We start from the raw sequence: 72,089 nt of genomic DNA, 5'->3' as shown, positions 1-72,089 counted from the left end.
ATCCTAGCCCTAATTTTCTTATTGGGTGATAATTAGGGATTCATATTCTAATCTATCTTTGTCCTTTCTATTTGTAGATGTCGAACGCAAACAACGCTGCTGCTAGTTCATTCACATTGACGAGCCTTTGTCAAAAGGTTACTTTCGATGGGACAAAATTTAGCGAATGGATAAGATACATTCGTACAATTGCTCGCTATGAGGACAAGGAGTATGTCCTTGATGAGAAGCTCGAGAAAATCAACCCTGAAATTGCTACTCCGGCTGAAATGACTGCTTTTGAAACTCATGAGCATGATGCAACGAAGGTACATTGCATCATGATAGCCACCATGAATGCCGGATTCCAAAAGTCCTATGAGGACATGTATCCGTATGAAATGCACCAAGAATTGTTGGAGAGATACCACCAGAACACGAGGCAAGAGTGTTACGAGATTTTCACTAACATGATTTCCACTAAAATGGGTCATGGAGAATCTCTTACCGTGCACCTACAAAAGATGCAAAGGTATGTCGATCGTCTGCGCAAGTTGAATGTTGACTTTGGGGAAGACTTGGCGATCGACATGGTGCTTCACTCTTTGCCTCCGTGTTACAATCAATTTAGGATGACCTACCACATGACCAAGGAAGAGGTCACCCTAACTAAGCTCCAAGGTCTCCTTAGGGTTGCTGAAAGCAACCTAAAGGACAAGTCTGTTGCACCCACTCCTAATCCACCCGTTGCTCCTGTTTTGGCCATTGGGCAAGGAAGAGGCAAGAAGAGGAAGGCTCCGTCTAAGGGTCACCGCAAGGGAAAGTCCCGAGATGGTTCCTATTTTAGTGGGACCAAAGTTGATCCTGCTAAACCCTGTCCTAACCCTAAAGAGGCAGAGTGCCATCATTGCCATAAAATAGGGCATTGGAAGAGAAGCTGCCCAGACTACCTGCAAGCCATAAGGGAAGGAAAGATCAAGCCATCTTTCGCAGGTATTTATACAATTAAATCTAACAATTCATCTCATGCTATTTGTTGGGTCCTTGATACTAGTTGTGGTTACCATATTTGTTCTAAATTGCAGGGACTAAGAAGAAATAGGGATGTGGAGCATGGAAGAATAAATCTAATCATGGGGAACAGAAGATCGTCGCCTGTGACCAAGATTGGAGTGTATTCTTTAGTGCTTAGGAATGGTTTATCTTTAGATTTGAACAATTGTTGCTATTCGCCAGAAATGGCTAGAAACATCATTTCATTTCATGGTTTGTTTAGACAACGTTTTAGATTTTCTTTTAATAATGAGAATGGTTCTATTCTTGCTTATCTAAATGGTGTCTTATATTTTGAAGCTATACCATGTAATGGAATTTATGAAACTGTTATGATTGTAGATAACTTAGGAAATGATATTTTATGCATGGATTCTTCCAATGGTATGGATAGAGCATCCTTGTGGCATTGTCGTCTTGGACATGTCAACAAGAAGCGCATAGACCAACTCGAAAAGGATGGAGTGTTGGAGTCATTCGACCTTAGGGAAGATGACACATGCAAGTCTTGCTTGCTTGGAAAGATGACTAAGTCACCCTTCACAAGTACATGTGAAAGTGGTGAAGGTCTATTGGACCTAATACATACCGATGTATGTGGACCGATTAGATCAACCACGAAGGATGGGAACCGCTTCTATGTGACTTTTACCGATGACTATAGTAGATATGGGTATATCTACTTAATCAACCAAAAGTCAGAAACATTTGAAAAGTTCAAAGAATTCAAGAATGAAGTGGAGAATCAATTGGGTAGGAAAATCAAGATGCTTCGATCCGATCGAGGAGGAGAGTACCTAAGTCTTGAATTCCACGATTATCTCAAGGAGTGTGGAATAGTTTCACAATTGACGCCACCTAGGACACCGCAGTTGAATGGTGTGGCAGAAAGGCGTAATCGAACCTTGTTAGACATGGTTCTCTTTATAATGAGTCGTGCTTCACTACCTATCTCCTTTTGGGGGTATGCCTTAGAGACTGCCGCCCATATCCTTAACCGAGTCCCTACTAAGAAGGTTGCCAAAACACCTCACGAGATGTGGATAGGGAAAGCTCCCTTGTTGGCACATATCAAGGTTTGGGGTTGTGAGGCTTTCGTAAGACGAGATACTCACGACAAGCTCGAACCTCGTAGTGAGCAATGTATTTTCATTGGCTATCTGCAGAAATCCTTTGGATATCTCTTCTATAGACCGAAGGACAATGTTGTCTTTTTTGCGAGGAGAGGAGTTTTCCGAGAACGAGAACTCATAAGCCAAGGAGATAGTGGGAGGCAAATCGAGCTTGAAGAGATTCAAGAGTCGATAGATGAAGGAACCTCTACCGCTGGCGCTCTACCTGAGGAGGAAACTCCGGTTGAACTGATTGACGAGTCCTTACCTCTTAGACGTTCCAAAAATGTTAGAGTTCAACCCCAGTTTTGTGTTTTTCATATTATTACTGAAGGGACACATATATTAGTGATGGTACACTAATAAATCTTGATGAACCTAATAGCTATAAGGAAGCCATGACAGACCCGGAGTCTGTAAAATGGAAAGAGGCGATGGACAGCTAGATCCAGTCCATGTATGACAACCAAGTTTGGAATTTGGTTGATAATGTGCCCGAACGTAAGACCGTTGGGTGCAAATGGATCTTCAAGAAGAAGACCGACGTGGATGGAAAAGTACACACATATAAAGTGTGATTGGTTGCGAAGGGCTTTACTCAAACTCCCGGAGTTGACTACGATGAGACCTTCTCACCATTTGCGAAGATAAAATCTATTAGAGTGATGCTAGCTATTGCCGCATTTCATGATTATGAGATTTGGCAAATGGATGTCAAAACTGCTTTCCTTAATGGAAAGTTGGCCGAGGATGTTTACATGGCTCAGCCAGAGGGTTTTGTCGATCCGAAGCATCCAAATATAGTGTGTAAGCTTGAGAAGTCCATTTATGGACTTAAGCAAGCGTCTCGAAGATGGAATCTTTGCTTCGATGAGAAAGTCAAAGAGTTTGGATTTGTACGAAGCGATGATGAATCATGTGTATGTGTCAAAGCCAGTGGGAGTATAGTGAGCATCCTCGTTCTGTATGTTGATGACATACTTCTCATAGGAAACGACGTCCCGACTCTTCAGGAGGTTAAGTCCTTGCTCGGGAAGTGCTTCAATATGAAGGACCTCAGAGAGGCTTCCTATATTTTGGGAATAAGGATAGTAAGAGAGAGAAGTAAGAGACTAATAGGACTTAGTCAGAACACTTACTTAGATAAGGTACTAAAACGTTTTAGTATGGAAAACTCGAAGAAGGGAGAATTACCGATACAAAGTAATGCCAAGTTAAGTAAGACTCAAAGTCCGAGTACCGAAGCTAAAATAACAGAAATGAGCCGAGTACCATACGCTTCCGCAGTTGGCTCAATCATGTATGCTATGACTTGTACTCGCCCTGATGTAGCCTTTGCTTTGAGCATGGTTAGCAGATACCAAGGGAATCCTAGTAGAGCCCATTGGATTGCGGTTAAGTACCTTCGGAGGACGAAGGAATGGTTCTTAGTCCTCGGAGGGAGTGATGACTTGAAGGTGCAAGGGTATAGTGACGCCAGCTTTCAGACCGACAGGGACAACTACCGTTCATAGTCGGGCTGGGTCTTTACCCTGAATGGAGGAGCAGTGACTTGGAAAAGTTCCAAGTAGGAAACCGTAGCTGATTCAACGTGTGAATCAGAGTACATTGCAGCGAGCGAAGCGTCGAAGGAGGCAATATGGTTAAGGAACTTCATTGGTGATCTTGGAGTTGTACCTGCCATAAAGGATCCCATGGAGATTTTCTGTGATAATGAAGGAGCGGTTGCCTTGACCAAGGAACCGAGGGATCATGGTAGATCTCGGCATATCGACAGAAAATATCACTTTATTAGACATCGTGTAGAAGAAGGACAACTTGTAGTGAAGAGGATATCATTAGAAGATAACCCATCAGATCCACTGTGACAACCCGATATTTCAACTCCTTGTAATGACCTAAATGGGTCAAGTATTGTAACCACTTTTGAGTAATAAAATTTACTTTCATAATAAAATGAACAAATAGTTCTATTTAAATTCCTTCTATGTTTAAAATGTCTTTAAACCATGATCGTACGTAAAAAGAACGCCCAAATCCGACTTCATATATCGAAGTTATGATTTTTCCAAGTTCAGCTTAGCAACAGACAGCTAAAAACTCGAATCGGAGATCGAGAGACTTTTGGCCGGAATGACCTAAACGAGAATCGAAGGTCTCGACAATGGTATTTCAGCGGTAAAAAGTCTGGAAAAAACCGACATCAGATAAAGAAGTTATGAATTTTCAAAGAAATTCCTTAAACACGATGAGTTTAATATAAAGAATAAAAAAATAATTTCGGAATTTGCCGACGGAGTCTAAACGAAAGTTGTAGAGCGTAGTCTCACCTACGCATGGATATAAAGACCAACGAAAACAGAGTTCGTATGAAGAAGATATGAATTTTTCAAGTTTATTAAATAAATTATATATTTATTTAATTCAAAATTCAGACCTTATCCGAAGAGGAGTCAGCGTCCTCATCCGAGGTACGCGCTGCGTACCCCTGTACGCCCTGCGTACTCGAGAGATTTGGCCTCTGATCGTCCACGTCGCCCTATCCGAGGCTTCCGACCCGTCCGACCCGTCCGTCCGACCGACCCGTCCGACCCGCTGTCCCATCCGACCCGCCGTCCCATCCGACCCGCCTCCCCACCGACCCGTCCCATCCGAAGTCGAGGCTTCGGTCATGCATGACGTACGCGTACGCGCTGCGTACGAGCGTACACCCCGCGTACCGAGGCAGTTCAGCCTTCCTATAAATAGGATGCGAGGTATTCCGAGAAAAATGCTCATTTCTCTCTTTTCTCTCACAATCTTGCCTCGTTTTCCGTGCCCGTTCAAACCCAAAGCTCTGGTCTTTTTGCTCAAGTCCCGAGGGTCGATTTTACTCCCGAGATTCCCGAGAATCCTGAGGAAAATCCGTTTCCCGAGACGAAACTCTGCCCAGTTTTCCATCTCGCTATCTTCAAACTTTCAAGTGAGTTCATACCCCTTAATTTACCTTTTAAATATTCTCTAAATTCTTTTATATGTTTTCAAGGGGGGGATTACAAGTAAAACACACGAGTATTATCGTGTGTTACATAAACAATTATTTTATGTTCTTTTATATATCCAAATCGCATGTGATTTACAAACATTAAAGGAACTTTCTTATATATAACATATGTTAAAATAGCATTCTATCTTTTGAAATATAAATTTGTTGTAATGCATGTATAAACTAAACTTTTCTTAGATTATTCTTGTCTATCTTAGACTCTACACCAAAAATCTATGCTTTCATAAACAAATGATTCCTTTTCTAGGTATTTCTAAACAAACTAGACACACTTTTAGAAAACTATAATAGGTATAGTTTTACGAACAAATTTCTAACTCTTATGTACTAGAAACATGAATTTCAAGAAGTTTACTTTCGTATACAAGAACAAACGTAACATTTTAACAAGTAGATCTGTTTTTATACCACGGTTTTGTGAGACACTAACTTCATGTACGTTCGAGTACACATTTCAAGTCCTGTATTATATACCAGAATCCCTTGAAGGGGGAGCATGGTGTTTGTGTATAGATCTATACGGGCTTGACAACCCGCGCCCTGACTGTTTGCTGCAGTCCACCGTTTGGGGTGACAAACGTCAAAACATTCCAACGCCTGAAGAACGTTGTGTATAGGCATTCCGAGTCAATATTATGGTTATAAAACTCACATGGGGTATTAAAAATGCATTGATTTACAAGGTTTTCAAAACACATTGGTTATTTTACACTTACATACATTTTGGAAACAAACATTGGTCTTGAGAGAAGGCTACTTTTATACTAGTAGAAAATATAGGATTTTCTAAACACAAACAAACAAAGACAAAACATTTCATTTCATACAAACATTGTCACTCAAATACTTATGAAACTCACCAGCTTAAATGCTGATCTACTCTTTCAAAATTACTTGTATGTCCCAGGAAATCAGTAATTTTAGGTATTCATTACGCTTTTGATGAAGGGTGCTGCGGCGCCAGTTTAATCTCGTATTTTTGACATCATATTGTAATTGGTTTTGAACATGTAACTTTTGACAAATGTAAACTTTCAATTATATATATGATGGTTGTATTGCTTTCTTTACTATGTATTCATTTGTTATGTTACCACATGAAGTCATCCGCCCCCGAACGTTTCCGCCGTTCAGGTTTGGGGGTGTGACAGATTGGTATCAGAGCAATGTTTATAGTGAACTAAGTATATCGAACCACATAAGATATACAAATTTTAAATGCTTAAGGGACTAATACTCTCTGACAAAACAAATTTTCTTTTTACGCTTAAGCAGCATTGCGTTCAACTTAAATTGATAGTTCATTTAAGTACAATTACATGCATACAACAAATTATTTTCATGATATCTAACTATACAACAAGTATTTAGACAAGTTGACACTACAATTAAGACTCGATATATGTAATTTGATTTGGGACAAATATAGCGTGATCAACTATATTTGCCCGAGATTGGTCCAACGTATATCGAGGAATGATCGTAGTAAGCAACAAGTCAAACCTTACCAAACCATTACATGAATCAAACACAAGAATTAAAATACTATAGGAGTATTTGCGATCTAAACTAGTTTAACTTACATGTTTTGCATGTTCCAACTTTATTCAATTCTTATAACCCTATTTCTCGTACAGTCAAATGGCTGGATTTCACCACCCTGGCGACCCCTACTTTCCCAACCAAGGCAACGGAGGATGGATCGAAGATGATCCCGAAGAGGACGAGGAACCCATAGAAGTGGGTGATGACTCCGGTACCGACTCAGAGCCGGAAGTTATCGATCCACCACCCATTCAACCTCCCGTCTTCGTAAGGAACTTTCAAGGACCGACTCCCGTCTGGGGAAGTCACCTCCACCATTGGAGCCAACAACAAAACCTACGCCCTCCCTACGGCATGTGCCGGGACTTCTATGATGTCCGCGGCGGAGGTTCGGCTGATCGAGCACTCCCGGTAATGGTTGGTAAGTTAGCCAATCAGTCCTATCAGTCCGGAGTTCAATCTAGCCAACTCCGGGATGTCAATGTGGAAGTGCAGGTTCACACTTCTGACATCCGTAGGCTGCACAAGATACAAGACAATGCTCAACTCCAAAACGAAGCATTTCAAGCGCAAATGATTGTAGCCCTCGCCGAACTGAGGGAACAGCAAGCCGCTTTTGATAGGCGTCTAATGGAGTCGAAGCAATCAGATGCGGAGTCAAGCTCCAAGCGCAACCTACGTCGCAAGTAGTGCTTGTCAAAGACTCAAATCTTGTTATAGCTTAGGACATCGGCTAAAAGTCTTTAAATTTCTCGAACTTTGTAATCGGAGACCCTTATAGGGGACAAATTTTCATGATCGTTGTAACAACCTTTATATTAATATAAGTGACACTATTACTACTATGTTAAATATTTCGTTCGAACCTTGAATGGTCTTTGTGAACCCAAATACTTGTTTCATACCTTCAATCTTACAAATAACTTTCATTCTTCTATTTTAAGACTCATACTATCATCTGTTGTTGAACTATAGCAATTTAGTTCATGAGACACATACATTTTCTATTCTATGAATTTCTTATCCTTGTCTTTTCAACCTATAGTTGAAGGATGCCTCCGCGTAGAAACCCAAGGCGAAACAACGGTGAGGAAGCACCTGTACCACCACCACCTCCACCACCTCAATTTGATGCTGTTATGTTTCAAGCAGCAGTCACCGCAGCGGTGGCAGCTGCCATGACACAGATCAATAACTCGAGTACTAATGGCTCGGGATCTGGCACACACCCATCCAACCATGGCGAGAGTCATGGACCACCTCGAGAATGTACCTATAAGGACTTCACTAATGCCAAGCCCCAGATATTTTATGGAACTGGTGGTGTGATGGCCCTGAGGCAGTTGATTGAAAGGACGGAGGCAGTCTTTGAAATCTGCTCTTGTCCCAAGCACAACAAAGTCAAATTTGCAACTTTCACCTTTATTGATAAAGCTTTGACTTGCTGGAATGGCCACGTTAAAGTACTTACCCTAATCGTGGCAAACTCCATAAGCTGGGAGAGCCTGAAAGCCATGATGATGAGAGAATATTGCCCACGGGGAGAGATTCAAAAGCTTGAACACGAGCTATGGACTCTCAGAATGGTTGGTACCGACATCGCTACTTATACCAACAGATTCTGCGAGCTGGCAATTCTTTGTCCAGATATGATTGCTCCTGAGAGCAAGAAAATAGAAAGGTACATCTGGGGACTGACGCCCCAACTTCGATCAAGCGTGTTAGCTTCCAAACCTGACACCTTTGAAAGTGCTAAGGAACTGGCACAATCTCTGATTGACTACGGAGGTCATCAGAACTCAACCACTCCTGTACCAGAACCACAGAAAGGAAACAACAACAACAACAACTACAACAACAACAACAACAACAACTATAGCAAGAAGAGGGTATGGAATAAAGGGAAGGGTGGGTCTTCCTAGGAATCCGCAAAGAAACAACTGGTTTCAGTGAATGCTGCCACTGTACCTACTACAGCTCCTACAAATACCTACCCAACAAAGCCTTATGTAGGTAACCTCCCGAAGTGCACCAAATGCAATTACCACCACCATGGACCTTGTCGGGAAATGTAGTGCGCCAACTGCAACAGGAAGGGACACACAGCCCGTTTCTGCAAGGACCCTGCAAGGCCGATCACTCAAGTTCCCGGTGCGGGTGTAGGGCAGACTTGCTACGGTTGTGGCGAGGTGGGCCACTACAAGAGGAACTGTCCTAAGGCAGCAGGCACCGGAGGTGTGGGACGAGTTTTGGCAATAGGCCACGACGAAGCTGTAGCTGACCCAACTATAGTTGCTGGTACGTTCCTTCTCGATAATTCATATGCATGCATATTATTCGATAGTGGAGCGGAGAGAAGCTTCGTGAGTCAAAACATTATTCATTTACTCAAACCTAAACCTAGCAAGTTAGAAAAATCATTCACTGTAGAGATGGCCAATGGAAAAACCGAAAACACTAACTGCATATACAGGGGCTGTACGTTAACTTTAGACGGCCATTCTTTTCCAATCAATCTCATGCCAGTCCAAATTAAAAGTTTCGACGTCATAGTCGGCATGGATTGGTTGAGTCTTCTTCGCGCCGACATCATGTGCTTTGAAAAAGCAGTTCGTCTTAATCTCCCTAACAGCGAAACATTAGTTATCTTCGGCGACAAATCTAGTACAAACCTTCGCATCATTTCATGCATCCAAGCTCGAAAGTGCTTGCGGAAGGATTGTCGAGCATTCCTAGCGCACATCGTTGATACAAGTCAAGAATTGAAGGACATCAAAGGCATGTCAGTAGTACGCGACTTTCCCGATATCTTTCCAGAAGAACTACTAGGATTACCACCGCAACGCCAATTCGAGTTCAGAATCGACTTAGTTCCAGGAGCTACCCCAGTAGCGAAGTTGCCTTATCGTCTCGCACCAGCAGAGATGTAGGAACTTTCCAGTCAACTTAATGAACTCCTACGAAAACGATTCATAAGACCAAGTTTCTCACCTTGGGGAGCACCGGTCTTGTTTGTAAAGAAGAAAGACGGATCGTTCCGTATGTGCATCGACTACAGAGAGCTGAACAAACTTACTGTCAAGAACCGCTATCCTCTACCCCGTGTTGACGACCTATTCGATCAACTTCAAGGGGCGAACTACTTCTCCAAAATAGATCTACGATCCGGATATCACCAATTACGAGTTCTATAGGGGGACATTCCAAAGACAGCTTTTCGAACTCGTTATGGACACTACGAATTTGTAGTGATGTCGTTCAGATTAACCAATGCACCAGCAGTATTTATGGAGCTAATGAATAGGGTATGCCGCCCTTACTTGGATCAGTTCGTCATCGTCTTTATCGATGATATACTCATCTACTCTCGAAGTAAGGAAGAGCATAGTCAGCATCTACGAAAAGTCCTAGAAACACTGCGAACGGAGAAACTCTATGCGAAGTTCTCTAAATGCGAATTTTGGATTTGAAGAGTCGAATTTTTAGGCCACGTTGTTAGCGAGAAAGGCATACACGTGGACCCCTCCAAAATTAAGGCCGTTGAGAACTGGTCAGCACCAGAGACACCTACAGAAATTCGTCAATTTCTAGGTCTCGCTGGCTACTATCGCAGATTCATAAAGAACTTCTCTAGCATTGCGAAACCTCTTACTACATTAACCCAGAAAGGCGTGGCCTTTGACTGGGAAGTGAAACAAGAGAAGGCATTCCAGACGCTAAAGCAGGCCCTGTGCACCGCATCGATACTATCCCTCCCCGAAGGGATAGAAGACTTCGTAGTGTATTGCGATGCGTCAAATCAAGGACTTGGTTGTGTTCTTATGCAGAGAGGGAAGGTTATCGCTTATGCCTCCCGACAGCTTAAGACACACGAAGTAAACTATACGACACACGATCTTGAGTTAGGAGCAGTGGTATTTGCTCTGAAGATCTGGAGGCACTACTTGTACGGAACAAAGAGTACTATTTTCACCGATCACAAGAGCCTTCAACACATTTTCGATCTAAAGGAACTCAACATGCGACAACGACGATGGGTTGAGTTACTAAATGACTACGAATGTGAAATTCGTTATCATCCTGGCAAGGCCAACGTAGTAGCTGACGCCCTCAGTCGAAAAGAATACACTGGTCGGAGGGTCAAATCTCTGACAATGACCATCCATTCCCACTTATCCATACAAATTAAGGAGGCACAAATGGAAGCTTTGCAACCTGAAAATGTGGCGGGTGAATCCCTGCGAGGAATGGAAAAGAATCTAGAAGTCAAGGGTGGCGGAGCCTACTATCTCATGGACCGAATCTGGACCCCGAAACATGGTGGTTTCAGAAACGTAGTCATGATCGAAGCTCACAACTCAAGGTATTTTGTTCACCCGGGTTCAGATAAAATGTATCTGGATCTTAAGAAACTGTACTGGTGGCCTAACATGAAAGCAGAAATTGCTACCTTTGTGAGTAAATGTCTTACTTGCGCTAAGGTTAAGGTCGAGTATCAGAAACCGTCAGGATTACTACAACAACCAGAGATACCAGAATGGAAATGGGAGCGAATTACTATGGACTTCATAACCAAGTTACCCAAGACGACAAGTGGACTCGATACCATATGGGTCATTGTCGACAGATTGACCAAATCCGCGTATTTCCTACCCATCAAGGAGACTGAAAAAATGGAGAAGCTTACAAGAACTTACTTAAGGGAAGTAGTGCGACTGCATGGTGTTCCGATATCCATTATCTCCGATCGAGATAGTAGATTCACTTCAAGATTCTGGCAGTCACTACAAAGTTCCTTGGGAACTAGGCTAGACATGAGTACAGCCTACCACCCACAAATAGAAGGGCAAAGTGAGAGAACGATACAAACTTTAGAAGATATGCTGAGAGCCTGTGTGATTGACTTTGGAAAGGCATGGGATATCCATTTACCCCTTGTCGAATTTTCATACAACAATAGTTATCATACAAGCATAAAGGCTGCTCCGTTTGAAGCCCTCTATGGTCGAAAGTGCAGATCCTCTCTGTGCTGGACTGAAGTTGGCGATACCCAATTAGCTAGAGGAAGAGTTCCTGAAAGCACTCTCACCGGTCTGGAAATCATACGAGAAACGACAGAGAAGGTCGTTCAGATTCGTGAACGATTGAAAGCCTCTAGAGACCGACAGAAAAGCTACGCTGACCAAAGGAGGAAACCTTTGGAATTCCAGGTAGGAGACCACGTCTTATTAAAGGTCTCACCGTAGAAGGGTTTAATACGATTTGGAAAGCGTGGGAAACTAAATCCAAGATACATAGGGCCTTTCAAGATTCTTGCCAGAATCGACCCTGTGGCTTACAAGCTTAACCTACCGCGCGAACTTAGTAACATCCATCCAACCTTCCACGTCTCAAACTTGAAAAAGTGTCTGTCCGACGAGACTCTTGTTATTCCACTCGACGAGATCGAGATCAACGAGAGCCTCAACTTTGTGGAAGAACCAGTAGAAATCATGGACCGAGAGGTCAAACAAACAAAACAAAGTCGCATACCCATCGTGAAGGTTCGCTGGAACGCCAAGCGGGGACCTGAATTCACATGGGAACGCGAAGATCAGATGAAACAAAAGTACCCTCATCTCTTTCATGTTCACTAGTATCTTTACTACTTTAAATTTTGGGACGAAATTCTCTCTAACGGGGGGATGATGTGACAACCCGATATTTCAACTCCTTGTAATGACCTAAATGGGTCAAGTATTGTAACCACTTTTGAGTAATAAAATTTACTTTCATAATAAAATGAACAAATAGTTCTATTTAAATTCCTTCTATGTTTAAAATGTCTTTAAACCATGATCGTACGTAAAAAGAACGCCCATATCCGACTTCATATATCGAAGTTATGATTTTTCCAAGTTCAGCTTAGCAACAGACAGCTAAAAACTCAAATCGGAGATCGAGAGACTTTTGGCCAGAATGACCTAAACGAGAATCGAAGGTCTCGACAATGGTATTTCAGCGGTAAAAAGTCTGGCAAAAACCGACATCAGATAAAGAAGTTATGAATTTTCAAAGAAATTCCTTAAACACGATGAGTTTAATATAAAGAATAAAAAAATAATTTCGGAATTTGCCGACGGAGTCTAAATGAAAGTTGTAGAGCGTAGTCTCACCTACGCGTGGATATAAAGACCAACGAAAACGGAGTTCGTATGAAGAAGATATGAATTTTTGAAGTTTATTAAATAAATTATATATTTATTTAATTCAAAATTCGGACCTTATCCGAAGAGGAGTCAGCATCCTCATCCGAGGTACGCGCTGCGTACCCCTGTACGCCCTACGTACCCGAGAGACTTGGCCTCTGATCGTCCACGTCGCCTTATCCGAGGCTTCCGACCCGTCCGACCCGTCCGTCCGACCGACCCGTCCGTCCGACCGACCCGTCCGACCCGCCGTCCCATCCGACCCGCCTCCCCACCGACCCGTCCCATCTGAAGCCGAGGCAGTCGAGGCTTCGGTCATGCATGACGTACGCGTACGCGCTGCGTACGAGCGTACGCCCCGCGTACCGAGGCGGTTCAGCATTCCTATAAATAGGATGCGAGGGCTTCCGAGAAAAATGCTCATTTCTCTCGTTTCTCTCACAATCTTGCCTCGTTTTCCGTGCCCGTTCAAACCCGAAGCTCTGGTCTTTTTGCTCAAGTCCTGAGGGTCGATTTTACTCCCGAGATTCCCGAGAATCCCGAGGAAAATCCGTTTTCCGAGACGAAACTCTGCCCGGTTTTCCATCTCGCTATCTTCAAACTTTCAAGTGAGTTCATACCCCTTAATTTACCTTTTAAATATTCTCTGAATTCTTTTATATGCTTTCAAGGGGGGGATTACAAGTAAAACACACGAGTATTATCGTGTGTTACATAAACAATTATTTTATGTGCTTTTATATATCCAAATCGCATGTGATTTACAAACTTTAAAGGAACTTTCTTATATATAACATATGTTAAAATAGCATTCTATCTTTTGAAATATAAATTTGTTGTAATGCATGTATAAACTAAACTTTTCTTAGATTATTCTTGTGTATCTTAGACTCTACGCCAAAAATCTATGCTTTCATAAACAAATGATTCCTTTTCTAGGTATTTCTAAACAAACTAGACACACTTTTAGAAAACTATAATAGGTATAGTTTTACGAACAAATTTCTAACTCTTATGTACTAGAAACATGAATTTGAAGAAGTTTACTTTCGTATACAAGAACAAACATAACATTTTAACAAGTAGATCTGTTTTTATACCACGGTTTTGTGAGACACTAACTTCATGTACGTTCGAGTACACATTTCAAGTCCTGTAATATATACCAGAATCCCTTGAAGGGGGAGCATGGTGTTTGTGTATAGATCTATACGGGCTTGACAACCTGCGCCCTGACTGTTAGCTGCAGTCCACCGTTTGGGGTGACAAACGTCATAACATTCCAACGCCTGAAGAACGTTGTGTATAGGCATTCCGAGTCAATAGTATGGCTATAAAACTCACATGGGGTATTAAAAATGCATTGATTTACAAGGTTTTCAAAACATATTGGTTATTTTACACTTACATACATTTTGGAAACAAACATTGGTCTTGAGAGAAGGCTACTTTTATACTAGTAGAAAATATAGGATTTCTAAACACAAACAAACAAAGACAAAACATTTCATTTCATACAAACATTGTCACTCAAATACTTATGAAACTCACCAGCTTAAATGCTGATCTACTCTTTCAAAATTACTTGTATGTCCCAGGAAATCAGTAATTTCAGGTATTCATTACGCTTTTGATGAAGGGATGCTGCGGCGCCAGTTTAATCTCGTATTTTTGACATCATATTGTAATTGGTTTTGAACATGTAACTTTTGACAAATGTAAACTTTCAATTATATATATGATGGTTGTATTGCTTTCTTTACTATGTATTCATTTGTTACGTTACCACATGAAGTCATCCGCCCCCGAACGTTTCCGCCGTTCAGGTTTGGGGGTGTGACATCCACTTACGAAGGGACTAAGTAGGGTTAAGCACTTGCAGCATGCTAGGAATATTGGGTTGAAGGATGATATTAGTATAGATTAGATAGTAGTAGAAACGTGTAATAGATAAATGTAATTAACATTTGATGATTAAATAAAAGAGTATTATTTATGAGTAATGTTACTGTCTTATGCTAATTGTTTAACTATTGTTTCATTTTGCATGTTTTGACTTCCAAAATAATTGAGTTTATTAAGAATAATCGAATTGTTCAAATTGTCCAAAATCGTTCATATGTTGGAAGTAGATATGAATGAAGATTGTCATGAATTGGTGTGTAGCTTGTCTAAATGGTGTTAGACATAGCAAAAGTTTGCTGCAACGTTCATAAGTGCTTATGAACTAGTTTTGAGCATTGGAACAAACCCGCGCTTGCTGGAATCACCTTATGGAATGTGATAAAAAGGGTGATCGCAGGACGATCATATCATATGGTCTTAAAACCAAGATATATGGTTTGTTATTTGTTAGTTGGTTGTACATTGATAATGCGAAACCGCATCAGTAACGTGATGTATCAAACGCATTGTTGTGTATGGTTGATTAATGAATAAGTAAATGCATATAAGTCGAATTTTATCTGTTACTTTTATCCCAAGAGGTTAAAAGCGATATCTCGGCCGCTCGATGATTTGATTTGACTTATGTGTCGGGCCCGGTCAGAACTGAATTGATGTGTTTGATTAAGTTCTATGTCAAATAAATCGGAGATCGAGAAACCAAATTCTAGACAGATTGTTCCATAGAATTGTCAGCATGATATCTAAATAGAGGACTGTACAATCCCTTATCTAAAGGACACGATTGATTAGATCAGAGTTTGACGGCGTCTTTGAGAGGTACGATTGCTAATGAGAATATACTTGTATATAGTTACTAGACTTATCCAAGTGGCAGACTGTTGGAATAGTGTCTAAGGCTGCAACTATATAAGGCAAGTATTTGACCCGGTTGAGCATGGTCCTTTTGGGTTGCCTTCACCATAGCAACTTGACAAGATGATGTATAATGAGAGAAGGAATATTATTAATATATTATAAGAATAATATAAGGAATAATAATATTGTTATTTCATTAATATAAGTCATAAATTAATTTGGAATTAATTTGGTGACTTAAAGAGATTAATTAAATAAAGGGGTATAAACTGTCAATTGTTTGATAGTTTGACTTTGGGCTATAAATCCTTTAAGGATAAGGGGGGACGAATTCTAGGGCTTTGGATAGGCTTAGATTTCGTCCAAGGCTTATCATGGAAAGGATTTGGATTGCTTAGGGCTTAAGTTATCCAATTAGGGTTTAAGGGTGAAACCCTAGGAGCCTTACGAGTATAAATAGACCCCAAGGGCTAAGGATTTTCGTGACTCCTGCTTTGAGAAGAAACCCTGCCCGATTTGATCCTCTCTACTCTCTCCTAAATCATCTTCTTGCTAGTGGGTGTTTGTAAGCCATTAGAGGAGTGACAATTGTGACTTTAAAGCCTCAAGGACAACAAGATCAAGCAAGTGATTCAAGGTAAACTTCTAATCTCTGATTTAATATTGTTATTATTGTATATTAGCCATTAGAAGTCTTGGATTCAATGTATGATCAATTAGAGAAACCTAGATCCAAGCATTAGGGTTGCATGTGCACATAGGAATGTTCATATGGCTAAAACCCATCAGTAAGAGGTTTCACTATGCGGGAGAAGTTCTGAATGAACCTGCGATAGTAGCTAGCGAGACCTAGAAATTAACGAATTTTTGTAGGTGTGTTCGGTGCTAACCATTTCTTGCTGGCCTTGATTTTGGAAGGGTCCACATGTATTCTGTCACACCCCAAAAGCAAGAACGGCGGAAACGTTCCGGGGTGGAAGACGTCATGTGAAGTATCAAAACAGTGTAAAGTAGTAAACAAGCAACAACATCATCCATTGCATTAAAAGTAATGTTTTAATACATGTGTGTTCTTTCATTGTAATAAGACACCAAAATATGTAATCAAATAAAAGACGAGTATTGTCTGTGCTCCGTCTTCTCAAAACCTGGCCATCGTACCTGTCTATTGGTGACCTAAGAATACAAGGTATTTTGAAAGCGAGTATCAGCATAAAGCTGGTGAGTTCATAAGCATTTAAGTGTCATTGTCTTGCTTTGGGAATCTGTTATGAATGCTATGATAATCTTTGAATGAAACAATTGATATAAGTATGAAAACCCTAGAAAATCCCTTATTTCCTACTAGTATAAAATGTAGTCTTCTACCAAGACCCGAATGTTTTGCTATAACAATGATAGTTTTTCCTTCTTTTTGACTATTACTTATAGTACTTAGTCTAACTCATCGTTTATGTGAATGTATCACAAAATAAAGTAATAGGAAAAATATTATCATGTAAGTGTTATCCTTTTGTATTAGGATTAACACGACATGACATCACGACTAGCGAAATGTATAACCTTTGAACATCCGTAGATTGTTCAATTTTCATCTATAGCTGCAGCAGGTTTAAGGAATGGTTGATCCCGCAAAGGTACTCCTAATATAAGTATTAACCGTAGGCATCCATAGATGGTCATTTACCTCTGTAGCGAACAGTAGGCTAAAGGAATGGTTAGTCCCGTAAAGGTACCCCTAATATAAGTAATAACCGTAGGCATCCGTACATGTTCATCTACCACTGTTGCTAACAGGTCGGTTCCGGAATGGTTAGTCCCGTCTAGACATCCCGTTGAACTGGGATAGGTAGGACAATTTACACATAATGTACTAGTAAATCATCCTAGTGAATCTAGGTACAAGTATCCATGTACGCGTGTACAAATAAATCTATATATGTAAATGTATTCATGTAAGCGTATCGATGTAGACATATTCATGTAACATGTAATGTATAGTATAGACTCATGAATGAACGGACTCTGGTGTAATTCCTTGTAATAGGAATAATGTTTTGTATCTCCTAACTATCCCTATTATAGTTAACTGGAAGGTAATTGATTGTCCAAGCAGGTTTATACACCCTTGCTACACAAGAGTGTGGGAAACTGAATGAAGGTTGAGAACTATAACATCAATACATATATAAGAACATAAGTGTATAGATATAGTTTTGTTCAAGAAGGTAAAAATGGTTTTGTAAGACATCTAAGAGTTTTGAACAATAATTAACAATGACTTGATTTCATTTTAATAAACATTTCAAACGTAATACATTTGATAACATGGTATTTTTAAGATAGAAAACCATTTCATACATCACATTTTGAAGCATGTGAAATCAGTTGGACGAAAACACAGTTATAAATGCCTATGATTGATTTAATAACATGCTGTTTTCAACTTGTATTCCCCCCATTAAAGCATTTAAAATTATTTAAAACATTGATTAAGGGGTATGAAGTCACCTGTAGATGGTGGTTTGGATGAATTGAACGGTGTAGGATTGTTAGGTGTCAAGTGAGGACCTGTACACACACTATGATCCTAAAGAACATATAATCACACATATATGCACCCAATTAGTCCTAAAATACTAATTGAAAATGTTAAGAAATCCTTGAACATGATAAACACTTTATATAAGTGTTATAAGCGCTAAGGATTGCATCTAAGTTGTTGTAGGACAAGGCTAGTGGGTTTAGGGTTCCAAAGGACCCAATACATGAGTTTACTCTCCAATAAACCTCACACAGGGATTTTACGGTCGTAAAACCTTGAGTTTACGGCCGTAAGCTCCTAGGCCTTATGTCATTTGGTGTTTTGGAGTTCTAAATGATCCATAGAAGCATTCCTACTTGATGGATTAATCCTTGGAAGGGTTTAGGGTTTAAATACACTCTTTTGAGGAGTTAACGGCCCTGAGACCATTTCCCTTATAGATTACGGCCGTAATCTCTCATGGGGATGGGTTTTTGGTGATTTAAGGTCCTTAAATTAACTAGGAGTAAATCAAGGTAATTGTCCAAGGCTTTAGAAGTGATTAAGGCACCCTTTGGCCCTTGAGTTTGGAGTTCACGGTCCAAGAACTTCTTGGGCCGTGAACACCTTACGCTTGGTGTTCATGGGTGATTTCTAGTCCTATATACACTAACATACAAGCCTAGCATAGTTTCACTGCATAAGGAAAGGACTAGGCATCATTTTTTCCCTTTAAAGAAGGGTTCACGGTCCAAGAACTTCTTGGGCCGTGAACTCTTAAATCATGTTGTTTTGTTATGAATTCTAGGTTAATAAGCACATAGTAAGCCATATAATACAACTAGAGAGAGGTACTCACGATTTGGGATGAAAACCCAAAGATCCGTGAGAGAGAAAATGGTTTTTCTCTAGTTGGAAATGTAACTAATGAATAAATATGGCTCAGAATCCTACATATAGTCCTGGGATTTTTGGCAGAAAATATTTTATTCACAAAATGAACGCTAATATCATAGAGTTTTGGAATAACAGAGTTGCACAAATCCCTAGTGCATCCACTCTCCTAATATATCCTTAGGTGTAAATCCTGAAATACTCAAACTTATACAGAAAAGTCTGAAAATTTACTGCGACTGTTCTGAATTCTATTGAAGTGCTATTGTTTGTACATAATAGAATTTTGGGTTGTCACATATTCCCTCTTCGCTAACAACGTGGCCCAAGAATTCGACTCGTCGGATCCAAAATTCGCACTTAGAGAACTTCGCGTAGATGTTTACTATGCTCTTCCTTACTTCGAGAGTACATGAGTATGTCATCGATGAAGACGATGACGAACTGATCAAAGTAAGGACGACACACCCTATTTATCAGATCCATGAATATCGTGGGCGCGTTAGTTAATCCGAATGGCATCACTTCAAAATCGTAGTGCCTATTACGAGTTCGGAAGGTTGTCTTAGGAACATCCTCTTCTAACACTCGTAGTTGGTGATACCCAGATCGTAGATCTATCTTCGAGAAGTAATTGGCTCCTTGAAGTTGATCAAATAAATCGTCTATGCGGGGCAAGGGATAACGATTTTTAATGGTAAGCTTGTTGAGTTCCCTGTAGTCGATGCACATGCGAAACGATTCGTCTTTCTTCTTGACGAACAAGACTGGTGCTCCCCATGGCGAGAAGCCTTGCCTTATGAATCCCTTCATGAGAAGTTCGTTAAGTTGACTGAAAAGTTCCTGCATCTCTGCCGGTGCCAGACGATAAGGAGATTTAGCTATGGGAGTAGCCTCTGGCACTAAGTCGATTCTGAACTCGACTTGGCGTTGTGGTGGTAATCCGAGAAGTTCTTCTGGAAATATGTCGGGAAATTCGCGTACCTCGTGGATGTTCTGAATGTCTTTTACTTCTTGACTCGTATCAACGATGTGTGCGAGGAATTCATGATATTCCTTTCGTAAGCACTACTGAGCTTGGATGCACGAAATGCTGCGAAGGCTCGTACTAGGTTTGTCGCCATGGGATAACTAAGGTTTCGTTGTTAGGAAGGTTAAGACGAACTGCTTTTTTAAATCACATGATGTCAGCGCAAAGAAGACTCAACCAATCCATGCCGATTATAGCGTCGAAATATTTAATTGGGACCGGTATGAGGTCTATCTTGAAAGTATGGCCATCTGAAGTTAAAGTACAACCTACGTATATGTAATTAATTCTTTCCGTTTTCCCGTTTTCCATTTCTACCGTGAATGATTTATCTAATGCACATGATTTTTGTTTAAGTACGTGTGCAAATTTATGACTTACGAAGCATTTCTCTGCTCCATTGTTGAAAAGTATGCAAGCATATGAGTTATCAAGGATAAACGTACCAGTAACTATCATAGAATCAGCTATGGCTTCCTCGTGGCCTATGGACAGAACTCTTCCTACTCCGCCAGCCATCCCTGCCTTAGGGCAGTTCCTCTTGTAGTGGCCCACCTCGCCACAACCGTAGCAAGCTTGGCCTACACCGGCGTTAGGAACTTTGGCGGTCAGCCCTGCTGGAGTTTTACAGAAACGAGCTGTATGCCCCTTCCTGTTGCATTTGGAGCACTGCATTTCCTTGCAACGTCCGTGGTAATGGAAGTTGTATTTGTTGCACCTCGGAAGATTTTTAGCATAAGTTTTTGCTGGTAAGGGGTTGCAGGGACAACAGGGGTTACCGTGGTAGCATTGATTGCCACAAGTTGTTGTCTCCTTGAGGATTCTTGCGAAGCTCCTCTTTTCCTCTTGTTCCACCCCTTCTTCTTTTTGTCGTTGTTGTTTCCCTTTTGTGGCTGGGGTGTAGGGATTGTCGGGTTCGGGTGTTTCCTGTGATCTATGAGAGATTGTGCCAGCTCCTTGGCGCTGTCAAAAGTGACAGTCTTGGATGCTAACACACATGACTGGATCTGGGGCGACAATCCCCAGATATATCTCTCTATTTTCTTCCTCTCGAGAGCAACCATATTAGGTCATAGATTTGCCAGATCACAGAATCTATTCGTATAGGTTGATATGTCGGAACCAACCATTTCTAGACCCCAGAGTTCCTATTTGAGTTTTTGTATTTCCCCTCGAGGACAGTACTCTCTCATCAGAATGGCTTTCAAGTTTTCCCAGCAGATAGAATTTGTCACCACAATAGTCAGAGACTTAACATGGACATTCCACCAAGTTAGTGCTCTGTTAGAAAAGGTACAAGTAGCAAACTTGACCTTGTTGCCCTCCAGGCAGGCGCATATTTCAAAGACCGCTTCCGTCTATTCAATCCATTGCCTTAAGACCATAACCCCACCAGTTCCATTGAAGTTTCGGGTTTTAGCATTTGTAAAGTCCTTGTAGGCGCATTCCCTAGGATGCCCATGGCTCTCACCATGGTTGGAAGGATGTGCACCTGTTCCCGATCCACTATGGACAGGAGTATTGATGGCTGATACGACAGCTGCTACGGCTGCTATGAAGGCTGACTGGAACATGGTAGCATCTAAAGGAGGAGGTGGTATTGGCGTTTCGTTATTAGGGTTACTCCTTGGGTTCCTGCAAGGTGGCATCTTTTAACTGTACGTTTAAAAAGATAACAACATGGATAAGAATAAATGAATAATGAGAGTGTCTCATGGACTAACTCTCCATAGTCCAACAACACAATGAATAGTATGTTTGAATGAAGATGATAGCATTTGGATAATAATTTGCATATGATTAGATATCTGTCAATAATACTAGAATTACCGATGTAATAAGTTTGGGAAAAGTGGCCTAGAAGTAGGCCTTACATCAACCAAGATAGGAAAATTTTGATTAGACCTAACGGGTATAAGATTTACAAGGATAGGAAATTAGACCAAAGTTTTTACATAAACTAGGTTATATCCAAAAGATGAGTCGATGAGATTCTATCGGCGAGGAGAAATGCTAGCATGAGTTCTTGATCCCGACAGTAGGTGTTCTATGTCCCTTATACGCCTGTCAGCTCTCACTTGCTGAGCTCGAAGTTCCCTGACTTCAGCTTGGGTTTCAGAAAGTTCTCTCTGAAGAGCTGCATTGCGGACCATATTCCTTTCATGAGCAGACTCTAGTCGGCGAATGCGGACTGTGTTAACGCCAGAGTTGGTGACAATCTCCACGACTCGATTGATAGTTGATTGACCCAGTATCGTGTTCCGAGAAATCCTACGAACCATGATGGGTAGGACTCTGTCAGCAGAACCTCCCTCAGTGATGTTGTAGAAGCTTCTGTCTCCATTGTAGGGGATAGGTTGACCCTGTTCCTGACTCCACCTATTCAAGTTTGTGGCCCACAGAGGTGTGGGTCCTTGAAATACGGGACGGGGGTTCAGGTTTGGGTTTTGGCCAGCTGGAGGTAGGTTGTTGACTTCAGGCTCTGAGTCAGAACTATCAGAAAAGCCCTCAGCATGGTGATCATCCAAAGGGATTGGGTGATCATCTTCTGGTTCTTCCTCTAGCCATCCAGCGTTGCCTTGGTTTGGTAAGTACGGGTCGCCGTGGTGAAATCCAACCATGATTTCAACGCGAGAAAAGGGCTATAAGAAATAACTGAATAGACGAACTAACTATGATAATTATAAGATGAACATCATCGGTTGCTTCAATACTTGTTTAGTGCATACTAGTTATATGTAGTTAGGATAGGATAGACCTTCGAATAAGTGACCCTAACCCTAAGCCACCAACCCAACGAGGACAGGACATAAGGCAAAGATTTCACAGATTCTAAGTCTATGACATCCTAGTACATATAACTTTAGTGTATTCACTAAACAACTATTGACATATTAATAAAAATCTATTTAGTTCTCAAATAAGTAATTACAGTAAGCCAAAATACCCCTATGGTATTTCTTTGTAGTTGTGTTGGTAAGTTTTTAGACTTGTTGCCACATCACAACCATTCTTGGGCATATGCTAATCACTCCTCGGACCATCATAGTTGACCAGGCTATGCCACTCCCAAGACTGACCATATATCCGCAGGCTCACTTGTGATATTCAACAATCGTAATACTTTTGTTCTTGTCGTTGTGACACCGATTTTAGTATGAATGCAGGCACGTATACTTACTTAAATATTTTATTATTTAAAAGTATAAACTCTTAGTCAGAATATTTTAATCCCAATGTATTTATAGTTAGTATATCTTTTATGGGTTAATATACTATATTCACTATAAACAATGCTCTGATACCAATCTGTCACACCCCAAAACAAAGAACGACGGAAACGTTCAGGGGTGAGGACGTCATGTGAAGTATCATAATAGTGTAAAGTAGTAAAAAAGAAACAACACCATCCATTGCATTAAAAGTAAAGTTTTAATACATGTGTGCTCTTTCATTGTAATAAGACACCAAAATATGCAATCAAAATAAAAGACGAATCTTGTATGTGCTCCGTCTTCTCAAAAACCTGGTCATCATACCTGTCTACTGGTGACCTGACATACAAGTTATTTTGAAAGAGTAGATTAGCATAAAGCTGGTGGATTCATAAGTATTTAAGTGTCATAATCTATTTTGGAAAGCTGTTATGAATACCATGTAAACCTTTGAATGAAACATTTGATATAAGTGTGAAAACCCTAGAAAATCCCATATTTCCTACTAGTATAAAAGTAGTCTTCTACTAAGACCCATATGTTTTGAAAGTAGTCTTCTACCAAGACTTGAATGTTTTGTTGTAACAAAGATGGTTTTTCCCCTGTATGACTACTATTAACAATGCTAGTCTACTTCATCGTTTATGTGAACGTATCACAAAATAAAAGTAATAGGGAAAATATAGCCATATAAGTATTATCCTTTTGTATTAGGATAAACACGACATCGCGATTGCCGAAAAGTATTAACCTTGAACATCCATAGATATTCATTTTTCTCTGTAGCTAACAGCAGGTCGAAAGAATGGTTAGTCCCGTAAAGGTACCCCTAGTATAAGTATTAACCGTAGGCATCCGCAGATGTTCATTACCTCTATTCCTAATAGGTGGGTTCCGGAATGGTTAGTCTTGTATAGTATCCTTTTGTACTAGGATAGCCAAAACTAATCTACACGTATAGTATGTAATAGTATCTCATCATATAGTATCTAGGCACAAGTACCCATGTGTGTGTATCCATGTAAGTGTATCCATGTAAGAGGATCCAGGTAAGTGTATCTCCTCATATAGCATTTAGTATATACTCATGAATGAACTGACTCCGGTGTGATTCCTTGTAATAGAAGTAATGTTCTGTATCCCCTAAACTATCCTTATAATTGGTTACTAGAATGTATTTGTGGTCCAAGAAGGTTTATACACCCTTGCTACTCAAGAGTGTGGGAACTGAATGAAGAATGAAAGATGTCATATCAAAACAGACACACACACACACACACACACACATATATATATATATATATATATATATATATATATATATATATATATATATATATATATATATAAACATAAGTGTATAGATATACATTTGATCAAGGACATGAAAGAGGTTTTGTACGAACGTTTAAGAGTTTTGAACAATAAATAACAATGACTTGAAAACATTTCAAAAGTAATTCATTTGATACTAAAATATTTTTTGACAGAAAACCTTTTCGTGTATCACATTTTGAAGTATGTGAGATCAGTTGGTTGAAAACACAGTTATAAATCACATGTGATTGATTCTATAACATACTGTTTTCTACTTGTATTCCCTCCCCCCCCCATTAAAGCATTTAAAATCATTTAAAACATTGAATAAGGGGTATGAACTCACCTGTAGATGGTGGTTTGGATGAACTGAATGATGTAGGATTGCTAGGTGTCAAGTGAAGACTTGTACACACTCAAAGATCCTAGTTAGCATATGATAACACATATATGTATACAATTAGTCTTTAAACTTCTAATTGACAAAGTTAAGACATGTAAAATACCTTATATAAGTGTTATAAGTCCTAAGGAGTGCATCTAAATGTTGTAGGATAAAGCTTTTGAGCTTAGGGTTCAAGGGAACCCCTTAAATGAATTTACGCTTTGTTGACCATAACTCATTGAGTTTACAGTCGTAAACCCATGACTTTACGGATGTAAATTCATACCTCTTTGACCATTTGTTGATTTGAAGGTTTCTAAGTCCTTAGAAGTGTTTCCTCTTGAAATATAAGTCTACAGAAGAAGTTAGGGCACCATTTCACTCCTAAATGGAGTTTACGGACCTAAGACAATTTCCCTTTGGGTTTACGGTCGTAAACCCCTATGGAATATGGTTATTTTGATGTTTTCAAGTCCTTAACATATCAATGAAGGGATCCATGATAGTTACTAAGGCATAGTAAGGGACTAGGGTCACTTTGACCCCTAAAGAAGGGTTACGGTCCAAGGAGTTCTTGGACGTAAAAACCTTTGATCTTGGTGTTTCCTTGTGTTTTCTAGATGTAAAGAAGTGTAACAAGCTTTACAATACATTAGGGTAGGAGTACTTACTAGTTAGAAGCTTGAAAGGTACCAAAAGGAAAAGAACACTAGTGTGTGTTCTTCGTGTTCCTGGTGAAACTTGAAGATTCACCCTTATGGAAAGATCTAACGGATAGAAGTGTGTTAAATCACTAGATTAAGTGATATACTAACTTGAAAGGGTTAGAAACACTTACTAGATGAAGATTTGGTAGAAATCTTTGGATGATACTTCAGAGAGTTTGAGATTTGATCTTGAAAAGGTGGAAAAATGATAAAAATGGCTTAGTGCCACTTTTATACCCCTCCCCTTTAGGGTTTACGACCGTAAACACCAAATTTAGGCTGTAAACTCTAAACTTTTGAAGTGTCAGGACTTTACTGTTGCACAATAAACCCTAGGGCATCCTCTCTCCTGATATCTCCTAAAGTGTTAATCCTAAAGTACTCAAACTTATTCTAAAAAGTCTGAAAATTAACGATAACTGTTTTAACTTCTATTGACTTGAAATGTTGTAGACAATAGAAATTTTGGGTGGTCAGAGTTGTCATCGGGTCGATCATTGGGAAGCGAGAAGGATCGGGAATCCTCCACTCTTCATGTATTATGAAGGCTTATTTGAATCTACGTGGGGGAGAGTTACCCCAAGATACAAAGCAGGAGATGTGTTGAAACGAGGATAAGTTTCACAACCCGACGGGAGAATGGAGGCCCTAGTGGCTGCTAGGTTTGAGGGTTGTGTTGATTGGGGGTTCGACAAACTTCCCAGTATAAGAAACACGTTTTCTTGGTGCTTGATAGATGAAGTTGCGGAATCAGGTTGGATTTCTAGTCAGAAATTAAGCTCATTTTGAGTATTCGGTCGAGGGTGTGCTCGACTCTAAGGGTTTTTGGATCGATAGATTGAGGGTTTTATTAGCTGCCAGGGCTCGACAGTGCATTCATCATGGGTGTGCGCGTTATTCGGCGTATGTGGCAGACACGTGGGTTAGGGGGCAGGCCACGGATTACTGAAATGGTTGAAAATTGACATGAGGCCTAGGGTTAGGCCGGAGTTTGAGTCCACGAAATGGATTAGGAGTTCGGAACCCCAAGTGGGTGAGAACAGTTTGCATGGGAAGGATAACCAAGAGGGGTGGTCTAGGGAGATACTCAACAGTTTAGAACGGTCCAGACAGGCTGAGGGCCCAGAGGGGCGGTCCAGACATGCTGAAGGTTCTACGAGTGGTCCAGATAGACTGAAGGCCTGGTGAGGCGGTCCACTCATACTGAAAACTCTGTATGTGTTTGTAGATCTATGTGCGGGTATTGAGTATGCTGCTATGCTATAGCAATTAGTAGGTTTGTCCCCAGGTATTGAACAAATTGTTGGAGTCGGCTGAGGACTCCAGTGTATTTTTGGGTTTGATCAGAAGTTGTTATTAGATATCGGATGGAGTATAGAGGATCTTGGTGATCTCATTAGTTTGGAGTGCCTCAAAGGATAAAACTTCTTGGATCGGGTAATACTCCAGCTGAGGTCTAGCAAGTAGATTCGATTGGGTATTCGTCAGCCTTAGGAAGGCTTGGGATTAGAATATCCTGTCATTTAGGTTCTGGGAACTGGGTTAGGTCTTTCTCATGATCGTCTATGGCATTTGGATAAGGTTGAGGCGGTACTGCTTTATGTGGTAGGCCAAGATACCCAGTGCGGGCCGACTGAAAGTCGTAGGCATGGAGGCTCAAGGGGAGTGGTAGGGTTGAGGCCGTAGGCCAAGAAATCTTGAGAATTTCAACTCGATAGTTGAATTGATTAGACATGTTGGTATTCCAACCTGAAGGGGGTGATATGGGTTAGATATGAGTGTGATATTGGTTGGCCAGTAGTGGTAGGTATGTTGATGATGGTTTGAGTTATTGTGATGAGTCTTGGGTTGGTTTCATCTGTGAAAGAGCCATAGCATATCTGAAGTAAGGAGAAGATGGGTCACTGAAGTCTAGGTAGGATGTGAGGCTGACATGGGTCATGTAACGTTCATTGTGTTGGCATAAGTTAATGGCAGGGCGTAGAAGCAAGTCCAGCCAGTCGGTTTCTTTTCAGGAGACGCGCGGGACAACTGTTTGTGTGTGTCTTTTGGTTCAGTAATTGGTGAGGTGTCCGATTTTCGGGTGGTGGGCAGACAAGTTTGGACCAAGGAGGTTTCGACTTCGCCTGAGAAACATCATATGGTAGCAGGAATATTTGAAGTGGGTTTATGGCTTAGGATTTATGTGTAGTAGTAGTTTTTGCATCGTTATGTTGTTTGTTGATGAGAGGAGCATCGATTAGGCCATTCGAGCAGCGGAGGAAAGTGGATATCTGCAGGGCCGGAGTGTTGGGCAACCGTAGTGAAGGCAGTAGTGTGGTGGTTATGTTTGTTGGTTATATCTGTTCGGTCATCAGGAGCATTCCAGTCATGATTTGAGGGCTGGAGAGGGCATACCAGACTCATGTTGTGGGCTTGGATGCAATTAAGACCTACGCCGAGGACCACGTAAGGGTATTCCAGTCATAGGCTGTGGGCATAGAGATTTTCTTGGTTATGTCTGTTGTAGGAGCGCTTTCAGATTGGACGTATTTTTGAAGATTCGGGGGAGTTGGACTCGGTTGTGATGAATCTGAGGATGGTGGATGAGACGCAAGGATAGATCCTTGGATCTAAATTTATGAGTAGACCTGAGTTAGGTTCATAGAGGTATTCCAATCTAGGGTATTCCATCTTGAGGATGACCGGACCCTATGATCGCTTGGAACTGATATGTTTGGTATTCCAGCCTGAGGATGATTGGGCTAGGCATGTGTGTTCTTGTTTTAGTGGATCGATTTTGTATGATATTTTGTGACAAATATCCTATCAGCACAAAAAGGGTTCACTTCAGGAAAAGGGAAAGTTGGGTTCCTGATACTTTAGATCATCAGGATTTTGTCAGGTTGGCAAGGTGGAATGAAGGACAGACCTTATGAAAAGGTTCGATTGGGATTCACATCACCTTTCACGATTCGCAATTGCAAATGTGCATCATGGATCAGGAGGCTGTAGTATCGTTGGATTACATTCAAGTCGGTGAGCGCCTGGATTATATGGAGATGCTTGTGTTCATTCTAGAGAGAGGGGTGAAGGTTCTGCGGGACAAGGAGGTAACTTTGGTAAAGGTACACTTGGAGCACCAAAGAGGGTCCGAATGGACGTGAGAGCCGGAGGCAGAGATACGGGAGCACTATCCAAGGATGTTCATCGTAGTAGACTTCAAGGACGAAGTCTAGTTTAAGTGGGGGATAATTGTAAGGCCCCGATTCTCGAGTATCAATTTAATGTTATAAATTATTATGATTTCAAGGTCTACTCGACGAGTTGGTTGCCTGACTCATCGAGTAGCAGCGGGTTGGTCCACGTGTTTAAGTGACCTACTCACCGAGTCCAAGAAGGGTCTCGATGAGTAGGAGCTAGAGGAGGAAACCCTAATTTCCGAGGTTTTGCACCCTATTTAAAGAATCATTGACCTCCTCAACCTCCCCTTACAGCCTCTTGATAGTCCATAAACCCTAATCCGTGTGTGTGCACCATTCTTGTGTGTTTTAAGCTTTGGAAAGAGGATCTTTGTAAGGAGAGCTTGGAGAGAAAGTGGATAGAATCAAGGAATATGTGGGCATCTGATATCTACCTCAGTTGGCATCTTTTGGAAGGTATCAAGTCGTTACCATGACCTCATTTCATTCTAGATCTCGTTTGTTTAAAGATTTGAGCTTTTTAGCATATTATGAAGCTATTCTTGTGAATGAGCTCATATTTGAAGTTGTAGCTTCAGATCTGAACTCTCTTTGGTCTCTAAGTCCATAAAGCTATCAGCTTTGGCAAGTATGAACCCATCCTTAAGTGTAAAACTCTATTGCAAGCTTGGTTTTGTCATTATAGGACTTTAGAGCCTTGCATGCATGTAAAGTTTGCAACTTTACATGATAAACATGCCTTGGGAAGCTGGATCTGCAATATGGAACCTTAAGAGGGCTTAAAAAGCAACTTAATGGAAAATGGACTGAAGGGACTCGGCGAGTTGCGTGGTCAACTCGGCGAGTCCGGTGAAGATTGTCGTGGGCTCGGTGAGTCAGTGGGGTGAATCGGCGAGTTAGTTAGGGTTTTCTCGGTGGTTGGTACGCATGAACTTGGAGAGTTGCAAGGGAAACTCGACGAGTTGGCCAAGGAGTTTTCTGCCGCAAATGTTAGGAACTCGAAGAGTCACTCAAGTGACTCGACGAGTTGAAGAGTTATTCAAGGAACTCGACGAGTGGATAGTTGTACTTGACGATTTGAGGTCAACATGGACAGTTGATCTTGACCATTGGTTGGCCTTTGACCAAGGGTTGACTAGTTGACTTCTGGGGGCATTTTGGGAAATTGGAAATTTATGGATTTAGTTTTATGTTGAATATAGGACGTGGAGTTGTGACAGTGATCCGAGAGTGGAGCTTTTCACTTCAACATGTCAGTTGTGAGGTGAGTTATCCTGACTATACTAAGGGATCTAACGCACCAAGGCCGGCCCATTAGATATGTTATCCTAGTATTGTTAGATATTGAGGTTGAGTTAGTGTTGCATGCTAGTGATTATGCCAGTTAGGTTGATCGGTAGGACTACGTGTGTTTTTATATGATTATCTGCATGCTCAGTACTTGTGTTATATGTGGATATGTTATGTGGGATGGGCTGAGGATGTATTGCTTCATTCAGTGACCAAAAAACCCTAGGACCATTCGAGATACGAGCTATGGGCTCGGTAGGAAATCCAGACTTGTACTGTGGGCTCGGGAGCATTCTAGATACGAGTTGTGGGCCTGGTAGGAAATCCAAACTTGTACTATGGGCTCGGTAGCAATCCAGATGTGAGTTGTGGGCCCGGTAGGCAATCCAGAATCACACTGTGGGCCTAGGGTTATTCCCATCTATAAAGTTGTGGACCCGTTACATGCTGTTATTTGTTCCCGTGTTATTGGATTTTATGTGTATTGGTATTTTGGGGGGTAACTCATTAAGCTATCGGGCTTACAGTTTCAGTTTATTGTTTCAGGCACATCAGGTGATCGCGGCAAGGCATAGGCGTGATCGTACAGCTCCTCATGTTTTATTTATGTTTCTGGGAAAACTATGATATTGAACTATTTTGAAAACAAATTTGTATTGGTAAATGGTTTTTGAAATGTTTTAAAAAGTTTAATTTTGGCATGATTTTTATGGATGTTACATTGGCTCGAATTTTATGGGTGTTACAAACTGACTCTTGTAAGTTTAACTGTTCTAGAAGTAGTAAGTAGTAATTCACTAGCTATACCTATTATATTTCTCTAGTATGATTTTTACTGTTCCTAATTTGCAAAAAAGACTCAATTACTCACATAGGTTACTAAGTTAAGTATAATCTTTAAAAATAGGGTTAATATTCACATATGTATTTAATAAGTATAACTATGATTTAACCGACATTCAAACTAGTGATCTTACCCAAAGCCCACAACCAAACAAAAAACAGGAGTCATGGTATCGAGCAATAGTCCTTGTAAGGTCCCAACTACAAGATCCAAACCAGTGGTCCAAACAAAAAATAACATAAATGAGTAGAAGAAGAGGACGATCAAGAAATGCACACATTCATTCACTAAAACATCAACTACACCTTGAAGATTCACGCACACTGACCGTAAATAGTTTTGATACGTCACTATTATGACATACACTAACACAAACTATATATAGGAAAGACATGCCAAAAATAGGTTCACGGTCGTAAACCTGTCTACGGCCGTAAACACTTCCTCAGCCGTAAACACAAGTCAACAAGCTACAAAATACTTCTAACAAAACCAAGACCCTACCAAGACATATACAAATAGTTGCCGAGCCCAAACAACAAATCTATGACCTATCAATCTTCGCTTGGTTTGTGGCTAGCATAAGCTCGGTCTTCTTTTATCATGGGTTCTCAAACAGCCTCACATCCGTTCTTTCAATAGCCCCCATACAAAGCCTATTGGCAATGATCTTTACAACCATTCCTGGGTACTCTTTAGCTGTTGTGTCAAAGATGTCTGACTTGCAAAGGATTTGATGACTTGCCAAGGTATGAATGTCTCTCTCCCTGAACCTTAGAAGATCCTTAGCTTCAACAAGTCGAAGGACAGTGTCACTGTCTGAGAACTTGATGACTGTAGTGGCTGTGACCTCATCAAAAGCCTAGAATTCCATCCGATCTAGATATCCATCGTGAAAATGTTGAGGAATTGGAATTTCTTTCAACTGTTTTGTAGCAGGCCACAACATTATCTTCATTGGCTCGTTTGTTTTGGGATCAAGCACCTCTGGATCTCTTCTAATCAGAGAGTTAGTTGTCTTCATTCCAGAGAATTTTTCTTTGACCTGCCGCTCCAAAAATAATTTGAAATCAAAAGCCTGAGGATCTTTGGAGGGATTATGGAATGGAGCATTCGAGAGTTCAGTAAGATCGACTCTTCTCCAAGAACAAAAGTCGTGTGTACTCTTGTAGTATTCAGCAGGAAAAAAGTTGATCTTCACCAACCACAGTTTTAGATCAGCATGATATCCCCACATCTTAATTCCCGAATGATTTCTAAACTTGTTGCCAAATTTTTGCGTTTCAAGATCAGTTACTGTAAGTTGATGCCGGTCTCCAATTCTATGGTCATCAGAGTTCTTCATAAACAACCAACCTTCTTTCTTCTAAGAAATAACTTTTCTTTTACCATGCCTGATAGTGATTCGAGGATTGGCATTGACACGCTCAGTTTCGAATCGATCGACAACTCGTGTGGTTCTGGGAGGTGAAGGATCCACATGGTTGTCATTTAGAGAAGGCTGGACAGGGGCGCTAGAAGGGCCTTCAGTTGATGCTGATGGAATGACAGATGACTTGAATTTGTCACCAAAATCAAAGGTCTTATTCCTCACTAAAAATCTAGGAAAAATTAATTTGAGCACTTAACATCATGTGTTAAGAGGGAAAAAAAGATCTTGATTCAAAAGCCTTTGGAACTTGTTGTAAAAATTGTCAAAGTAACATTAATAATCTTTACCACAAGCATAAGAATCACGTTTTCTCTATAATTTATTAAGCCTTTAGGCATGTTTTTCGACATCAAAAATAAGAAAACGATTTTTCATTGTTATTAAATTGTATGAAGATGCATTCTGGAAATTTTCAGCTCAATAAAATAATAAGAAAACAGAGTGTTAAAGCATATAAAATATTTACACCAATAAATAAATTATGAAAAAAAATTCACGAATGAGCTATAATTTAAAACAACATCTCGCAAGAAGTTTGAGAAAATTTTATTTCTATTTACTATTAATTTTTATTTTATTGTTATTAAGCATAAATAAATAACAAAAAGTTAGGTTCCGAGTTATAAACATCATAATTAATATATTTCAAAGCTTGCATAAATAAATAACAAAAAGTTAGGTTCCGAGTTATAAACATCATAATTAATATATTTCAAAGCTTCTATATATTATATAAGCTTCACATAAAAAATTGATGAATTTTCCATAACATTTTACTATTTTTCCAAGATTTAATGTATGTTAAAAGAATTAAATAAGAGAAAAATAGTTAAGCTTATCCTAAATTCACAAAAACTTACCAGGAAATCATTTATTACGTTTTAGCCATAAATAAAAAATTTATGGATTTATCTTAAAGGTTTAGTATTTATTTCTATTTTCTTGGTATTAAACACACATAAATTCTACAAATATGGATTTTTTGTTCAAAAGTGACTTTCAATAATTCTCCCATATTATGTATACTATATATGAAGGATAAAAAAAATTTGGTAATTTTTCTTAACTGTTTACTAATTATTCACGAATTAATGCTTATTTAAGTGAATAAAACAAAGATAATATCTAAACTGTTTGGAAACCAACTTTTATATTTTTCCCAGCTTTTATATATGTATTACACTAGTACAAAATGTTTAGGGAATTTTTTAATCTGTTTTATATTTATGTCTATTTTGAGAGAATAAACACGCAAAAATCATGTTAAACTAATTTAAAATATATTATATTATTTTTCCCAGATTATGCAATCCGTAAAACAGTTAGACAAAAATTACAAGAATTTTTCATGATAATTTACTATTGTTCTATGATTTTATAATTATTCAAGGATTTAAAATGGTGAAAGTTTAGAACTAAATTGATTTATTTTTTGAATATTTAATCATTGGAACACCTCTTAAAATGTTAAATATTAACATTTCAATAACGAGAATTTTCCACTTGAATTGTTATATAACAATTGATTCATAGAAATCTAAATTTCACATAAAAATGTTTGTAACTTATCAATATTAAATTTTGGCACAATATTGTTATAATTCTAATGTAGCAGTATGTATACTAGTATTAGATTTCGATTGGAGACTCATTAGTGTGTAACATGGTGTAGGAATCGATAATGGTACAAGTGGAACTTAGTTCAAGGCATCATTTACATCATCTCAAAGCATTGTGAGTATTCACACCTTCCCCTTATTTTCAGTTTTTATGTTTTGGGGTGGAAAATCATGTCCAAACTATTTATGATTGATGTATTTATATTAAATTGTATCAAACTTGATTGCTATATTTTGCTATATATTGTTGTGTATGTGTATGCTTTTGTTAAAACATGAGGGGTTATCGTCTTAAGTCCCTTCCTCTTATTCCAACTGTTAACTCTTTGAGCCAATGGTCATTATGAATAGCGCTATTAGGAATGGACAAATCCTCACTCGCCCGATTGCTTAAGTGAATGATACCGTATTCATCTATGGAAAGATGAGCATAGATCTCGATACAACATCAGTCATAGGCTTGGTTGTGAACTCATTGTTTTCTCATATACATACGAAACTAGTTTACTTATTATAGAAATGAACTTTTATTATTGGAAACTTATTTACTTGTCTTAGCAACGAACTTGGTTGCTCATTATAGCAATGGAACTTGTTACTAGTTTTAGTAACGAACTTTATTTCCCATGAGAATATGAACGTTGCAACTCATTTGGGAAACATATTTTATCTCTCATGATGACAACGAACTTTGTTTATGCAAACTTATAACTAATTTTTGCAATATATTTCTATTTATGGAAACTTTATTACTAGCTTTAGCAACGAACTTCTATTCATGAAAACTTATTTACTTATTTTAGCAATTAACATTTGTTTATGGAAACTGTTATCAATATTCTGATTATCATGATTTTAAAGTATATTATGTTATAAACTTGTGAGTACTCACAAACTATTTTTATAGTTGACGCTCGTTTTATATGCTTTTTCAGGAATCATTGAGCAAGTGGCACTTAGGGACACTTCACTTTTAGGAGCATTTGCATGTGTTGTATTTCAATTTACATTGTAACTTCATTTAAAAATTTGTTCAAACTCATTGTAAATTAGTAATGATTTTTAATACTATGGTTAATGTTGTTTGTTAACTTTTGCTATGAAACCATTTGTACTGCCACGCCCCGTATTTCCGCTTTAGCGGGGTGTGACAAAAACATAACAACACATTGGTCATTGGCTGGTTTATGCACATTATATACATCAATATACACATCAAACAACCTTTGTTTTTCTAAGACAACTTTAAATGACAAAAGATGAATGAAGCTTTTGTCAAATAACATAACAAAAAGTTGTCAAAGAAAATATGCATGAACTTATTTTTATACAAAAAGAAGTTATCCATATTTTCCAAAAATTAGGATTTCCAAAAATCAAAAAATCTAGCCAAGGTTGCAACCTGGCTCTGATACCAATTTTTGGGTTTTAGTTCAAAAATAGTTTCATAAACTAGAAAAATTATTGCAACATAAGACTTTAATTTTGAAATAACATAAACATTTTATACACACCAAGGATATTCTTGCAAAATATAGAAAGATTAAAATACCAACCAAAGAAGAGCTGAAAAAATAACAACCTTTGTAGTCCTTTGGGTCCTCTTGGGAGGCTTGGAAGTTGATGAAGAATGTGGAACCTTTGAGACATCAAAAATGACTCAACTTGATGTAGATGCTAGTCTAAAACTCTTAAACTCTTAAGCTTGAAGTTCAGAACCAAAGTATGAAATTCAGGAGAGTATAAATGCAAGTAATCTCCAAGTCTTCAAAGCAAAACTAGAGAGAATGAGAGAAGAAGAGGAACTTTCGGCCATATGCCTCAAGGAGGGAATGAGCACTCTTGCCAAATGCAAGCCCTCTTATTTATATTCATAAAGTGAAGTTATTAACCATTAGTCCTTAGCACTCTAGGCAAACTTGTCCCCATTGTCATAAGCATGTCTCCCATGCCTTTAATGCATGATTAGACAAGTCATACACTTCTTCTTTTTATGCATATCTTGAAAATTGCATAAAGAAGAAGAAAGTTAGTTTAAATTTTATAAAATCATGGTTCATAAAATATAAACTTTGTTTTTTAAGTAAAGTCAAAAGTTTTTCAACTAGTCGAAAAAGTTGTCCATGACTTATTAATTCATACCTTATGAAATAATATAATGTTACTTGCTAGTGAAAATTATTATTTCCATAAAACACATAATTTCCAATTTAATTATAAGAGTTTTATTGAATATTTATTAAAACAAATTTCTAATAAATAATCAATTGTATCATGTTGTTGTTGGTGTGACCCATAAGTATCATATGTTATTTAGCAATATCAGTTTAATATGATTCTTGAGCATACTAGGCCTTTTAGACAATGGCAATGAACAGTCGGTGAGTAATGTCAATAAACAGTAACGTGAATAGTTTCGTTCCTGCCAAGACTCACACCCAAAACGAAAGTACAAATGATTAACCGAGCTCTGATACCATGAAAACTAACAACATATAGAACAACTAGGGTTTCATATTATTTTCAAATGAGAAGTACAGAGATACAATGAAAGGAAAAGAAAAAATATATATAGGCTAGCTAATTAGGGTTTTCTACCTATTGATCTAACATAAGACCCAATAGAAAATAAAGCCGATAATCTAAATACGCTAACAATTCATACTAATATCATCTGCAATCAACATATTCGTTCGCATTTTTTACTGAAAACAATAGTCATTTTCCTTTTGTTCTTGAAAACAATAACATTTATCTCCTTCCATATCATCCATAGTCTGGTGTAAGTTAAAGATAAATGCAACTTCTACATGTATCTACTGCCAGTCGCGGCTACAACATCTCTATCATATCATTGCAATGTTTTCTCAGCCCCAAAAATAAGGAAGTCCGATCCATCAACCATATCTACGAAATAAGCACAACTGAAGGACATAAGAAAAAAGTAGTATCAGTAACCTTCCTCGTCGCTTCCACATAAAGGGCACATAGAAGAAGAAATGTTCATTCCCCTCTTTAAAAGATTCAAAGAGGTAGTAGTTCTATTTTGAAATAAATGCCACACAAAGCAGTTTAATTTTAAATGAATTCATTTGATCCATTTGAAAGATGAAGATTTCCCCATTTCACAGAAAATACATTACTACCATTTGTCCTGCCAGACAGTAAAAGTGAACTCTAGCACCTGATCAACCATAGCAACAAACTGATCAGACTCGTGACTGCTTCTGAGTTGTCTCACCCAATCCCAACAACAGTACATAACATGCTTGTTTCACTAAAAACTCTCTTTTAAAAGATAATCGTTCTTTTTCTCCACATTATATAAGTTTGGATAAGCATATTTTAAAGTACTATCACCACACCAATAATCTTTCCAATAGAGGGTATTATCACTATTACTAACAACCCTCTTAAAAATACTTTCAAACTGAATACCCATGTCCTTAAACATAATTCCAATTGCAGATACACTTGGCCAACCAACCTTTATAGACTTTTATGCGATTAACTTCCCATTAATATGTTGAACATTGTGAATTACTCTAATAAATAAAAACCAAAAGGAATCGTACCTGGTTTTTAATCTCCACCACCATTTTGCTAAAACCGCCAAGTTGACCGAGTCAAGACACCCAACACATATGTCTCCCATATGTTTCAGTTTAACTACCAACTCACAAGACATCTAATTAATATTCTTCTTATTTTCTCCACCTCCCCATAGGAAGCACCTTCTAATACCATCAAGCACATGAATCACCTTTTTAGGAGCTGTAAAGAGATAAAAGAAATATAATGGAAGACTATTAAGAACCAAATTAAGTAAAGTTAGATGCTTGCCAAAAGAAAGACATTTAGCCTTCAAATTAGATAAGTTTATTTTGGGATTCATCATTAACAGGGTTCCAATGCTTAGAAAGTTTAATATTAGCCCCAACATGGAGGCCATGATAAGTGAAAAGGAAAGAAGCGGGCTTAGATTTGAGAATACTACCAAGTCTACTAACATCATGATCACTAACACTGACACCATAAAATTTTCTTCGAGAAAGAAAGAAACAATGAAGAAGTCTATTATGGTTGATGACCTTAATCTCCGACCATTCACCAATAAAATTCTCAGCATCATCATACATAAGATGAGAGAGATATAAACCATTATGAAGAGAGAGATCCCATGAAAGTACTGAAGATAACATGCCGCCTCGATGGATATATGATGACCATCCATGAAAATAATAAATAGAAGAAGGGCAAGTGTGTCTCCTTGTCTAACTCCCCTTTTGATGTTAAATTCTTCGTTTGGAGCACTATTAACCAAGACGGAGGCTCTGCTAGAAGCAGTGCTATAAATATCAGCCTAGGAGTCCGCCTAGGCGCTAGGCGATCTGTAACTGATTACATTTAGGGGTGCTTGGCGGAAATTGGTCAATATCAGTCAAACTCAGGCTAGGTACTCCTTGGCGGTCCTTGGCGCTCCTAGGCAGGAATATTTTAAAAAATTCAAAATTTCAAATATTACACTAAAATTTAAAAGGTTTGAAAACTTTAAATTTTTAAATATTCAAATTTTCAAACACTAATTTTCTTAGGATATATTAAGTTTTAAAATAGTTTGATTAGTAATTTAGGGTCCCCGATTAACCCTAGTCAACCGTCAAGCTAACACCAAATGATTTTTACAACCTTGGCTAGATGTAAGACAATCCTTAATTGTATACGGATGTTGCACATTAACTTTGCAATAAAAAATACAATTTTTTCCACAATAACTATGGTTGTGTGGTGTATTTATATGAACATATAATTAATTTATATGTCTTGTAGTACATACATACATATATACATATATATATTGTGTCGTATACAATAATGGGATAGATAAATATAATAAGTGTATATTACATGATTCACTTTATGGTCATGTATTGCAAGATGTGTGCCATTGTTTCATAAATAACAATCATTGAACTATTTGAGAGTTCGTCTTTGTATTTTATATTGCTTAGGGGATAAAAATACTATTTTCACTTTTAGGTATTACTTTTTTTTGCCTTAGGTAGCAAAAGATTACACATTTGTCAAATGATTATAATAATTCTGTAACTTGTAAGCAACAAAGCATGCATCATCATGGTACATGTTGCAATGGATACGAATCCGTAGAGATTGCGAAAACAATAGTTTTGGGACCCCATAAGACAATGACTGTTTTGTTCGGGATCCCACAGATGACACCAATGTTGTTACAGAGAGTTCAATAATTGGATATCCGGTTGTTGCATCTATCTCGTATGTCTGTTAGGTTTGCATTGTGCTTGGATTTTGACTATAAAACATGCTTATCAGTAAGAAATATGCCATTATACTTCCCCAGGGACTGTGCCTTGGGAGCAAACTCTGAAGATTAAGTTAAATTGATATGAAAAATGAGAGCCAACTCCTTCTAGTAGGAAGGAGCCAATTGGATGGAGACAAAGATGTGTACATGAAAGATGGAGTGGGGAGAGATTAAAGTGAGCCAGGAACACTTGGAAGAGGATACTATTTATAGGAAAGGAAGGGAAGGGAAATCTAATATTATATTAGCTAGTATACTATCTTTTTTAATATAATAGTAGATTTTGTGCAAAAAAGTAGATCTTCTTATGTTCTGCAACAATCTAGATGATTGCGTTACTTTTCTATCTAGTCATATATTCTATAATTCCTTTGTCATAGCCTTTGCAACCCGAATAAGTAATTTGTTTTAGCCGACTACTATTGTGTATGGGTTGATACCACACACCATTACCAGTATTACTCACATAAGAGGGATAGTTCCTCTTCTAGTGTCATGTTTCTCTATAGTCGAAACAAGATCCATTTCTATGGGCCTTCCTAGATTTATTGGGCCTAAAGGTATCGATTCCTTGAACTATGGGGTTCTTAGAACACACTTTGTGACTCTTTTCAGCTTTGCATTCTTCATGTGTATGAAATGGATAATACCAAATATTAGTGTATTTTATGAATATCTTATTAACCTGACGAAACATATGAAATGCTTCCAAGCCATTCAGTTCCTTCCAATGGTCAAGAATAAAAATACCTAATATGATGTCAAAAACATCATCCGCATCAAAGTAATACTTCCACCAAACATCATGTTCAACTCCATTGGTAAGTGAAGGTTGTTTAAAATAAGACTTGTAAGAATGTACAATTTACTATCTCTCTTATGATTCTCTCTGAAGGTACAAATCCATTCGTTAATTATTTTACCCATTGAATGTTATATACTCTTGTAGACCAACAAGTGAAAGATGATGTCTAGTAATGAGAGTGGATTTTGTTTTCATCTACAAAAATTTTAAAAAATTCATTTATTACTTTCAATGTTTAAATCTTCAATAGTTAATACCCTTAAGTTTCCAAAAACATTAATTAATAAAGTTTACGATCCAAGTTGCAAAATAAATTAATGGTTACGTGACCTTTATCTCATTCATTAAATTTGACAAGGAAGATAATGTGTATGAATTAGATTCTATAGCGTCATGGGATAACTAATAAAAAATTTTAATAGACATTTTGATCCCATCTCTACATAAGATCTCTATTGCTTAGGTCACCTTTATCACAACATATTTCCTATCAAATCATCTAGTTTGAAAAACTTATGTAATTGGCCTGTAAATAGGTTATTGAAATCACAAATACACCTTGGACATGAAAAGATAATAATCGCGATTTGGTGATCTTATTTCCATTAACACGTACAAGTGACGTGCGGGTACTATTCGAATTGGATTACGTATATGTTGGGTTTAATAAGGGGTGTTTGATGTTTTTATAATTCTAGTTAAAAAACATATTATATCATGATCATTTCATGCATCTAATAATATATGGTATATTTTTCCTTGAAATCACATTTTAACAATGTTCATTTATAAAATCCAACATTTATATAATCGACGCCACCAAATTTTAAATTTAATATTTAGCAGTAACTTTGGACGTTTAAGGACTATAGAACATTTATAAAGCTTCTAGTAAAACTTCATTTTATAAAATAAGGTCTGGAGTTTGATAAGTCTCTAAAATCTCAATTTTAAAGTTATATAAGTATAATCGTCGAAATTTATTTTTAGGTAGTTTTAAATGATATAACTAATTTTATCTTAAAAATATTTTACCATCTTATGACAAAATAAAATATATAAACATAAAAAAACATAAAAAATATTTAAAACATATGTGCATAAACCAACCATTTTTACTGACATTTTGTGAGCCAACATAAAAATGTCAAGTCCATTTTAAAAGACGTAAGGGACCAAAACTTATTAAAATGTCTTCATGCACCCACTTGCTTAAACAACTTGTAGCAGGTTCATAAAACTAATTTTATAAAGTTTACACAACTTTAATAAATTAAAATTTATAAACTTTTCATCTTCAAAATGGTCTTCATCTTCATCTTGTTATATTTTTATAAAAAAAAAAAAACAATTTCTAAAACTAATATATTACATAGAAAAATAAACAAAACGAAAAAGTGTCTATCTAATTATTACATACCATATGAATAAATAAATATCACAACTATTTTAACAAATCAACACAAACAATATTACATTAGGTTCATGGGTAGTTTAGGGAAACTAGACAATGCTTGTCAAGAATCAGAACAAAATATGATGTCACTTGCCAATTTTTGATGACCCTTCTTAGGAAGTAATGTGCATAATACACAAAACAAAAAGCATATAAAGAGATAGTATATACGTGCTTCAGTCAAGGTGATATACATCTACGGGTAAGAGGGCAATATTCTTTATTCACAGAGTTCTCATACAGAGATTACAAGTACAACGAAACATAAATTCTTCCTACTTACTATGGATAAAAAAGAAAAGACCAAATGACTTAGCATTCATATGTATTTATACTAAAGGGATCAGAGCTAAAACCATAACGGGTCAAGACCATTGGCCCATAGGCCCATGAATGGTGTCAACCAACCAAAATTCTCTATGTAGTAGCTTCTAGAACATTCATCCATTAATACAACACATGAGTATCAGAAACACACATGTAATATGCATGTAAACTTTGTTTTTTCTAAGACAACTTTGGTGATAAAATATGCATCTAAACTTTTGTCACGTAAAAATAAAAATATAAACATTTTAAAGTTGTCATAGAAAATATGCATAAAATTTTATTAGAAAAGGAAAACCATCAATGTTTTCAAAAAAAATATTATATCAAATAATCTGATAATGTAACAAAGTTTGAAAAAATGGATCTGATACCATTTATTGGGATTTATTCATAACCGTTTTCCCAAAAATGCTAAAAACGACAACAAAAGCATTAAAATAGAGTAAACTTAAAACTCTTTTTAACTAGCCAAGGATCATTTTTCATTCATGGAGAGGCTAATACACCATAGAAGGAAAAAGTTTTACAACCTTTAAAGACTTTGATTCGTCTCGGAAGGTTGGAAGTTAATTAATTTAACAAACTACAAGATAAGAGCTTCTATAAAAGTATCCACTAAGCATGAATAAAATACTAAAATATGTTATTCTTTACTTGTATATAAGTTGTTCTAAAGATTTAAGAGTTGACACCGAAGTAACCATAAAGAGAATCAACTTATAAGAATTGGAGAGGAAAGAGGCTCCTAGAGCTCTGACATTTTAGGAAGACAAAGGGGAGAAAAGAGTAATCTAAAACTATCTCAATTTTGATCTTTAATCTACATTATATACCAAGAGACAAGTGCTAGATTCCCATAGTTTCATCTAGTCAAAGCATAGAACAAAAGGACAAGCATGGGAGTCAATATGAATGCCTAAACTTAAACTCACGATTTTGACTTTGCTTAGAGTAAGTTGAGTGTCTTGTACATTACCTCCTAACTATTAGTTAAAGTGAAACTAAATGGTTACTCAAAGTGCCCACTTAATTATTTAATTAAATGGTTACTCAAAGTGCCCACTTAATTATTCCAATAAAACAAGAATGTTGATTATATTTATTCGTAATCAAATTATTTAATTAATAAACAATCAGTAGTAACTTGCTATAAGGTGAGACACTATACAATCATATGTCATCTACAAATATCATTCTACAATGACTCTTGAGCATAATGATCTTACACATTAATACTCTAGAGAAATTATATAGGGTAAAATGAAGTGCTTTGATTCCTTGGAGATTGGTTGGTTGTTCGTTGTGTTTCACATTAATTTGAAGTGAGTTCATTGCTATATGAAATTGATGTTATATATCTTATATTTAGCTCGTTTGTGATTATAGTGTATGTGTGTACATATATATATATATATATATATATATATATATATATATATATATATATATATATATATATATATATATATATATATATATATATCTGTGTGTGTATGTGTGCGTGTTTGTGTGTGTGTGACTAGTACTAGATTGTGTTGTATATATTCATTTTAATTTGTGAATTGGATTGAAGGCAACACAGTAGTCCCAACTGACTGAAGGAAGATATGTCCAATCAATGGACTGAGGACATATATGTCAAGTCTATGAACTAAAGGCAATAATTCCGAGAGTTTAGTGCATGCTCGTTTATTGATGTGTTCTTAAACTTGCATCTGTAATATTATACCATTTATTTTCCTAGAATGTATGCTTAAACTATTGATTAATGGCATGTTAGATATACATGTGTGGTAGGTGTAAAGGTATATAGCCTTTATGTGATGTCATGTTGGAATTCTCTAAGATTCATGCTTAACCTTTCCCTATAAACAATTAATTTAGGGATTACATGTACCAATAGAGGGAAAGGCGTAGCTTGATTGTAAACATGACATGGCCGGATGAATTTTGTAAAAATTAGTGAAGGAGTGCATTTTAGGCACTCCATCCATCAGGGACGGTGAACACAAAGGGAAGGGGTTCTCGTATAAAGAGTTTTCAGCTTGCTCTCCTATGTAGTTCGAGGGGTGATGAATCTGAGTGTCAGTATGTGTTGGATTATAAATTTCAAGGGCAAATTCCTCACTAGTATTTGTCTAGACAATCAAAAAGCTCGATTTGTTTGTATTATCTTGCACGACGGGAATAAGGATTGGTGGGCTACATGGATGTCTAGCATGAATCCTGATCAACTTACTGTTATCACCTCGTAGGAGTTTGTGAACTGATTTCAGGTGCAATCGATACCCCATGTGGAGGTAGAGAGGATTAGGTAGGAGTTCATAGATCATGAGCAGACAACCAAGCTTGTTATGATGTCCTATAAGATTACTAAGATGATGCTTTTCTGTCTAATGTATGTGTAAAACAAGGCGATGAAGATGACCAGGTATACTCAATTGTTGGGTATTGATATTTGGAAGTTTGTAATTACTACACACTACCCATCATCTGCGGCTCTCAATTTGGTGACGAGAAGATGTGAGATCAAGCAGGAGACCAAGGCTCAAAAGAGGAAGGCGGCACAAGCTGTAGTTCCAGTATCTTAATGGCCTAAAAATATAAAGACTTTTGATTCACACTCGAATAACAAGAGTATTGGATATAGGGAACAAGATAGTGCTATTCGACGAAAAGAGTACATGTGTTACATGTAACTATCCAAATTCTCATTAGCCATCACAGTTAGTTTCCGTTACTTGAATGTTAAATTATTGTTAGGGATTTTGATGTGTTGAATAAATTGTCACACCCCAAAACCATGAACGGCGGAAACGTTCTGGGGCGGAGGATGTCATGTACAGTATCACAACAGTGAAAAGTAGTAAACAAGCAACAACATCATCCATTGCATTAATAATATAATTTTAATACAAGTGTGTTCTGTCAAAATATGATAAACACTAAAGTATAAATCAAAATGAAAGATAAGTCTTGAACGAGCTCCATCTTCTCTTAACCATGCATCGTTACTTGTCTACTGTTGACCTGAGGATAAAAGTTATTTTGAAAGAGAGTATCAGGTTTAAAGCTGGTGAGATCATAAGTATTTTAGTGTCTTAATCTATAAGAATGTATTTGTACGTATATGAAATGTAAGTATTTGTACGTATAGGAAAAGTAAGTATTTGTACGCATGAAAAGTAAGTGTGAAAACGTTTTGAACATCCTAGAAAGCCTTATGCTTCCTACTAAATCATCCTTCTACCAAGGCATCTAGTATATGTGTGTCTCTTGTAAGAGTGTGTATTTTCCCAAATCTGACTATCATTAACCGAAAATATAGTTCCAACATTACCGTGCATCATGTGAATGTTCACGATGTGAATGTAATGGGAAAATGAAATAGTACTATGGTGTAGTATCAAATAACTACAACCGTACTAACTAGCTTAAGTCTATTGTAATTTCATAAGTATTGTAGTATTTGTAATAAGTAACTACTTCTGTACTATTTTGCCTTATTTGAGGGATAAGGCATAATGTGATGGCTAGATCCCAGGCTAGATGCTCCCTTGTCAAATAGATTTTGGGACCCAAACACGACCCCTGCATGATTGCAAGCCGCTAACATCCACATTACTACAACTGTCGGACGGATACCCGATACCCTACTAGACCACATCCCAACGGGGAAAAGGAAATAAAGTGGCTAGCCTTCCTAAGTCCTTTAAACATTTCTTATATAACTGTACATATATAGGCATTCAATTGATAATATAAAAGTATAACATAAGTTTTGTAAACTATTGAAAAGTTTGGCAACTAAGAAAAGATGACTTGATGTCAAAATGTAAAACGATTTTCAAAGCAGTTTGTTTGATAAGAACATTGTAAAGTATAAGGTAAACATTTATTTTGAATCACAACTGTAACAGGGTTGAAAAGATACATTCAATATGAAAGACAGTTTAACAAAGAGTTTTAAATGAGTAAAAGTGTTTTGGAGAACCATTTGAAGTAAACTGATTGGTAAAACAGCTAATAAGTAGTAAATCCATTTGTATGCTGCTTATTAATCACATGTGATTGATATAATAACTTGCATGATTCAACTGGTATTCCCCCCCCCCCATAAAAGCATTTAAAAACATTTAAAATATTGATTAAGGGGGTATGAACTCACCTGTAGCAAGTGGTTGGGATGAACAGACTGGAATAGGATGCTAGGTGTCAAGTGAAGACTTGTACACACTCTATGATCCTAGATAACACATAATATCACATATGTGTACCCAATTAGTCTCTAACAAATAATAAACAAAGGTAAGACATCCTAGGGCATGATAAACACTTTGTATAAGTGTTATAAGTGCTAAGGAGTGCATCTAAGTGTTGTAGGACAAGGCTATTGGGTTTTAGGGTTCAAGGGAACCCCTAATATGAGTTTACTCCCCAAAGACCATATCCCATTGAGTTTACGGACGTAAACTCTTGAGTTTACAGCCGTAAGCTCATAACCTTTTGACCACTTGTTGGTTTGAAGTCTTCTAATCCATTCCAAGGATTCCTACTTCATGTCTAGGTCTTAGGAAATGTTTTGTGGCATCAATACACTCCTAAATGGAGTTTACGGTCCATGGACCATTTCTCCATGAGTTTACTTCCGTAAACTCTTATGGACTAAGGTATTTTTAGGTTTTCAAGTCCCAAGCATAACAAGGAATAAATCTAGACTAGTTTCCTAAGCTTGTGAAGGGACTAGGGCCATTTTTACACACCTTTGGGGTGTTTAGGGTTTTGGGAGATCCCCAAACTGTAAACACATATAAATGAGTCATCTTGGTGTTTTTCATGTGCTAAACACATCAAGGTAAGGTTCTAAGTTAATACCTAAGGCTTAGGATAGGATAAAGCACACTTTGGCACCCTAAATAGGGTTTACGGTCCAAGGTGTTCTTGGACCATAAACACCTTTGATCTTGGTGTTCATGGATGATTTCTTGAGGTAAAGAAGTGTAACAAAGATTGTAAGACTCTAGGGTAGAAGCAGTTACAACTTAGAAGCTCAAAAGGGTCCAAAAGGCCAAGAACACAAGTGTGTGTGTGTGTTCTTGGTTTTCTTGGTGTAAATTGAAGATTAACCCTTTTGGAAGGATTTCACGGTTAGATGTGTGTTAAAACACTAGATTAAGTCATACAACAAATTAAGAAAGCTAGAAACACTTACTAGATCGAAGATCTCGAAAAACTTTTGGATGATACTTGAGAGAGAAATGGGACATGGATCTTGAGATTTGAAAAAAATGTAAATAATGACTAACTCTCAAATATATACTCCCAAATTTAGGGTTTTGGCATAAAACATTTTATTTATGTAGTAAACTCTAATTTCTTAGAGTTTTGAAATAACAGTGCTGCACAACAACCCTACGACATCCTCTCTCCTAATATCACCCGAAGTGTAAATCCTAAAATACTCAAACTTGTTACAAAAAGTCTGAAATTTAGCAGCAACCTTTCTGGCTTCGATTGCATTGAAGGGTTGTACAGAATAGAAATTTCGGGTTGTCACATCATCCCCTCCTTAGAAGGAATTTTGTCCCGAAATTAGAATTTAGGTAAGGAAGTAGGCATGAAAAATCAAGCCAAGAAGTGGGGATACTTCTTAATCGATCGATTCTCGTGCTCCCAAGTGAATTCGGGTCCCTGGTTGGCATCACAACGAACCTTCACTTATAGGGAAATGAGTATGAATCGTTTGCATGACCTCTCGGTCCATGGTCACTACAGTTCTTCCATGTAGGTGAGGCTCTTGTGGGACTCGATCTCTTCGAGTGGGATTTCAAGAGTCTCGTCGGATCGATACTTTATACAAGTTCGAGACGTGAAGGGTAGGATGTACATCACTGTGTTCGCGATGCAGGTTGGGTTTAGGAGTTACAGGGCCGATTCAGGTAAGAATCTCAGAGGTCCTAACTATCTTGGATTTAGCTCTCCATGCTTTTCGAAGCGTTTCAAGCCATTATCAGAGTGAGACCTCCTAAAGAATTTGGTCTCTCACTTGGAATCTCAAGGTTTCTTGCTTACCTTCCCAGTCAAGGGCCACTCCCTGCTGGTTCAAAGTCGTAAGGGTTTCTGAAATTTGCGAGGAGTTCTGAATGGACTACGATAGTAGGTCTGCAAGACTTAGAATTTGGCGAATTTCTATCGGCGTGTTCGGTGCCGACAAATTCTCAACGGTTTTGATAAATTTACAGAGTACTCAAGAATTTCCAAATCACTAATACCGTGTCTTAGGAATTTGACTCTTAAATTCCAAAACTCGTGTTTAGAGAACTTTGTGAAAAGTTTCTCTGATGGTAATGCTTCCATGGTTTCCTTCTTACTACGAGAGTAGATAAGTAAGTCATTTACAAAGAGAATGAAAAACTGATCCTAGTAAGAATGGCGTACCCTGTTCATTAAGCTCATGGATACTACGGGCGTATTGGTCCTATCCGAGGGGTATCACTACGGACTCAAAGTGTCCGCATCGAGTACGGAAGGTACTCTTCGGGACATCCTTCGCTATCACTCGAAACTGTTGATATTCGGATCTCGATCCATTTCTGAAAGGTAATTCGTTCTTTGGGTTTGGTAAACCAATTCCTCTATGCGAGGCAGGGATAGTGATTTCTAATGGAAATCTTGACGGAGTCCTCGATAGCCGAGGTACATGTGATACAATCCGTCTACTTTTGGGAGAATAATACCAGAGCTCTCCAGGGTGTGAAGCTTGGCATTTCAATTCTATTGCTGAGTAGTTCTCTAAGTTGCCCAGATTATTCTTGTATTTCAGTAGGTGATTAGACTGTAAGGTGATCTGGTTACAGAAGTCGTACTGGGTTCGAAGTTTGTTCACATGATGATGCGATTACTCGTAGTCTCGAGCAGTCTCCATCCTAAAGTGCATATTAGAAGTCATACATGGTTCATCAATCGCAGTCTTGTGTATACGAGTCGTATATAATTAAGATTGAAAAGGTAGTCGAATAACTGATTCTTCTTAAAGCTCATTTCCTAACTAGGAAAAGAAGTTAAAGTGGAATCATCAATTATAAACCTGTAGAACCTTGATTATATACCACCCCTAAGTATACATTCTTCAGCGACAGATCAACCGTATGGATCTTTGGATTGAACTTCATGTACTGTACGAGTGGTACTTCGGGATTTCTTCAGAAGGAAAACAACCATGCGGTACTCCATGCATGAGTACTTCGGTGTTATGATATGATGGATTCGCTGGAAAGGCGATTTCGAAGAAAGAGATGTACGTGTGAAGTTGGTATTGTGCGGACCAAATTGAATCTAATCGTAAGGTAATGTCGAAATCATATGGGAACTAAGGACATAAGATTTCAACATAAGGCGTTACAGATAAAACACAACCGTGCAACCATCAACAAAGTTACATTACTTTAGATTTACCACAAGACTATTGCTGCGAACTAGGTATACTACAAAAGACAATTATACGCAGCACGAGCATCCCAATACCGACGGGATCTCACAAAAGATAAGACTCTAGTTGCACTAGTTTTGGATGATTTATAAGTCTGTTACAACGAAACGCCTTAATTACATTAACGTGGGTCCGGAGTAGGTTCTCCTGTAGTTGTGATCCTGAGAATCTTCCCATCTGCGCCTGAGTTCTTTGCTATTGGACAATCCTTCTTGAGGTGTCCAATTTCACCGCATAAATGACATATCTGGCTAGCGCCAACATCGGTGGTGGAAGTGAAGTGTCGAGTAGGAATTATGGGGACACGGATGCTTTCGTTGATCTTCTCTTTTGAGCAATTTCTGTAATAGTGCCCTGCCTTACCACAACTATAGCAAACTAGGATAGCTCCAGTGGTGGAGGTAGTTCTACAGAAACGAGCAATGTGCCCCATCTTGTTGCAATTGTTGCATTTCCTTTCTCGGAAAATTCTCGTATGGTGATAGTTGCGTCGGTCACACTTCGGGAGTGTTCCCTCATATCGTTTGACCGGTGTTGTGATGGCAGGGGTTGCCACTGGTTGTTGTTGCATGGCAATCCTCTTAAATCGCATGTGTTCCACTTTGGCTTGACGCTTTCGTTTCTTGAACTCTGAGTTGTTGTTTTGGGTGCTGGCGACTGTTACTATTTGTTGATTTCTCGGATCGTTACCATGATCGGAATTGTCAACTTGTCACACCCCAAAACCATGAACGGCAAAAACGTTCTGGGGCGGAGGACGTCATGTACAGTATCACAATAATGAAAAGTAGTAAACAAGCAACAACATCATCCATTGCATTAACAATATAACTTGGATACAAGTGTGTTCTATCAAATTATGATAAACACTTAAGTATAAATCAAAATGAAAGATGAGCATTAAACGAGCACCATCTTCTCTAAAACTAGCATAAGTACCTGTCTACTGTTGACCTGAGGATATAAGTTATTTTGAAACAGAGTATCAGCTTTAAAGCTGGTGAGATCATAAGTATTTTAGTGTCTTAATTTGTATGAAGTAATTGTACGTATATGAAATGTAAGTATTTGTATGTATATGGGCTGTAAGTATGAAAACGTTTTGAACATCCTAGAAAACCATATGTTTCCTACTAAAAGTATCCTTCTACCAAGGCGTCTAGTATCTGTGTGTGTCTCTAGTAAGAGGGTGTATTTTCCCAAATCCGACCATCATTATTCAAAATATAGCTTCTACATTACCGTGCATCGTGTGAATGTTCACGAAGTGAATGTAATGGGAAAATGAACTAGTACTATGGTGTAGCATCGAAACTACAACCGTACAAACTACCTTTAACCTATTGTAATCTCGTAACTACTGTAGTATTTGTAATAAGTGACTAGTTTTGTACTAATATTGCCTTATTTGAGGGATAAGGCATAATCTGATGGCTAAATCCCAGGCTAGATGCTCCCCTATCAAATTTTGGGACCCATACACGACCCCTGCCTATTTGTAAGCCGTGAACATCCACATTACTATGATCACGTATACCCAATATAACTATCACAATGCGTTGTGATTCATTGGTATAGTTAGATCCTGAAATCGTTCCATGCTATAACACCTAGTGATGTCTGTCCTATTATCGTATATGTAAACGCACTCATGTAAACGTATCTATGTAAACGTACTCATGTAAGCGTAATCATCTAAACGTAATCATGTAAACGTAATCGTGTAATAGTATAGTAGTGTACTATAATGTTCTGCGTGTGCTAGCTGTAATGTGTGTTCTCTCTCTATCTAGCATGTATAGTAATGTACCTTGTGTACTAGCTGTAAGGTGTGTTCTCTCTCTATCTAGCATGTATAGACTCGTGAATGAACTGACTCGTGGTATGATTCCGCATTCTAGTAAACGTATTAGTATCTTCCTAAACTACCCATATAGTAGCTTACTAGTAATATAACTGGTACGTATGATCATGGAAGTATACCTTTGCTACCCAAGGGTATTGAACTGATTGGAAGAACCTTTATGACTATATATGTACACATGATACATAACTAATATTTAAACGACCTTCGGATGGATGGCTGGTACCTTACCAAACCACATCCCAACGGGGAAAAGGAAATAAAGCGGCTAGCCTTCCTAAGTCCTTTAAACATTTCTTATATAACTATACATACATAGACATGCAATTGACAATATAAAAGCATAAATAAGTTTTGTAACACCTTTGAACATGATTACTATCTAAGAAAAGCTCGACTTGATGTCAACCTATAAAACGAGTTGAAAGTATTTGCTTGATAAAACAGTTTAAGTATAAAGAAACATTTGTTTGAAACACAATTGTAAATGAGTTTGAAATGAAACATACAATGTATAATGAACAGTTTAATAAGGAGTTTTGAACATATAAAACGTTTATGAAAATGATTTGAAGAAAACTGTTTGGTAAAACAGCTAATGAGTAGTAAATCATTTGAATGTTGCTTATTAATCACATGTGATTGATATAATAACTAGCATGATTCTACTTGTACCCCCCCCCATAAAAACATTTAACAACATTTAAAACATTGATTAAGGGGTATGAACTCACCTGTAGTAAGTGGTACGGATGAACTGAAGATATAAGACTGCTAGGTGTCAAGTGAAGTATTGAACACACTCTATGATCCTAGTTAACATATAATACTACATATATGTATCCAATTAGTATTTAAACAACTAATAAACAAAGTCAAGACACCCTAGGACATGCTAAACACCTTATACAAGTGTTATAAGTCTCAAGGATTGCATCTAAGTGTTGTAGGGAAAGGCTAGTGTGTTTATGGTTCAAGGAAGGCTCCATTAGGGAGTTTATGGTTTTGTGGTCTTAACCAAAAGGCTTTACGGTCGTAAACCCTTGGATTTATGGTCGTAAGCTCACCCTCTTTGTGACCATTTGTTGTTTGAAGCCTTCTAAGAAAATCCAAGCATTCCTACTTCAGGTTTACGCCTTAGGAAGTGTTTTGTGGCATCAATACACTCCTAAATGGAGTTTACGGTCCATGTACCATTTCTCCATGAGTTTACTATCGTAAAAACTTATGGAATAAGGTATTTTGATGTTTTCAAGTCCCAAGCATAACAAGGAATACATCTAGACTAGTTTCCTAAGCTTGTGAAGGGACTAGGGCCATTTTTACACCTCTTTGGGGTGTTTACGGTTTTGGGAGATCCCCAAACCGTAAACACATATAAATGAGGGATTTTGGTGGTTTTCATGTGCTAAACACATCAACGAAGGATTCTAAGTTAACACCCAAGGCTTAGGATAAGATAAAGCACACTTTGGCACCCTAAATAGGGTTTACGGTCCAAGGTGTTCTTGGACCGTAAACACCTTTGATCTTGGTGCTCTTGGACTATTTTTAGATGTATAGAAGTGTAACAAAGCTTGTAAGACTCTAGGATAGAAGCGCTTACAAGTTAGAAGCTCGAAAAGGTGCTAAGGGCCCAAGAACACTAGTGTGTGTTCTTGGTGTTCTTGGTGTTTTGGAAATCTAGTCAAAACACATAAATGGATGGATGAAAAGATGTACAATAACTAGATTAAGTGATATACTAACTTGAAAGGGCTAGAAACACTTACTAGATTGAAGATATTGAATAAAAACTTGGATGATACTTGAGAGAGTTTTTGGAGTTTACTCTTGGGATTGAAGGAAAGAAATGAGGCACTTTGGGGAGTAAACTCATTCTTAAGGCATGAGTTTACGGTTTTGGAGAAATTTTTGGCCCAAACATAAAAGTTTGGCCTTGAATTTCTAACTACGTGATACTTGCGGTTTTGAAATTTCAAGACCCAAGACGGCATTTCCTTTCACCCGTTCGTTTAAAGATTAATTATTAAAATAATCAAATGAACTTTAAATTTTCTAAAAACAAATAAAAGTGAACTTGACTTATAATTTGAAATGAATGACTTTAGGGTTTTACCGAATGAAGATTTCGGGTTGTCACATCATCCCCCCGTTAGAAGGAATTTCGTCTCGAAATTAGAATTTAGGTAAGGAAGTAGGCATGAATTATCAAGACAAGAAGTGGGGATACTTCCTAATCAATCGATTATCGCTCTCCCAAGTGAATTCGGGTCCCTGGTTGGCATCTCAGTGAACCTTCACTAAATGGGAAACGACTATGAATCGTTTGCACGACTTCTCGGTCCATGGTCACTATAGTTCTTCCAAGTAGGCGAGGATCTCGTTAATCTGGATCTCGTCGAGTGGACTTATGAGAGTCCTAATGGAAAGGTACGGTTTCAAGATCGATACGCAAGGGGTAAAATGTACGTTACTAAGCTCGCGGAGTAGGTCTAGTCTGTGAGGTACAGGACCGATTCTGGTAAGAATCTAGGAGGTCCTGACTATCTTGGATTTAGCTTTCCGTGCGTTACGAAGCGTGTTAAGCCATTACCATAGTGAGATTTCCTAAAGAAATTGGTCTCTCACTTGGAATTTCAAGGTTTCTTGCTTATCTTCCCAGTCAAGGGCCACCCTCTGTTGAGTCAAAGTCGTAAGAGTTTCCGTAATTCGCGAGGAGTTCTGAATGGACTACGATAGTAGGTCTGCAAGACCTAGAATTTGGAGAATTTCTGTCGGTGTCTTCGGTGCCAACAAATTCTCAATGGTTTTGATAAATTGACAAAGTACTCAAAAATTCCCACATCACTAATAGTTTGTCTTAGGAGTTTTGAATCTTAAATTCCAAAACTCGTGCTTAGAGAACTTCGTGAAAAGTCTCTCTAAGGGTAATGTTTCCATGAGATCCTTCTTACTACGAGGGTACATAAGTTAGTCATTACCAGGAGAATGACGAACTGATCCAAGTAAGAATAGTGTACCCTATTCATTAAACATATGAATACTATGAGCGTGTTGGTCCTATCCGAGAGGTATCACTACAGACTCGAAGTGTCCGTATCGGGTTCGGAAGGTAGTCTTCGGGACATCATTCGCTATCACTCGAAACTGCTGATATTCGGATCTCGGTCCATTTCTGAAAGGTAATTTGTTCCTTGTGTTTACTCAACCAATTCCTCTATGCGAGGCAGAGATAACGATTTCTAATGGAAATCTTGATGAGGTCTCTAAAGATGGGGGACTTACGAAGCAATCCGTCTATATTCTTGACGAATAAGACCGAAGTTCTCTAGGACGAGAAACATGGTCTTTTTATTCTAGTGTTGAGTAGTCTTTAAACTATCCGGACGGTTCTTATATCTCCATCGCCATTACACCGTAAGGAGATCTGTTTATAGAAGTCGTATTGGGTTCTAAGTTTGTTCACATGACGATGCGATTACTTGTAGTCTTGGGCAGTCTCCGTCCTGAAGTTCTCATTTAGAAGTCATACATTGTTCATCAATCGCAGTCTCGTGTATACGAGTCGTATATATTTAAGATTGAAAAGGTAGTCGAATAACTGATTCCTATTTAAACTCTTATCCCTACTGTGGGAAAGAAGTTAAAGTGGAATCATCAATTCTAAACCTGTAGAACCTTGATTATATAACACCCCTATGTATGCATTCCTCAGCGACAGATCAATCGTACGGATCTTTGGATTGAACTGGACGTACTGTACGAGTGGTACTTCAGGGATTTCTTCGAAAGGAAAAGAACTATGAGGTACTCCATGCATGAGTACTTCGGTGTTCTGATATGACGGCTTCGCTGGAAAGGCGATTTCGAAGAAAGAGATGTATGTATGAAGCTGGTTTTGTGTGGATCAAATTGAGTATAGTCGTATGATAATGTCGAAATAATATGGGAACTAAAGACATTAGATTTGAAAATAAGGCGTTATAGACAAAACACAACCGTGCAACCATCAACCGAGTTACAGTACTTTAGACTTACTACAAGACTATTGATGCGAACAAAATATACTACAAAAGACAAGTATACGTAGCATGAGCATCCCTATACCGACGGGATCTCGCAAAAGGTAAGACTCTAGTTGCACTAGTTTTGGATGGTTTATAAGTCTGTTACAATGAAACGCCTTAATTACACTAACGTGGGTTCAGAGTAGTCTCCCCTACGGCAGTGATCCTTAGAATTCTGCCGTCTGTGCTGGAGTTCTTTGTTATTGGACAACCCTTCTTGAAGTGCCCTATCTCACTGCATTGGTGGAATGACTGGCTAGTACTAGCATTGGTGGTGGGAGTGAAGTGTTTATTAGGAGTAATGGGGACGCGAGTGTTTAAGTTTTTTCTTTCTTTTTGGTCTTACTGATTCGCAAGTCTGTGACTGTTGTCATTTGTTGACTTCCCGGATTGGTACTATAATCATAACTCTCGACTCCTTTGTCAGTCTTGCTTGTGTTACTGGAGTTGATGTGTGTAAGGAAAGTGGCCACAACAGCTGCTATTGCAGCTTGTAACGTAGTGGCATCGATATGGAGGACAGGGGTTTCGTTGCTCGGCTGATTGTTTCCGGATGATGACATGATTCTGTAACACGAAAGATAAGGATTTTGTGAGCGATTCTGGTTGACCCTAGATTTACTTCGATTGCTCAAGTAAAGATTAAGAGTATGTTCTCAAAAGTTTGACCTACATCCCTATGATATATTCCTAGTACGGATTGGAAGTATGTTTGCTAAGGTTTGACCTACATCCCTATGATGCAGTCCTAGAATGGAATAGAAGTAAGTTCATAGTGTGGTCTTATGACACTTGATGTTCAAATCCGGGTACCATTGGTTGGGGAATAACATGATCCAACCTTTGGTAGAGAATTGGGAATGATCCCGGAGCTAAATTACCGTAGTCCAATAGCTTGACTAGAGTGGGTTTCAGATAGGCTCCCATGATGGCATGACGAAAGTAATTGAATAAATAATGACACAGAAGTTAGCCGACTGTCAATATCTTTGATATTCATGACGTAAAAGTTTAGGAAAATGACCTTGTAACAGGTCTTACATCATATCCAAAGTAGATAGGCCTTGATAGCATAAAGGCCTAACTAAAGTACTTACAGTACAAGATAGTTTCATAGAAAATGCCACATCGGGCATAGACAGAAAATGATTCCTTTTAACAAGGAAAATAAAGTAAGGCATCTACTATGGGCGACGGTCATCCCTCTGGTGAACTTTCAGTTCAACCAGTTGGCGTTCCACATCAAGCAGTTGTCTTTCGTACACCCTCTGGCGTACTCGTAGTTCTATGACTTCGGCTCGTGATTCAGCCAGTGCTTGCAACAGGGTTTCATGGTCTCTCTCTGATCTCTCACGAGCATCTTCTAGGAGAATGGTGCGGAGGGTATGTATTCTCGCATTGGTGACAACTTTTGTGATCTGATGTAGGGTTGTCCTGCCTTGAATCTCATTTCGAGCCACTCTGCGGACCAAGATTAGCAAGATTCTGTCTGCTGAGCCACCATTGCTCAGGTCACCATTAAATGGCATGGGCTGATCTTGTCCTTGGCTCCATGTTTCCAAGCATTCCACCCATGGACGCGTCGGGCCATGAAAAGCCAGACGAGGGTTACGATTTGGAAAGGGAGCTGCGCGGGGTAGGTTATCAACCTCGGGTTCGGAGTTAGCATCATCCGAAAGGTATTCACCATGGTGATTATTCAAAGAGATCGGATGATCATTCTCAGGTTCTTCTCCAAACCATCCAGCAACGACTTCGTTCAGATGGTACGGATTGCCGTGGGGATGGAGTCCAGTCATGTTATCTACGCGAGAATTGGGGTAAGAAAATAATTATTAGACGAACTATCTAGATAATTATTTAGAAAATCTTCATTAGTTACAACACTATTTGTGAAGTGCATACCAGTTATATGTAAGCAAGACAGGATAGACCTTCGAATAAGTGACCTTAACTCGAAATTTACGAAGAATAGGGGTAAAGCAAAATTTTCACAGATTCTAAGTCTATAACATCCTAGTTACATATAGCCTTAGTGTATCAACTTAGCAACTATCAACATAGTTTGAAGATCCCATTTAGTTCTTAAGTATGAAGTACTTATAATAACACCAAATACCCCTATTGTATTTTAGGTTTATGTTATATTGTTCTCATTGTGGTATTGTTGGTAAGATTTTACACTTGTTGCTACCACACAACTACACTTAGGCACATGCTAGTCAAACCTCAGATAATATAGTTGATCAGGCTATATCTTCCCAGTTTTGACCATATGTCTCTAAGTCTACCTGTGTTGCCCAACAATCGTAATTCTTTTGTACTGTCCTAGTGACACTGATTTTATTATGAATGCAGGCACGTATACTTAATTAAATATTTTATTATTTAAAGTATAACTCTTGGTTAGAGTTTTTTAATCCCATTGTATTTATAGTCTGTATATCTTTTATGGGTTGATATACTTAATTCACTATCAACAATGCTCTGTTACCAATCTGTCACACCCCAAAACCATGAATGGCGGAAACGTTCTGGGCGGAGGACGTCATGTACAGTATCACAACAATGAAAAGTAGTAAACAAGCAACAACATCATCCATTAGATTAATAATATAATTTGAATACAAGTGTGCTCTGTCAAATTATGATAAACACTAAAGTATAAATCAAAATGAAAGATGAGTCTTGAACGAGCACGGTCTTCTTTAAAACTTGCATCAGTACCTGTCTACTGTTTACCTGAGGATACAAGTTATTTTGAAAGAGAGTATCAGCTTTAAAGCTGGTGAGATCATAAGTATTTTAGTGTCTTAATTTGTATGAAGTATTTGTACGTATATGAAATGTAAGTATTTGTATGTATATGGGCTGTAAGTATGAAAACGTTTTGAACATCCTAGAAAACCATATGTTCCTACTAAAGGTATCCTTATACCAAGGCATCTAGTATCTGTGTGTATGTCTCTTGTAAGAGGGTGTATTTTCCCAAATCCGACTATCATTATTCAAAATATAGCTTCTACATTACCGTGCATCGTGTGAATGTTCACGAAGTGACTGTAGTGGGAAAATGAAATAGTACTATGGTGTAGTATCAAATAACTACAACCGTACTAACTACCTTAAGTCTATTTTAATTTCATAAGTATTGTAGTATTTGTAATAAGTAACTACTTCAGTACTATTTTGCCTTATTTGAGGGATAAGGCATAATGTGATGGCTAGATCCCAGGCTAGACGCTCCCTTGTCAAAGAGATTTTGGGACCCATATACGACCCATACATGATTGCAAGCCGCGAACATCCACATTACTATGATCATGTGTACCCAATATAACTATCACAATGCGTTGTGATTCTTTGGTATAGGTAGATCCTGAAACCGTTCCATGCTATAGCACCTAGTGATGTCTATCCTATTATTGTATATGTGAACGCAATCATGTAAGCGTATATATGTAAACTTACTCATGTAAGCGTATCAATGTAAACGTACTCATGTGTGCATATCATGTAAACGTAATCATGTAAACGTATCTATGTATTAGTATAGTAATGTACTGTAATGTTCTGTGTGTGCTAGCTGTAATGTGTGTTCTCTCTCTATCTATCATGTAAAGACTCATGAATGAACTGACTCATGGTATGATTCCGCATTCTAGTAATAGTATTAGTATCTTTCTAAACTACCCATATGGTAGCTTACTAGTAATATGACTTGTACGTATGAACATGAAGGTATACCCTTGCTACCCAAGGGTATTGAACTGACCGATGGAACTTTAATGACTATGTATGTACACATGATATATAACTAATAATTAAACGCCTGTCGGACGGATACCCGATACCCTACCAGACCACTTCCCAACGGGGAAAAGGAAATAAAGCGGCTAGCCTTCCTAAGTCCTTTAAACATTTCTTATATAACTGTACATACATAGGCATGAAATTGACAATATAAAAGTATAACAGAAGTTTTGTAAACTATTGAAAAGTTTGGCAACTAAGAAAATATGTCTTGATGTCAAAATGTAAAACGATTTTGAAAGCAGTTTGTTTGATAAGAACAGTGTAAAGTATAAGGAAAACATTTGTTTTGAATCACAACTGTAACAGGGTTTGAAAAGATACATTCAGTATGAAAGACAGTTTAACAAAGAGTTTTAAATGAGTAAAAGTGTTTTGGAGAACCATTTGAAGTAAACTTATTGGTAAAACAACTAATAAGTAGTAAATCCATTTGTATGCTGCTTATTAATCACATGTGATTGATATAATAACTAGCATGATTCAACTGGTATCCCCCCATGAAAGCATTTAAAAACATTTAAAATATTGATTAAGGGGGTATGAACTCACCTGTAGCAAGTGGTTGGGATGAACGGATTGGAATAGGATGCTAGGTGTCAAGTGAAGACTTGTACACACTCTATGATCCTAGATAACATATAATATCACATATGTGTACCCAATTAGTCTCTAGCAAATAATAAACAAAGGTAAGACATCCTAGGGCATGATAAACACTTTGTATAAGTGTTATAAGTGCTAAGGAGTGCATCTAAGTGTTGTAGGACAAGGCTATTGGGTTTTAGGGTTCAAGGGAACCCCTAATATGAGTTTACTCCCCAAAGACCACATCTCATTGAGTTTACGGTCGTAAACTCTTGAGTTTACAGCCGTAAGCTCATAACCTTTTGACCATTTGTTGGTTTGAAGTCCTCTAATCCATTCCAAGCATTCCTACTTCATCTCTAGGTCTTAGGAAATGTTTTGTGGCATCAATACACTCCTAAATGGAGTTTACGGTCCATGGACCATTTCTCCATGAGTTTATTTCCGTAAACACTTATGGACTAAGGTATTTTGAGGTTTTCAAGTCCCAAGCATAACAAGGAATAAATCTAGACTAGTTTCCTAAGCTTGTAAAGGGACTAGGGCCATTTTTACACACCTTTGTGGTGTTTGCTGTTTTGGGAGATCCCCAAACTGTAAATACATATAAATGAGTCATCTTGGTGGTTTTCATGTGCAAAACACATCAAGGTAAGGTTCTAAGTTAATACCCAAGGCTTAGGATAGGATAAAGCACACTTTGGCACCCTAAATAGGGTTTATGGTCCAAGGTGTTCTTGGACCATAAACACCTTTGATCTTGGTGTTCATGGATGATTTCTGGAGGTAAAGAAGTGTAACACAGCTTGTAAGACTCTAGGGTAGAAGCACTTACAAGTTAGAAGCTCGAAAAAGGTCCAAAAGGCCAAGAATACAAGTGTGTGTTCTTGGTGTAAATTGAAGATTAACCCTTTTGGAAGGATTTCACGGTTAGATGTGTGTTAAAACACTAGATTAAGTCATACAACAACTTATGAAAGCTAGAAACCTTTACTAGATCGAGGATCTCGAAAAACTTTTGGATGATACTTGAGAGAGAAATGGGACTTGGATATTGAGTTTTGAAAAAATGTAAATAATGACTAACTCTCATATATATACTCCCAAATTTAGGGTTTTGTCAGAAAATATTTTATTCTGGCAGTAAACTCTAATTTCTTAGAGGTTTGGAATAACAGTGCTACACAACAACCTTAGGGCATCCTCTCTCCTGATATCACCAAAAGTGTAAATCCTAAAATACTCAAACTTGTTCCAAAAAGTTTGAAATTTAGCAGCAACATTTCTGGCTTCTATTGCATTGAAGGGTTGTAAAGAATAGAAATTTTGGGTTGTCACATAAGTTAACTGACCCTCTTGAACTTTAGCTACCGCAGTCTTCAGGCCACCGCAGTCAAGCAATCTTATCATCTGGCCATCTGAAGTCTTCAGCACCACAGTCTTTATCTTTACATATTTTATTTTGTCTTTTCTGTAAAACAATCTAATATCCAGTATGCCTTGCATGACTGCTTTTAGAGTTGTAAACTTGTCTCTATAATTAGAGTTCATTTCTCCTGTAATCTGTACCGGTGTGAATCTCTTATCAAATTCTAATACACATTAGTTCTCATTCTATGTTACTTATCAAAGCTTCTTACTCTCATAATCAATCTCATCTCTCTTTGGAGCAAGTCACTTGTGACTTAATCACTAAGCTAGATCTCACTTACTAACTTGGTTTGCATGCATTCCTTGTTATGAATCTGCTTTTGTGTATACTTGATATAACAATTGTTGTCATTTATATTTATTTAATTTTCCGCATTCAACTCACTAACTTCTAACTCTTAATATTATTGTTGAGCTAACAGATCCTTCAAGATTAACTATTCCGCTATATACTTGTTCTAACGATTTGTTCAAGCGTGGTTGCTTTGTGAAAATCGGAACTCTGATTTTTCGAAGAACCTTCTATACCACTGAAGCTCATTTCTAAAAAATAAAAAAAAAATCTTCAAAATGGCACAATCGTTATCACTAAATGTCTCCAATAGTGTTGGTGGTTCTAATCGAGCCCCAATACTGGTTGTGAATGAGTACCATCACTGGTCTAAAAGGATGGAAAGATATCTCAGACGACTTGGTAGAGATGTTTGGCGTTCTATTAAAGAAGGACCACATGTTCCAGTCCTCACACCAGTCCAAACTGATGGAGCCACAACAAGGCTAGGAGGAGGTCAACCAGCTTTGAACCGTCCCACCAAAGATGATCTCGACAAAATGGAAAATGATGCTGTTGCCTTTTATGAAATCTCTTGTGGAGTTTCTCCTGACAACATCGACAACATCATAAACTGCAAATCAGCAAAAGAAATTTGGGATGTTCTAAAAAACTTGTACAAATGTTCAGAGCAGGCTCAAGACAAGAAGCTCACTACGGCCCTCAATGAGTTCAACAACTTCAAAGCTTACTCTGGTGAAAGTTTGGAAAAATCTTTTAAGAGATTCAACTTGATTGTCAGAAAACTGTCCAATGCAGGCACCGTCCGCAACAATCATGAAACAAACATTTAGTTCCTCAATGGCTTGGGAAGACACTGGACAACAGCCAAAATGATTGTACAAGGAGACAAGAAATTTCTCTCGTTGTACCTCTATAAGCTCTATGGAGAGTTGCAAGCTCAAGAGTCCACTGTACTCAAGGACTGCTCAGACTTCGGAGGTCCACTTGCTCTTGTAGCGCAATCACCTCACACTCAAACTTATCCCACTTTATATGACTCATCACCGAAGTCATATGAAGCAGACTCAGAATATGACGATGAAGAAGAGATTCAAAATGTCATTGCCCTTGTTAGTCAAAAATTCAATCGCTCACCACCTTCATTTCATAAAAATCAACATTACAATCGACCACCTTTCAACCACAACTTTCAAAACAATCACTTCTGTTCAACCAAGAAACCTCTCCCTCCACCGCAGCCTCAGCAAACACAGTTTAAAGACGTACCACCGCAGCCTCAACCAACTGACTCTGGTACCTCTTTAGAAGACAAAAGTGACATTTTTATATGTCACAAGTGCAACAAAGAAAACCATTTTCCCAAGGATTGCAAGGCAAACGTAATGAAAGATAGAGCCTTCTATCTCAGAATGGCTCAAGAACTGGAGGACAAAGAAAAAGGAAAAGCCTATGTTGCTCAGGTGAAAAGGAATCATCAAGTGTGGTCATCCAGAGACGAAGATGAAGACGACTTCAGTAAAGGAGAAGGAAAGATCAGTATGATGGCAACTGCTGATGAAGACGGCTCAACCAAGCTAAAGAAGACCCATTGCTATATGGCGAAAGATGGAACTCTCAGCATTGTGGAACAGGTAAAACTTATGATTCAAACTTTAAATTATAGCATGCATGACTGTCAACCTTACTTGGACACACTTAATGACACATGTGCTGCCGTCCTTACAGACTACAATAAAGCCTTAGATGAAAAGAACATCGCTTCGCAGGAGATGTTCCATGTTAGAGGATGTTTGGACAATAAGAGACTCAAAATGGAAATGTTAGAGAAGGACTTGATGCTAGAAGAGGATGTTAGGATGTTAAGCGAAACACAATTAGAAATAGCTTTAAATCAGAGAGATTTAGCACAGAGTGAAATTGTACGCTTAAATCTTTTAATTGAAAATCTTTTTAATGAAACTGAAGCCATTGAGAATCTTGTTAATAATGGGAATGTTGAACACACTTTTAATTGGGGTTGGTCCAATGGATACCCAACTGTAATGGACTCGTCACCTCGGTTCACACCACAACGTCCCTATGTCCCTCCAGACCGCAATTTCTTATTCCCAGTTAATGACAAAACATTTCCGGAGGATATCCAAGCTCATTTTTGGTAAACTCCATGATCTGAGTAATAGTTGTGTTATCGAGGAAATTCTCCCTGGATTTTCTAATCATGTTGATAACATAGATCACTCTGATTCTCAGACATCATCTGTAGCCGATGAGGAAATCATTGTAGAAAGTCCTAAAATCAAATTAGACTTCCCATCTCTACAGCCTGACCGCAGTGTTTCTAACCGTAGTCATGAACTGCAAACCGTCCCATTACCCTGTATCAAATGTGCCACTAAAGTGTCCACCAAGACTTACTCTGCGGTTGTCCAAAGCTCTTCACCGCGGACCATAGTAAAACATTCTGTGACTATCGAACCAATTAATCATGAATTACCAGTTGAAAACTTCGAATTTGGTCAATGTTCTCAAAATCCTGACTTTTCCAGTTCGGATGAATCAAGTCCCTGTTTTTTAAAATCTCCAAAAGATTTAAGGAAACCACAATTAAATGTCATTGACTGCGGTTCTCCTAAGACCGAAGCAAAAAGAGCTTTTAAAGAAGAATTTCGTTCCCGTGGGAAGTAACGGGAAGTTCATCCAAAACGAAAGAAATGTGTGAAATGTACCAAGTCAAAGAGTCCAGAAAAACTTGTTTTTTTCTCAAATTATCATTTCAAATCAAGTTTTTCCAAGAAAACAAAAAGGAAGGAATTCACTGTTTCTGACACTGCTCAAAAATATCTGAATCTAAAGATAAGTCTTTTCGATCAAATGGCTTTCAGGTCTATTCATTAGACAATGCAAAATGGAAAGGTATTCTACCTACTCTGACCCTTCCAAAATCACTTTCAAAAACTCAAAAATGGAAAGGAATTTTGCCAACTCCAGCACTCAAAAGGTCACCTAAAGAATTTAAGAAATCACCTCACAACATGCCTGCACGTGTCTACACACCTGCAAGACCTGCAAAACCTCAGACTAAGACAAATGTCAAGGAAAATGACAAAAGATTCACATGTTAATGTCAGTGTCAAAAGATCTTCTCTGATGACAAATCTCATCGTTCTCAAAAGACTCGAAACTATCCACAATCTCACAAAGCTCCAAAAGATCTCAAACACCCAGGACTAGGCTTGAAAGTTGACTTAAAGCCTGTCCCTACCACCTCACATCATGCATCGACAAATACCTCGTATGTGACTCCGGGCTCCAAACTCGCTTGGGTGCCCAAATTAACCACATAATTTATGTAGGCATTGTGCAGGGAGGATCAAGAAGAAGAATTTTTGATCGATAGTGCCTGCTCCTTGCACATGATCGGAAGGTTAGTGAAGGTCCATAATTTTGTGGTTTGAGCTAGGCATTAATTCTGTATAGATCTAATCAGCGTGTCAGTGCTTGTATAGCAGTGTTGTGTATTAAACTTGTATGTGTGCAGCCACACATGTGTGTGCGGCCGCACACACGTGTATGGCTGCACTCATGTGCTGGTTGCGGTACTATTTATAGTAACTGATCTGTGTCAGATTGTACTTTTTGGCTGAACACTACAGTGATTGTACTTTCTCAAGGTGTACTTGACATTTATTCGTAATAGATGTGTGCATGCTTGATCTTACTTCTACACCTTCTACATTTCACTTTGATTGCAATTAACTTAATTGATTACTGAATTGGATCCATAATTTGGGGACTAACAATTGGTATCATAATTGAAGTATTTTGAAGTGTGAGGGTGCAAAATTTCACGGTTTTTTGAAGTGTTTTTGATCAAAGAATTGCTGTGTTTAATAGTTTTCAATAGTCTGAAATAGAATTTTATTAAAAAAATCTGAGAAAATCGTGTGTTGTTCAATGTTTTGGAGTGTGCGGTCAACTGTTTGAAGGTGTGTGGTTCACTGTTAAAGGTGTGCGGCTCACTGTTTGAAGGTCTGCGGTCCATAGTTTGAAGGTTTGCTGCCAAGTGTGTGCGGTGGAGCGTATTGTTTGAAGTGTGTACGGTTGCATTCTAAAAATTGTTTGTTGTTGAGAGTGTGAGGCTGAGTGTGCTGTTAAGGGTGTAAGGTTGTGTTTGCTATTGAATTTGCTGATTAAACGTGTGCAGTTGAATTTTCTGATTAAGTCTTGTTTGCTGTTAGTGTCTGCGGTTTCAACTATTTTGCTGTTGTGTGTACGGTTGAAGTCAAGTGTGCGGTTAAGTAAGAACCTGTGTGCGGTTATACCTTGTGTGCGGTAACAATGGTATCTCAAAGCATGATTGCTTATCAGGATTTGGAAGCAATTATGGGAACCAGTACTCATATTCCCAGATTGCTGTCAGTTGAAGGATTTCCTAAATGGAAATATCGAATTGAAAAATATATCAAGATGAAAGATTTCAAAATTTGGAGAAGTATTTTAAGAGGACCAATTCGGATTACAACCACTCTAGAAGATGGCACTGTAATTGACAAACAGATTGAAAAATACACTGATGATGACTTTGAAAGAGCTGAAGAACAAGAAAAGGCACTCACTACACTCACCATGGCGTTGTCTCCTGAGATTGCACAAGGATTTCGTGAATACACGTCAGCAAAAGCAGTGGGAAGCGCTCATAGAAGTCTACGATGGAAATGAAGACAAGAAGCAAAGCCGACAAGACATGCTCCGACAAAAATTCAACATGTTCAATTACGTCTTGGGAGAAAGTTTGGAAAATCAACTGCAAAGATTTATCACACTAACCACTGAAATGAGCTCCGCGGGTGTGATGGTTACTAGTCCGAAATCAACAAAAAGCTGCTAAATTCTCTTCCAAAATCATGGGACATGAATCTCTTGGTGATTAAAAAGACAAAAGACCTAAACCGATTGAGCTTAGCTAAAACAATGGCAATCATCAAAGCTTGCGATCTTGATGATAAACAAAGAGAAATCAACCATGTCAACTCGTACTCTACAGCTAATCTTAGAATTCAAAACAACAACACCGCTTTCTCAAGCCTTACCACTCATCCAAATTCTCAAGTTCATGTTCCTCAAGTTCAACCTTATGTAACCCATCAAACCATACCATACAACATACCTCAAATACAACAAACTCAAGTCCCTCAATCTCAAAACATTTCTCAAGTCGTTTCTAGTGTTGGTTCTCCCACAGGTGTTTCAGTTCAAACTCTCAGAATTGGTTCTCAAAGTTCATCTGCAAGTGAAAAGGAGGAAAATATGGCTCTAGCTACTGGGTTAGTGAACTGCTACAATGCCTTTGTGGCCGGAGAGCCTTCTCCACAACTCTCATTCGCTGATCTCGACCAAATTCACCCAGAATATGTGGAAGAAATGGATATTACCTGGCAAATGGCAATGGCAATATTCAGGGCTAAACAATTCTCCAAGAAGACTGGAAAGAACAACTGGGGTGTAAATTTTGACAAGAAGATGGGATTCAATAAAGGAAATTTACGTTGTTACAATTGTCATGAACCCGGACACTTTGCAAGGGAATGCTCAAAACCCGATCGACGAGAGAACTCTGACAGTACCATGGTGCCAGTGACTTATGTTCACAACAACAACAAAGGATCATCTTCAAACAATCAGTCTACAAACATGGCAATGGTGGCCCAATCGTTTAGCTGGGAAGATCAAGTTTAGGCCCTAAACATTACGGGACCTGAAAAGGAAAATCTTGCTCAAGTCAAGGATGAAGATGAAGGAAAGATGAACGTAGATCCAGAAGAGGAGATGATGAATCTACAATTTGCATTCATGGTAGAAACCACTCTGGAAGCGATCAAATATGAGGTTAGTGAATTCGATTGTTCTCAATCTTGCATTAAAACTATAAAATTTTTGAGAGATCAAATTGAGATAATCAAAAGAGAGAACGAGGACTTCAAATTTGAGGGATATACTCTTAGGAAAAATCAAAAGCCCTTAAAAACTCAATTAGAAAATAAAACAAAAGATTTTAAAAAATTGCAAGAGGATTACAGCAACAAATGCGAGAACTATGATCATCTCAAAAGAAATTTTGTTGCTAGAACCATGGAACTTGACACATTAAAAAACTGTTTTGAAAAAGTTGAATTCAATTTCAAAAAATACGATGGGTCAAGTGAAAGGATTGCAAAATTGATTGAAGAATAATCACAATGGAGAGATATCACTCATGGAAATCAAATAAAAGTTGGACGAGGATTTGAGAATGTCCCTCCTCCCTTCAATCACAATTACACTGCTATGCCCCTGTCTCAAGAAGAAATTGACAGAGAACCTCGCATGGTATACGAAAAGTCAGCTTCTGAGCAGGAAATAGAGTCTAATAATGAGAGTTTGCATACTAACGTTTCTACCTTAAGTGCAGATATATCAGTAGATCAAGGGGAGCATGAAGTTGAAACTTTTGAGTCAAATAATCTTGTGTCTGAGTCTGATGATAATTTCAGTCATGAGTTTGTGTCAAAAACAAACGCAAATGTTTTTGTTTCTGGTGGTGTTTTATTTCAGTCTGATAATTCTGTTAATGATGGTGTTGTTTCTGATCAAACTGATAAATCTGATTTGAATGTCTCTACACCTTCCACAACTGCTTCAAAATCCTGTGATGGATCTTGCAAGTGTGGAAGTGTTCAAAATGAAAAAGGGAAGAATAAATCTGTCAACAGCAGTGCCAAAGCCATTGATAATAAACAAATATGTTTTAACTGTGGCACTGCTGGACACATTGCAAGAAATTGTATAAACTGGATGTTTGTTTCTCATACAAAAAAAGAGGGGTGAACGACTTTCGAGGACGATCTTTAACTAGAAAAATCCCCAGATCTCGTTCTCGAAATGGTGATTTGAACACAAAATTAAACAAGCAATTGGAAAAGTTTCAAAACAATAAACAGGTTTTTCGTAAAAACAATAGGAGTTTGCCAAAATGAACTCAGGCTAAGCCTAAGTTAAAGAGCAGGATCGGATCTTCAAACTCTTCAAGTAGAAAATACACCTACTCGAAGCAAACTAACAAATTTTCAAAACCTAACTTTCAGTGGATACCAAAATCTCTTTCAAAGTCAATTTCGGATCAGTCACCATTCACCTCTAAATCAAAAGAAAAGAAAGAATCAAATGAAAAATATGTGAAAGGAAAGGGTCAACCCAGGATTGTGATGACCTGGGTCCCCAAAAACTAAATGATTCCGCTCATCGGGCAGGGACAGTTACGGAGGAATATCGCCAGACCTTGGTATGTCGACAGCAGCTGCTCCCGACACATGACTGGAGACATATCCCAACTGCACGACATTCAAACTTTTAATGGAGGATATGTTTCCTCTGCGGGCGGAGGGGGCGGAAAAATTACTCAAAAAGGAACTGTTTCAATTGGAGTGCTGAATTTTGAGAATGTTAACTTTGCTCCTGAACTGAAGCACAGCTTACTGAATGTATCCCAGATCTGCAACAAGGGCTACTCCACTCATTTCACAGATAAGGAGTGTATGATCTTAAAGCCTGGTATTGTCATCCATGGATTTTGGATTCTTGTAAGATCTAAGCGGGATGGAAATGCCTACATTATAGACATGAACAAAAATTTCCCTGATGATGTCACTTGTCTCTTCTCCAAAGCTTTTGAACAAAATGCGATGCTGTGGCATCGTCGTCTCGGTCATGCGAATGCAAAGAACTTGAATCGGCTTGCAAAGAATGAACTGGTCCGAGGGTTACCTATCAAAGATTTCATTACTTTTGAAAAATGTGTTTCTCGCGCTCAGGGAAAACATCACTAGAAACCACACTTTCCAAAGCAGATAAACTCCATAAGTCAAGTGCTCGAGTTGTTACATATGGAATTATTTGGTCCGGTTAATGTTCTCAGCATAAATCGTAACTCATACTGCCTCGTTGTGATAAACGTTTACTCTCGATTCACTTGGGTTTTCTTTCTGTCCAACAAAGTTGGGATCCCTGACCTCATCAAAAGATTCATCGTGATGATCGAAAATTAGACCAACAATCGAGTGAAAGCGTTGCGTATTGATAATGGAATACAATTCAAAAACACTGTTCTTGACCGTTTTTGCACTGAGAAAGGGATTGTGCGTCAATTCAGTTCTGTTCGAACACCTCAACAAAACGGGGTTGCTGAACGCAGGAATCGAACTCTAAAAGACACCGCAAGGACGATGCTTTGTGACTCCAAGCTTCCTGTGTTCTTTTGGGCTGAGGCAATTAACACGGCGTGCTACGTTCAGAATCACGTGTTGATCAACAAAGCCAGAATGAAGACACCGTATGAAATCTCGTACGGACACAAGCCATCTGTCAGCCATTTCCAAGTATTTGGCTGCCCTTGCACCCTTCTCCACTTGGAATCCAACCCCAAATTCGATGCAATAGTCGATGACTGTTACTTTGTTGGATATGCTGGTCGAACTGCTTACAAGGTTTACAACAAAAAGACAAAACATATTGTAGAATCTTTTGATGTTCGTTGGCTCGAAGAAAATGAGACAGATGCTAGAGTGGGTCCCGATTGGCTATTTTACTACACATCTCTTTCTAAATCGTTTAATGTGTCCTTAGATAATCAAGCAGGATCTACGTCAAATTCGAAGATCATTACTGAAGATGAAGAAGATGTAGTTGTCTACCGACCACCACTGGTTTCTTTTGATCCTCCAATGGTTCCCTTTGTTCACAGTGAATCTTCTGAGTCTTCTCCTCAATGACCTTCTCCTGATGTTGCTGCTACTCCTCTATCTCCGGTGGAAAGAGAGTTCATGAACCAAGAGACTTCCGCTGTAACTTCAAATTTGATGGAACTTCGCTTTCCATAAAATATTGCTGAAGAGTTTGTAGCAGATCCTCCGAACGAACTTTGTTCATCTTCAGTGAATCACACAACAAATGATGGAGCGGTTAACATTCATACTCTTCCAGTCTCTGTCAATGATATCAGCTACCAGATCCCTGCACGCATTCAGCGCGGCCATCCAATAGATTACGTCATTGCCCAGCTGGGCGACGACGTTCAAATGAGAAGTCAAAGTGGGGATGTTAACACGTCTCTCTACTCTTGCTTCATTTCTCAGATAGAGCACAAATCTATCGAAATGGCTCTGAACGAGCCTAGCTGGGTTGACGCCATGCGTGATGAACTTAATCAATTCAAGAAGCTCGGGGTTTGGAAGTTGGTGGAGTAGCCAAAAGGAAAGAAATCTCTTGACACACGATGGATCTTCCGGAATAAACAAGACGACTCAGGTGTAATTGTACGTAACAAGGCGAGATTAGTGGTTCGCGGGTTTCGGCAAGTTGAGGGTCTTGATTATACCAAAGTTTATGCTCCGGTCGCTCGTTTGGAATCCATTCGTATCTTCCTTGCTTATGCTTCCTATATGAACTTCACCATATACCAAATGGATGTCAAGACGGCTTTCTTGTACGACAAGGTCAAGGAGGAGATTTACGTTGACCAACCACCCGGTTTCGTTAACACAAAACTTCCCAACCATGTTTACAAGTTAGACAAAGCTCTGTATGGACTGCATCAAGCTCCTAGAGCTTGGTATGCTACTCTGACTCAGCATTTGCTCAACCACGGCTATTCCCGAGGCACCATTGATCAAACCTTATTCCTCAAACATGTTGGTCCATATCAAATTCTTGTTCAAATTTATGTGGACGACATTGTTTTCGGGTCGACAAGCCAACAACTTTGCAAAGAGTTCCAAGCAGTGATGAAGAAGCAGTTCGAGATGAGTTTGCTTGGGGAGATGACCACGTTTCTGGGGCTTCAGGTCCAACAATATTCAACCGGAATCCTTATTCACCAAGAAAAGTATGTGGATGATGTACTGGAGAAGTTCGGGTTCCGAGACGCGAAACCTACTCTTACACCCATGGTGGAAAGACCTCTACTGACCCCTGATCTTGAGGGTGAATCCGTAGATCAGACGCATTATCGATCAATGATCGGATCACTCATGTATCTGACTGCCATTCGTCCAGACGTAATGTTTGCGGTCTGTCAATGTGCTCGCTCCCAGGCTAATCCTAAACCCTCTCATTTACTTGCTGTTAAACGAATTTTTCGGTATCTCAAAGGGTGACCAAAACTGGGTCTTTAGTATCTGAAAAATCCAGAATTTGACCTTTACGCTTTTGCAGACATCAAATATGGCGGGTGTGAGCTTGATAGCAAATCGACTTCAGGAGGATGCCAATTTCTGGGCAATAGATTGGTTTCATGGCAGTGTAAGAAGCAGCATACTGTTTCCACCTCAATAGCAGAAGTGGATTATGTCGTTGCGTCTGCTTCTTGTTGTCAAGTCATCTGGATCCAACATCAGCTGTTGGACTACGGTTTGAATTTTCAAGAAACCCCTCTTTTCTGTGATAATG

Source organism: Lactuca sativa, chromosome 2 (assembly GCF_002870075.4).
Source record: "Lactuca sativa cultivar Salinas chromosome 2, Lsat_Salinas_v11, whole genome shotgun sequence".
NCBI classification, from domain to species: domain Eukaryota; kingdom Viridiplantae; phylum Streptophyta; class Magnoliopsida; order Asterales; family Asteraceae; genus Lactuca; species Lactuca sativa.
Note: the sequence above shows the minus strand (reverse complement) of the source record.